The sequence below is a fragment of the Lolium perenne genome, chromosome 4 (genome assembly GCF_019359855.2).
Source record: "Lolium perenne isolate Kyuss_39 chromosome 4, Kyuss_2.0, whole genome shotgun sequence".
Classification (NCBI taxonomy): Eukaryota; Viridiplantae; Streptophyta; class Magnoliopsida; order Poales; family Poaceae; genus Lolium; species Lolium perenne.
This window is the reverse complement of record NC_067247.2, coordinates 281,478,480-281,550,568: the sequence shown is the minus strand read 5'-3', so window position 1 is coordinate 281,550,568 and position 72,089 is coordinate 281,478,480. Positions and strand designations below refer to the sequence as shown.

Below are 72,089 nucleotides of genomic sequence, written 5' to 3'. Positions count from 1 at the left end.
TAATTGGGCATTACGACAAAGTACATAGACCGCCATCCAACTGCATCTATGCCTAAAAAGTCCACCTTCAGGTTATCATCCGAACCCCCTCCAGTATTAAGTTGCAAAGCAACAGACAATTGCATTAAGTATGGTGCGTAATGTAATCAACAACTACATCCTTAGACATAGCATCAATGTTTTATCCCTAGTGGCAACAGCACAACACAACCTTAGAACTTTCTGTCACATCGTCCCAGTGTCAATGCAGGCATGAACCCACTATCGAGCATAAATACTCCCTCTTGGAGTTACAAGCATCTACTTGGCCAGAGCATCTACTAGTAACGGAGAGCATGCAAGATCATAAACAACACATAGATATAACTTTGATAATCAACATAACAAGTATTCTCTATTCATCGGATCCCAACAAACGCAACATATAGAATTACAGATAGATGATCTTGATCATGTTAGGCAGCTCACAAGATCCGACAATGATAGCACAATGGGGAGAAGACAACCATCTAGCTACTGCTATGGACCCATAGTCCAGGGGTAGACTACTCACACATCACTCCGGAGGCGACCATGGCGGCGTAGAGTCCTCCGGGAGATGATTCCCCTCTCCGGCAGGGTGCCGGAGGCGATCTCCTGGATCCCCCGAGATGGGATCGGCGTTGGCGGCGTCTCTGGAAGGTTTTCCGTATCGTGGCTCTTGGTACTGGGGGTTTCGTCACGGAGGCTTTAAGTAGGCGGAAGGGCAGGTCAAGAGGCGGCACGAGGGCCCCACACCACAGGGCCGCGCGGCCAAGGGGGGGGCCGCGCCGTCCTATGGTTTGGGCGCCTCGTGGCCCAACTTCGTCTCCTCTTCGGACTTCTGGAAGCTTCGTGGCAAAATAGGCCCCTGGGCGTTGATTTCGTCCAATTCCGAGAATATTTCGTTACTAGGATTTCTGAAACCAAAAACAACAGAAAACAAAGAATCGGCACTTCGGCATCTTGTTAATAGGTTAGTTCCAGAAAATGCACGAATATGACATAAAGTGTGCATAAAACATGTAGATAACATCAATAATGTGGCATGGAACATAAGAAATTATCGATACGTTGGAGACGTATCAGCATCCCCAAGCTTAGTTCTGCTCGTCCCGAGCAGGTAAAACGATAACACAGATAATTTCTGGAGTGACATGCCATCATAATCTTGATCATACTATTTGTAAAGCATATGTAGTGAATGCAGCGATCAAAACAATGTATATGACATGAGTAAACAAGTGAATCATATAGCAAAGACTTTTCATGAATAGCACTTCAAGACAAGCATCAATAAGTCTTGCATAAGAGTTAACTCATAAAGCAATAATTCATAGTAAAGGCATTGAAGCAACACAAAAGAAGATTAAGTTTCAGCGGTTGCTTTCAACTTATAACATGTATATCTCATGGATATTGTCAACATAGAGTAATATAATAAGTGCAATAAGCAAGTATGTAGGAATCAATGCACAGTTCACACAAGTGTTTGCTTCTTGAGGTGGAGAGAAATAGGTGAACTGACTCAACATTGAAAGTAAAAGAATGGTCCTCCATAGAGGAAAAAGCATCGATTGCTATATTTGTGCTAGAGCTTTGATTTTGAAAACATGAAACAATTTTGTCAACGGTAGTAATAAAGCATATGTATCATGTAAATTATATCTTACAAGTTGCAAGCCTCATGCATAGTGTACTAATAGTGCCCGCACCTTGTCCTAATTAGCTTGGACTACCGGATCATCACAATGCACATGTTTTAACCAAGTGTCACAAAGGGGTACCTCTATGCCGCCTGTACAAAGGTCTAAGGAGAAAGCTCGCATTGGATTTCTCGCTATTGATTATTCTCAACTTAGACATCCATACCGGGACAACATAGACAACAGATAATGGACTCCTCTTTTATGCATAAGCATGTAACAACAATTAATAATTTTCTCATTTGAGATTGAGGATATATGTCCAAAACTGAAACTTCCACCATGGATCATGGCTTTAGTTAGCGGCCCAATGTTCTTCTCTAACAATATGCATGCTTAACCATAAGGTGGTAGATCGCTCTTACTTCAGACAAAACGAACATGCATAGCAACTCACATGAAATTCAACAAAGAATAGTTAATGGCGTCCCCAGTAAACATGGTTATCGCACAACAAGCAACTTAATAAGAGATAAAGTGCATAATTACATATTCAATACCACAATAGTTTTTAAGCTATTTGTCCCATGAGCTATATATTGCAAAGGTGATGATGGAATTTTAAAGGTAGCACTCAAGCAATTTACTTTGGAATGGCGGAAAATACCATGTAGTAGGTAGGTATGGTGGACACAAATGGCATAGTGGTTGGCTCAAGTATTTTGGATGCATGAGAAGTATTCCCTCTCGATACAAGGTTTAGGCTAGCAAGGCTTATTTGAAACAAACACAAGGATGAACCGGTGCAGCAAAACTCACATAAAAGACATATTGAAAACATTATAAGACTCTACACCGTCTTCCTTGTTGTTCAAACTCAATACTAGAAATTATCTAGACCTTAGAGAAACCAAATATGCAAACCAGATTTTAGCATGCTCTATGTATTTCTTCATTAATGGGTGCAAAGCATATGATGCAAGAGCTTAAACATGAGCACAACAATTGCCAAGTATCACATTACCCAAGACATTTATAGCAATTACTACATGTATCATTTTCAAATTCCAACCATATAACAATTTAACGAAGGAGAAACTTCGCCATGAATACTATGAGTAGAAACTAAGGACATACTTGTCCATATGCTACAGCGGAGCATGTCTCTCTCCCATAAAGTGAATGCTAGGATCCATTTTATTCAAACAAAACAAAAAACAAAAACAAACCGACGCTCCAAGAAAAGCACATAAGATGTGATGGAATAAAAATATAGTTTCAGAGGAGGAACCTGATAATGTTGTCGATGAAGAAGGGGATGCCTTGGGCATCCCCAAGCTTAGACGCTTGAGTCTTCTTGATATATGCAGGGGTGAACCACCGGGGCATCCCCAAGCTTAGAGCTTTTCACTCTCCTTGATCATGTTGCATCATACTCCTCTCTTGATCCTTGAAAACTTCCTCCACACCAAACTTAGAACAACTCATTAGAGGGTTAGTGCACAATAAAAATTAACATATTCAGAGGTGACACAATCATTCTTAACACTTCTGGACATTGCATAAAGCTACTGGACATTAATGGATCAAAGAAATTCATCCAACATAGCAAAAGAGGCAATGCGAAATAAAAGGCAGAATCTGTCAAAACAGAACAGTTCGTATTGACGAATTTTAAAATGGCACCAGACTTGCTCAAATGAAAATGCTCAAATTGAATGAAAGTTGCGTACATATCTGAGGATCATGCACGTAAATTGGCTTAATTTTCTGAGCTACCTACAGGGAGCTGGACCCAGATTCGTGACAGCAAAGAAATCTGGAACTGCGCAGTAATCCAAATCTAGTACTTACTTTTCTATCAACGGCTTAACTTGGCACAACAAAACACAAAACTAAGATAAGGAGAGGTTGCTACAGTAGTAAACAACTTCCAAGACACAAAATAAAAACAAAGTACTGTAGGTAAAAACATGGGTTGTCTCCCATAAGCGCTTTTCTTTAACGCCTTTCAGCTAGGCGCAGAAAGTGTGTATCAAGTATTATCAAGAGACGAAGTGTCAACATCATAATTTGTTCTCATAATAGAATCAAAAGGTACCTTCATTCTCTTTCTAGGGAAGTGTTCCATACCTTTCTTGAGAGGAAATTGGTATTTTATATTACCTTCCTTCATATCAATAATAGCACCAACAGTTCGAAGAAAAGGTCTTCCCAATATAATGGGACAAGATGCATTGCATTCAATATCCAAGACAACAAAATCAACGGGAACAAGGTTATTGTTAACGGTAATACGAACATTATCAACTTTACCCAAAGGTTTCTTTGTAGAATGATCAGCAAGATTAACATCCAAATAACAATTTTTCAGCGGTGGCAAGTCAAGCATATTATAAATTTTCTTAGGCATAACAGAAATACTTGCACCAAGATCACATAAAGCATTACAATCAAAATCTTTAACCTTCATCTTAATGATGGGCTCCCAACCATCCTCTAGCTTTTTAGGAATAGAGGCTTCGCGCTCTAGTTTCTCTTCTCTAGCTTTTATGAGAGCATTTGTAATATGATGCGTGAAAGCCAAATTTATAGCACTAGCATTAGGACTTTTAGCAAGTTTTTGCAAGAACTTTATAACTTCAGAGATGTGGCAATCATCAAAATTCAAACCATTATAATCTAAAGCAATGGGATCATCATCCCCAATGTTGGAAAAAATTTCAGCAGCTTTATCACAGGCAGTTTCAGCAGTTTTAGCAGTTTCAGGCAGTTTTTCGCGCTTTGCATTAGAAGTGGAAACATTGCTAACACCAATTCTTTTATTATTATTAGTAGGAGGTGCAGCAACATGTGTAGCATTAGCATTACTAGTGGTGGTAATAGTCCAAACTTTAGCTACATTCTTCTCTTTAGCTAGTTTTTCATTTTCTTCTCTATCCCACCTAGCACGCAGTTCAGCCATTAGTCTTATATTCTCATTAATTCTAACTTGAATGGCATTTGCTGTAGTAACAATTTTATTATGATGATTCTCATTAGGCAAAACTTTTGATTTCAAAAGATCAACATCAGCAGCAAGACTATCGACTTTAGAAGCAAGTATATCAATTTTCCCAAGCTTTTCTTCAACAGATTTGTTAAAAGCAGTTTGTGTACTAATAAATTCTTTAAGCATGGATTCAAGTCCAGGGGGTGAACTCCTATTGCTGTTGTAAGAATTCCCATAAGAATTAGCATAGCCGTTGCCATTATTATAAGGATATGGCCTATAGTTGTTACTAGAATTGTTCCGGTAAGCATTGTTGTTGAAATTATTATTTTTAATGAAGTTTACATCAACATGTTCTTCTTGTGCAACCAATGAAGCTAATGGAACATTATTAGGATCAATATTAGTCCTATCATTCACAAGCATAGACATAATAGCATCAATCTTATCACTCAAGGAAGAGGTTTCTTCGACAGAATTTACCTTCTTACCTTGTGGAGCTCTTTCCGTGTGCCATTCAGAGTAATTGATCATCATATTATCAAGAAGCTTTGTTGCTTCACCAAGAGTGATGGACATAAAGGTACCTCCAGCAGCTGAATCCAATAAATTCCGTGAAGAAAAATTTAGTCCTGCATAGAAGGTTTGGATGATCATCCAAGTAGTCAGTCCATGGGTTGGGCAATTTTTAACCAGAGATTTCATTCTTTCCCAAGATTGAGCAACATGTTCAGTATCTAATTGTTTAAAATTCATTATGCTACTCCTCAAAGATATAATTTTAGCAGGGGGATAATATCTACCAATAAAAGCATCCTTGCATTTAGTCCATGAATCAATACTATTCTTAGGCAGAGATAGCAACCAATCTTTAGCTCTTCCTCTTAATGAGAAAGGGAACAATTTTAGTTTAATAATATCACCATCTACATCTTTATATTTTTGCATTTCACATAGTTCAACAAAATTATTAAGATGGGCAGCAAGATCATCATCGAACTAACACTGAAAATTGCTCTCGCATAACAAGATTCAAGAAAGCAGGTTTAATTTCAAAGAATTCTGCTGTAGTAGCAGGTGGAGCAATAGGTGTGCATAAGAAATCATTATTATTTGTGGTTGTGAAGTCACACAACTTAGTATTTTCAGCGTTGGCCATTTTAGCAACAGTAAATAAAGCAAACTAGATAAAGTAAATGCAAGTAAACTAATTTTTTTGTGTTTTTGATATAGCAAACAAGATAGCAAATAAAGTAAAACTAGCAACTAATTTTTTTGTATTTTGATTTAGTGCAGCAAACAAAGTAGTAAATAAAACTAAGCAAGACAAAAACAAAGTAAAGAGATTGGGATGTGGAGACTCCCCTTGCAGCATGTCTTGATCTCCCGCAACGGCGCCTTAAAAGAGCTTGATGGCGTGTAACTCACACGTTCGTTGGGAACCCCAAGAGGAAGGTATGATGCGCACAGCAGCAAGTTTTCCCTCAGAAAGAAACCAAGGTTTATCGAACTAGGAGGAGCCAAGAAGCACGTTGAAGGTTGATGGCGGCGGGATGTAGTGCGGCGCAACACCAGGGATTCCGGCGCCAACGTGGAACCCGCACAACACAACCAAAGTACTTTGCCCCAACGAAACAGTGAGGTTGTCAATCTCACCGGCTTGCTGTAACAAAGGATTAACCGTATTGTGTGGAAGATGATTGTTTGCGAGAAACAGTAGAACAAGTATTGCAGTAGATTGTATTTCAGTAAAGAGAATTGGACCGGGGTCCACAGTTCACTAGAGGTGTCTCTCCCATAAGATAAACATCATGTTGGGTGAACAAATTACAGTTGGGCAATTGACAAATAAAGAGGGCATGACCATGCACATACATATCATGATGAGTATAGTGAGATTTAATTGGGCATTATGACAAAGTACATAGACCGCCATCCAACTGCATCTATGCCTAAAAAGTCCACCTTCAGGTTATCATCCGAACCCCCTCCCGTATTAAGTTGCAAACCAACAGACAAATGCATTAAGTATGGTGCGTAAGGTAATCAACAACTACATACTTAGACAAAACATCAATGTATTATCCCTAGTGGCAACAAAGACAACACAACCTTAGAACTTTCTGTCACATCCCGTGTGTCAATGCAGTCATGATCCCACTATCGAGCATAAATACTCCCTCTTGGAGTTACAAGCATCTACTTGGCCAGAGCATCTACTAGTAACGGAGAGCATGCAAGATCATAAACAACACATAGATATAACTTTGATAATCAACATAACAAGTATTCTCTATTCATCGGATCCCGACAAACGCAACATATAGAATTACAGATAGATGATCTTGATCATGTTAGGCAGCTCACAAGATCCGACAATGATAGCACAATGGGGAGAAGACAACCATCTAGCTACTGCTATGGACCCATAGTCCAGGGGTAGACTACTCACACATCACTCCGGAGGCGACCATGGCGGCGTAGAGTCCTCCGGGAGATGATTCCCCTCTCCGGCAGGGTACCGGAGGCGATCTCCTGGATCCCCCGAGATGGGATCGGCGTTGGCGGCGTCTCTGGAAGGTTTTCCGTATCGTGGCTCTCGGTACTGGGGGTTTCGTCACGGAGGCTTTAAGTAGGCGGAAGGGCAGGTCAAGAGGCGGCACGAGGGCCCCACACCACAGGGCCGCGCGGCCAAGGGGGGGGGCCGCGCCGCCCTATGGTTTGGGCGCCTCGTGGCCCAACTTCGTCTCCTCTTCGGACTTCTGGAAGCTTCGTGGCAAAATAGGCCCCTGGGCGTTGATTTCGTCCAATTCCGAGAATATTTCGTTACCAGGATTTCTGAAACCAAAAACAGCAGAAAACAACAACTGGCACTTCGGCATCTTGTTAATAGGTTAGTTCCAGAAAATGCACGAATATGACATAAAGTGTGCATAAAACATGTAGATAACATCAATAATGTGGCATGGAACATAAGAAATTATCGATACGTTGGAGACGTATCACCCTGCTCCTCCTTGCAAGCTTGATGCTTGGTTATGTTCTGGTGATTTGGGAATAGGTGAGACAGCTCTGACTGTTCACCTGTTCTTGGTGTTCTTGAGCTGTTCTTGCTATCTGGTGACTTACCCTGCTGCTGTGTCGATGGATGAGCTAGGGTTTACTGTGGAAAAGGTTTTATATGCCTGGCCCTTGCTTCTCTGGTCGACAGCACTGCCTGGCATTTGTTGGTGACTCCTCTCTGTGCTATGTGTGTGTGCTGCATGCACAAGGCCTGGTGAGCTGCTAGGCTGTGTGTGTGTGCACATGCTTGGTATCTGGCTTGTGTCTTGGCTGAGAGTTGGATCAGCTCGGCAGCTTTGATCATATCCCTTCCCTTTTCATTTAGTTTCTAACCTGCCAAGTGGCTATGCCACTTGGCATAACTTGTGTTTGTTGTGTTTATGTGCAGGTTCAAAATGATGATCAAATGGACATGATGATCTTAAAGCTCAAGATTAGATGATATTCACATTGTAGTATTTAGGACAGATTCATACTTGTACTTTTATTTTATCTTCTTTTTCTATTTATCCAAATTTGTGTAATGTGTTGTAATAATTCATTCATTTCAATTCTGAATATTGTAATTGACAATGTATAATGTGTGATTATCAATAAAGCTCCCATTTTCCTTAATGAGCTTTACATAATTGTTGTATTACTTATAATCTTGATTATTGATAATTGTTTATGAAATTATCTCAAGTTTGAATTATGTGATAATCATTTGATGTTTGAATTTGAATTTCAAATTCAAATTTGGATTGAATTCAATCATACAACTTAGTTTAGAATTCAATCATGCAACTTAAGTTTGTGATGCAAACTCTCTACTCTCTTCTCAAAACCCTAATTTAGTTGAATAAGGAACAGGTTTGTCGCACTCTCGAAACCCTAACCCTGTAAGGTGTCGAGAGAGAAACTTGTCCCCCTTCGATGCAGTTTTTGTTTAAAAGCGCGAAATTTCACCGTAAATTACAATGCAATGCACATCCCTTTCTAAAATCTACCCCTCGATCGTCTCTAAACCTGGGACATTACAGCTCTCCGCTCACAGCAGGCGGCGACGCCACCGCCGTCGAGGCGGACCTGGAGGCGCATCACCAGCTCCTCCTCAAGCAGGCTGACGAGCTGGCCACTGCCAAACGCCAGCTGGAAATCACCCGGCGCGAGTACGAGCGCGCCCATGGCTTCACGCCAGGCGGCAACAACCCCAGCCGAGCCGGCATGATCCGCCGGCGAGGAGGCGGCCTAGCCGCCGAGATCGACCGCGACGGCGCAGAAGCGCCGGCTCCATCCACGGAGCTACCCGTCTGCAACACCCCTGATACATCTCCAACGTATCTATAATTTTTGATGTTCCATGCTTGTTTTATAACAATACCTACATGTTTTGTTCATACTTTATGATGATTTTATGCGTTTTCCGGAACTAACCTATTGACGAGATGCCAAAGGGCCAGTTCCTATTTTCTGCTGTTTTGGTTTCAGAAATCCTAGTAAGGAAATATTCTCGGAATTGGATGAAATCAATGCCCAGCATCTTATAATTGGACGAAGCTTCCAGAACACCCGAGAGCCACCAGAGGGGGGCCACAGGGCCACCAGATGACAGGGCGGCGCGGCCCAGGGGGCGCGCCCCCCTGTGGTGTCACCGCCTCGTCAGCCCTCCGACTCCGCCTCTTCGCCTATTTAAAGGTCCCTGACCTAAATCTTCGATACGGAAAAGCCACGGTACGAGAAACCTTCCAGAGCCGCCGCCATCGCGAAGCCAAGATCTGGGGGACAGGAGTCTCTGTTCCGGCACCCTGCCGGGACGGGGAAGTGCCCCCGGAAGGCATCTCCATCGACACCACCGCCATCTTCATCACCGCTGTTGTCTCCCATGAGGAGGGAGTAGTTCTCCGTCGAGGCTAAGGGCTGTACCGGTAGCTATGTGGTTCATCTCTCTCTCATATGTACTTCAATACAATAATCTCATGAGCTGCCTTACATGATTGAGATTCATATGATGAGCTTGTAATCTAGATGTCGTTATGCTATTCAAGTGGATTTTACTTATGTGATCTCCGGAGACTCCTTGTCCCACGTGTGTAAAGGTGACAGTGTGTGCACCGTGTGGGTCTCTTAGGCTATATTTCAAAGAATACTTATTCACTGTTATGAACAGCATAGTGAAGTGCTTATTTATATCCCTTTATGATTGCAATGTGCTTATATCACTATTAATATGTGCTACTCTAGTGATGTTATTAAAGTACTCTATTCCTCCTCCATGATGTAATGGTGACAGTGTGTGCATCATGTAGTACTTGGCGTAGTTTATGATTATGATCTCTTGTAGATTATGAAGTTAACTATTACTATGATGGTATTGATGTGATCTATTCCTCCTTTCATAGTATGAAGGTGACAGTGTGCATGCTATGTTAGTACTTGGTATAGTTGTGTTGATCTATCATGCACTCTAAGGTTATTTAAATATGAATATCGAATATTGTGGAGCTTGTTAACTCCGGCATTGAGGTGCTCTTGTAGCCCTACACAATTAGTGGTGTTCATCATCCAACAAGAGAGTGTAGAGTATAGCATTTATCTATTCAGTTATGTGATCAATGTTGAGAGTGTCCACTAGTGAAAGTATGATCCCTAGGCCTTGTTCCCAAATACTGCAATCATCGCTTATTTATCGTTTCATCGCATCTGCAGTATCGCCCCGTAATATTCCCACCATCAACCACACGCCAGTTGTAGCAGCAAGCTATTTTCTGGTGCCATTACTACTGCTCATATACATTCATACCACCTGTATTTCACTATCTCTTCGCCGAACTAGTGCACCTATACATCTCACAAGTGTATTAGGTGTGTTGGGGACACAAGAGACTTCTTGCTTTGTGATCGCAGGGTTGCTTGAGAGGGATATCTTTGACCTCTTCCTCCCTGAGTTCGATAAACCTTGGGTGATCCACTTAAGGGAAAACTTGCTGCTGTTCTACAAACCTCTGCTCTTGGAGGCCCAACACTGTCTACACGAAAAGGAGTGTGCGTAGACATCAAGCTATTTTCTGGCGCCGTTGCCGGGGAGGAAAGGTAAAAGGTACTCACACTCCGGATCTCGGCTACTAAGCTATTTTCCGGCGCCGTTGTAAGTGCTCGAAGTTATTTCCTTTAGATCCTACAATTGCATCTTTTTGTTTCTTGTTTTACACTAGTTTGGCATAATGGAAAGTAACAGTGAGCTTTTAAAATTATTTCCTGAGTTAAGACATGGATGGTTTGATGCGAAAATTAAAAAACCCATGGAACATATTAGTATGAATACTTTGAATACCATTATTGCTAATGATATAGAAAGTTCTAAGCTTGGGGAAGCTGGTTTTGATGAGCATGATATTTTTAGTCCCCCAAGCATTGAGGAGAAAATTTACTTTGATGATACTTTGCCTCCTATTTATGATGATTATAATGATAGTAGTCTTTTGGTGCCACCTGTTATGGAGGATAAATTTGATTATGATTACAATATGCCTCCTATATTTGATGATGAGAATAATAATGATAGCTACTTTGTTGAATTTGCTCCCACGACAACTAATAAAATTGACTATGCTTATGTTGGGAGTAGTAATAATTTTATGCATGAGACTCATGATAAGAATGTTTTATGTAATAGTTATATTGTTGAGTTTGCTCATGATGCTACTGGATATTATTATGAGAGAGAAAATATGGTTGTAGAAATTTTCATGTTACTAAAACACCTCTCTATGTGCTGAAATTTTTGAAGTTACACTTGTTTTATCTTCCTATGCTTGTCACTTTGCTCTTCATGAACTTGTTTATTTACAAGATTCCTATGCATAGGAAGCATGTTAGGCTTAAATGTGTTTTGAATTTGCCTCTTGATGCTCTCTTTTGCTTCAAATAGTATTTCTTGCGAGTGCATCATTAAAACTGCTGAGCCCATCTTAATGGCTATAAAGAAAGAACTTCTTGGGAGATAACCCATGTGTTTATTTTACTACAGTACTTTTGCTTTATATTTGTGTCTTGGAAGTTTATACTACTGTAGAAACCTCTCCTTATATTTATTTTATTGTATTGTTGTGCCAAGTGAAGTCTTTGATAGCAAGGTTGATACTAGATTTGGATTACTGCAGAGAAACAGATTCCTGTCTGTCACGAATTTGGGCAGGGTTCTCTGTAGGTAACTCAGAAAAATCTGCCAATTTTTGTGTGTGATCCTCAGATATGTACGCAACTTTCATTCAATTTGAGCATTTTCATCTGAGCAAGTATGGTGCCTCTACAAAATTCGTCTTTACGGACTGTTCTGTTTTGACAGATTCTGCCTTTTATTTCGCATTGCCTCTTTTGCTATGTGGGATGGATTTCTTTGTTCCATTAACTTCCAGTAGCTTTGGGCAATGTCCAGAAGTGTTAAGAATGATTGTGTCACCTCTGAACATGTGAATTTGGATTATGCACTAACCCTCTAATGAGTTGTTTTGAGTTTGGTGTGGAGGAAGTTTTCAAGGGTCAAGAGAGGAGGATGATACAATGTGATCAAGAAGAGTGAAAAGTCTAAGCTTGGGGATGCCCCGGTGGTTCATCCATGCATATTTCAAGAATACTCAAGCGTCTAAGCTTGGGGATGCCCAAGGCATCCCCTTCTTCATCGACAAATTATCAGATTCCTTCTCTTGAAACTATATTTTTATTCGGTCACATCATATGTACTTTACTTGGAGCGTCTGTTTGTTTTTGTTTTTGTTTGAATAAATGATTGTGTGGGAGAGAGACACGCTCCGCTGGTTCGTATGAACACATGTGTTCTTAGCTTTTAATGTTCATGGCGAAGGTTGAAACTGCTTCGTTAATTGTTATATGGTTGGAAACGGGAAATGCTACATGTAGTAATTGGTATGATGTCTTGAATAATTTGATACTTGGCAATTGTTGTGCTCATGTTTAAGCTCTTGCATCATATACTTTGCACCTATTAGTGAAGAAATACATAGAGCTTGCTAAAATTTGGTTTGCATGATTGGTCTCTCTAAGGTCTAGATATTTTCTGGTAAAGGTGTTTGAACAACAAGGAAGACAATGTATAGTCTTATAATGCTTGCAATATATTCTTATGTGAGTTTTGCTGTACCGGTTCATGCTTGTGTTTGTTTCAAATAACCTTGCTAGCCTAAGCCTTGTATTGAGAGGTAATACTTCTCGTGCATCCAAATCCTTGAGCCAAACACTATGCCATTTGTGTCCACCATACCTACTTACTACATGGTATTTCTCCGCCATTCCAAAGTAAATTGCTTGAGTGCTACCTTTAAATTTCCATTCTTTGTCTTTGCAATATATAGCTCATGGGACAAATAGCCTAAAAACTATTGTGGTATTGAATATGTACTTATGTATCTTATTTCTTATTAAGTTGCTTGTTGAGCGATAACCATGTTCCTGGGGACGCCATCAACACTTTGTTGAATATCATGTGAGTTGCTATGCATGTTCGTCTTGTCTGAAGTAAGGGCGATTTACCATGAGTTGAATAGTTAGAGCATGCATATTGTTAGAGAAGAACATTGGGCCGCTAACTAAAGTCATGATCCATGGTGGAAGTTTCAGTTTTGGACAACTATCCTCAATCTCATATGAGAATATTAATTGTTGCTAAATGCTTATGCATTAAAGAGGAGTCCATTATCTGTTGTCTATGTTATCCCGGTATGGATGTCTAAGTTGAGAATAATAAAAATCGAGAAATCCAATGCGAGCTTTCTCCTTAGACCTTTGTACAGGCGGCATAGAGGTACCCCTTTGTGACACTTGGTTAAAACATATGTATTGCGATGATAATCCAGGTAATCCGAGCTAATTAGGACAAGGTGCGGGCACTATTGGTAATCTATGCATGAGGCTTGCAACTTGTAGGATATAATTTACATAATACATATGCTTTATTACTACCGTTGACAAAATTGTTTTTTGTTTTCAAAACAAAAGCTCTAGCACAAATATAGCAATCAATGCTTCCCTCTGCGAAGGGCCATTCTTCTACTTTTATGTTGAGTCAGTTTACCTACTTCCTTCCATCTTAGAAGCAAACACTTGTGTTAACTGTACATTGATTCCTACATACTTGCATATTGCACTTGTTATATTACTTTGCATTGACAACTATCCATGAGATATACATGTTACAAGTTGAAAGCAACCGCTGAAACTTAATCTTCCTTTGTGTTGTTTCAGTGCCTTTACTTTGAATTTATTGCTTTATGAGTTAACTCTTATGCAAGACTTATTGATGCTTGTCTTGAAAGTACTATTCATGAAAAGTCTTTGCTATATGATTCAGTTGTTTAATCATTGTCTTTACCATTGCTTTGAATCGCTGCATTCATCTCATATGCTTTACAATAGTATGATTAAGATCATGTTGGTAGCATGTCACTTCAGAAATTATTCTTTTATCGTTTACCTACTCGAGGACGAGTAGGAACTAAGCTTGGGGATGCTGATACGTCTCCAACGTATCTATAATTTCTGATGGTCCATGCTTGTTTTATAACAATACCTACATATTTTGTTCATATTTTATGACGATTTATGCGTTTTCCGGAACTAACCTATTTACGAGATGCCGAAGGGCCAGTTCCTGTTTTCTGCTGTTTTTGGTTTCAGAAATCCTAGTAAGGAAATATTCTCGGAATTGGACGAAATGAACGCCCAGCATCTTATAATTGGATGAAGCTTCCAGAACACCCGAGAGCCACCAGAGGGGGGCCACAGGGCCACCAGATGACAGGGCGGCGCGGCCCAGGGGGGCGCCCCCTGTGGTGTCACCGCCTCGTCAGCCCTCCGACTCCGCCTCTTCGCCTATTTAAAGGTCTCTGACCTAAATCTTCGATACGAAAAAGCCACGGTACGAGAAACCTTCCAGAGCTGCCGCCATCGCGAAGCCAAGATCTGGGGGACAGGAGTTGATGTCTACTCACGCTTCTTTTCCTGTAGACAGTGTTGGGCCTCCAAGAGCAGAGGTTTGTAGAACAGCAGCAAGTTTTCCCTTAAGTGGATCACCCAAGGTTTATCGAACTCAGGGAGGAAGAGGTCAAAGATATCCCTCTCATGCAACCCTGCAACCACAAAGCAAGAAGTCTCTTGTGTCCCCAACACACCTAATAGGTGCACTAGTTCGGCGAAGAGATAGTGAAATACAGGTGGTATGAATAAGTATGAGCAGTAGTAACAGCGCCAGAAAAGTGCTTTGCCCAGGACTGGCGTGTGGTTGATGGTGGTAATGTTGCGGACAGTACAAATGCAGTAGAACAGTAAACAAGCAGTGATAGCAGTATTTGAAACAAGGCCTAGGGATCATACTTTCACTAGTGGACACTCTCAACATTGATCACATAACAGAATAAATAGATAGATGCTAGACTCTACACTCTCTTGTTGGATGATGAACACCACTAAGTGTGTAGGATTACACGAACCCTCAATGCCGGAGTTAACAAGCTCCACAATATTCGATATTCATGTTTAAATAACCTTAGAGTGCACGACAGATCAACATAACCAAACCAAGTACTAACATAGCATGCACACTGTCACCTTCACGCTACGAAAGGAGGAATAGATCACATCAATACTATCATAGCAATAGTTAACTTCATAATCTACAAGAGATCACAATCATAACCTACGCCAAGTACTACACGATGCACACACTGTCACCATTACACCATGCAGGAGGAATAGACTACTTTAATAACATCACTAGAGTAGCACATAGAATAGTAGTGATACAAAACACATTGCAATCATAAAGAGATATAAATAAGCACTTCACTATGCCATTCATAACAGTGAATAAGTATTCTGTGAAATATAGCTTAAAAGACCCACACGGTGCACACACTGTCACCTTTACACACGTGGGACAAGGAGTCTCCGGAGATCACATAAGTAAAACCCACTTGACTAGCATAATGACATCTAGATTATAAGCATCATCATATGAATCTCAATCATGTAAGGCAGCTCATGAGATTATTGTATTGAAGTACATAGGGAGAGAGATGAACCACATAGCTACCGGTACAGCCCCTTAGCCTCGATGGAGAACTACTCCCTCCTCATGGGAGACAGCAGCGGTGATGGAGATGGCGGTGGTGTCGATGGAGGACCCTTCCGGCCCCCAGATCTTGGCTTCGCGATGGCGGCGGTTCTGGAAGGTTTCTCGTACCGTGGCTTTTCCGTATCGAAGATTTAGGTCGAGGAGGCTTAAATAAGCGAAGAGGCAGCGTCAGAAGGGGTCTTGGGCCACCAGACACTAGGGCGGCGCCCCCCTGGGCCGCGCCGCCACCATGTGTGGGCCCCCTGTGGCTCTCCTCTGGCGGCTCTCGGGTGTTCTGGAAGCTTCATGCAATTCTAAGATGCTGGGCGTTGATTTCGTCCAATTCCGAGAATATTTCCTTACTAGGATTTCTGAAACCAAAAACAGCAGAAAACAGGAACTGGCACTTCGGCATCTCGTCAATAGGTTAGTTCCGGAAAACGCATAAAACGATATAAAGTGTGAATAAAACATGTAGATATCATCAATAATGTGGCATGGAACATAAGAAATGATCGATACGTCGGAGACGTATCAACATCCCCAAGCTTAGTTTCTGCTCGTCCCGAGCAGGTAAACGATAACAAAGATAATTTCTGGAGTGACATGCCATCATAACCTCGATCATACTATTGTAAGCATATGTAATGAATGCAGCGATTCGAAGCAATGTAAATGACATGAGTAAAAAAATGAATCATATAGCAAAGACTTTTCATGAATAGTACTTTCAAGACAAGCATCAATAAGTCTTGCATAAGAGTTAACTCATGAAGCAATAGATTCATAGTAAAGGCATTGAAGCAACACAAAGGAAGATTAAGTTTCAGCGGTTGCTTTCAACTTGTAACATGTATATCTCATGGATAGTTGTCAATGCAAAGCAATATAACAAGTGCAATAAGCAAGTATGTAAGAATCAATGCACAGTTAACACAAGTGTTTGCTTCCAAGATAGAGAGAAATGGGTAAACTGACTCAACATAAAAGTAGAAGAATGGCCCTTCGCAGAGGGAAGCATTGATTGCTATATTTGTGCTAGAGCTTTGGTTTTGAAAACAAGAAACAATTTTGTCAACGGTAGTAATAAAGCATATGCATCATGTAAATTATATCCTACAAGTTGCAAGTCTCATGCATAGTATACTAATAGTGCCCGCACCTTGTCCTAATTAGCTCGGATTACCTGGATTATCATCGCAATACATATGTTTTAACCAAGTGTCACAAAGGGGTACCTCTATGCCGCCTGTACAAAGGTCTAAGGAGAAAGCTCGCATTGGATTTCTCGCTTTTGATTATTCTCAACTTAGACATCCATACCGGGACAACATAGACAACAGATAATGGACTCCTCTTTAATGCTTAAGCATTCAAAAACAATTAATGTTCTCATATGAGATTGAGGATATTTGTCCAAAACTGAAACTTCCACCATGATTCATGGCTTTAGTTAGCGGCCCAATGTTCTTCTCTAACATTATGCATGCTCTAACCATTCAACTAGTGGTAAATCGCCCTTACTTCAGACAAGACGGACATGCATAGCAACTCACATGATATTCAACAAAGTGTTGATGGCGTCCCCAGAAACATGGTTATCGCACAACAAGCAACTTAATAAGAGATAAAGTGCATAAGTACATATTCAATACCACAATAGTTTTTAGGCTATTTGTCCCATGAGCTATATATTGCAAAGGTAGAGGATAGAAATTTAAATATAGCACTCAAGCAATTTACTTTGGAATGGCGGAGAAATACCATGTAGTAGGTAGGTATGGTGGACACAAATGACATAGTGGTTGGCTCAAGGATTTTGGATGCATGACAAGTATTCCCTCTCGATACAAGGCTTAGGATAGCAAGGTTGTTTGAAGCAAACACAAGTATGAACCGGTACAGCAAAACTTACATAAAAGACATATTACAAGCATTATATGACTCTACACCGTCTTCCTTGTTGTTCAAACCCTTACTAGAAAATATCTAGACCTTAGAGAGACCAATCATGCAAACCAAATTTTAGCAAGCTCTATGTATTTCTTCACTAATAGGTGTGATGTCTACGGGAGCTTCTATTCTTGTAGACAGTGTTGGGCCTCCAAGAGCAGAGGGTTGTAGAACAGCAGCAAATTTCCCTTAAGTGGATCACCCAAGGTTTATCGATCTCAGGGAGGAAGAGGTCAAAGATATCCCTCTCAAGCAACCCTGCGATCACAATTCAAGAAGTCTCTTGTGTCCCCAACACACCTAATACACTTGTCAGATGTATAGGTGCACTAGTTCGGCGAAGAGATAGTGAGATGCAAGTAATATGGATGAGTATGAGTGGTAATAGTAATCTGAATAAAATATGGCAGCGAGTAAACATGCAACAAAACAGTAAACAAACGGAGATTCGATGCTTGGAAGCAAGGCCTAGGGATCCTGCTTTCACTAGTGGACACTCTCAACAATGATCACATAATAGGACTACTCTACACCCTCTTGTTGGATGATGAACACCACTAATTGTGTAGGATTACACGAACCCTCAATGCCGGAGTTAACAAGCTCCACAATATTCGATATTCATATTTAAATAACCTTAGAGTGCAAGATAGATCAACACAACCAAACCAAGTACTAACATAGCATGCACACTGTTACCATCACACTATGAAAGGAGGAATAGATCACATCAATACCATCATAGTAATAGTTAACTTCATAATCTACAAGAGATCACAATCATAGCATACGCCAAGTACTACACGATGCACACACTGTCATCATTACACCGTGCAGTAGGAATAGACTACTTTAATAACATCACTAGAGTAGCACATAGATGATATTCAACTTGATCACAAAGAGAGAGAGATGAACCACATAGCTACAACGGAGCCCTCAGCCCCGGGGGTGAATTACTCCCTCCTCATCATGGAGACAGCGATGGCGGTGAAGATGGCGGTGGAGACGGCGGTGGAGATGACTCCGGGGGCAATTCCCCGTCCCGGCGGCGTGCCGGAACAGAGACTTCTGTCCCCCGAATTGGAGTTTCGCGATGGCGGCGGCTCTGGATGGTTTTCTCTGGTTTCATCGAACTGTGTCGAGGTTTTAGGTCAGGGACGACTAAATAGGCGAAGAGACGGAGTCGGAGGGGCCACAGGGTGCCCACACACTAGGGGGCGCCCCCCCCCCTTGGCCGCGCCGCCCTGTGGGGTGGGGCCCCCTGGCTCCCCTCTGGCCCTTCTTCGGTGCTCTGGAAGCTTCCGGGAATTCTAAGATCTTCGGTGTTGATTTCGTCCGATTCCGAGAATATTTCCTTACTAGGATTTCTGAAACCAAAAACAGCAGAAAACAGCAACTGGCCCTTCGGCATCTCGTCAATGGGTTAGTTCCGGAAAACGCATAAATATGACATAAAATATGCATAAAACATGTAGATATCATCAATAATGTGGCATGGAACATAAGAAATTATCGATACGTCGGAGACGTATCAGCATCCCCAAGCTTAGTTTCTGCTCGTCCCGAGCAGGTAAACGATAACAAAGATAATTTCTGGAGTGACATGCCATCATAACCTTGATCATACTATTGTAAGCATATGTAATGAATGCAGCGATCAAAGCAATGGTAAATGACATGAGTAAACAACTGAATCATAAAGCAAAGACTTTTCATGAATAGTACTTTCAAGACAAGCATCAATAGGTCTTGCATAAGAGTTAACTCATAAAGCAATAAATCAAAGTAAATTTATTGAAGCAACACAAAGGAAGATTAATTTTCAGCGGTTGCTTTCAACTTGTAACATGTATATCTCATGGATATTGTCAATGCAAAGTAATATAACAAGTGCAATATGCAAGTATGTAGGAATCAATGCACAGTTCACACAAGTGTTTGCTTCTTGAGGTGGAGAGAGATAGGTGAACTGACTCAACAATAAAAATAAAAGAAAGGCCCTTCGCAGAGGGAAGCATTGATTGCTATATTTGTGCTAGAGCTTTGATTTTGAAAACAAGAAACAATTTTGTCAACGGTAGTAATAAAGCATATGCATCATGTAAATTATATCCTACAAGTTGCAAGCCTCATGCATAGTATACTAATAGTGCCCGCACCTTGTCCTAATTAGCTCGGATTACCTGGATTATCATCGCAATGCATATGTTTTAACCAAGTGTCACAAAGGGGTACCTCTATGCCACCTGTACAAAGGTCTAAGGAGAAAGCTCGCATCAGATTTCTCGCTATTGATTATTCTCAACTTAGACATCCATACCGGGACAACATAGACAACAGATAATGGACTCCTCTTTAATGCTTAAGCATTCAACAATTATTAATTTTCTCATATGAGATTGAGGATATTTGTCCAAAACTGAAACCTCCACCATGGATCATGGCTTTAGTTAGTGGCCCAATGTTCTTCTCTAACATTATGCATGCTCTAACCATTCTAGCGGTAAATATCCCTTACTTCAGACAAGACGGACATGCATAGCAACTCACATGATATTCAACAAAGAGTAGTTGATGGCGTCCCCAGGAACATGGTTATCACACAACAAGCAACTTAATAAGAGATAAAGTGCATAAGTACATATTCAATATCACAATAGTTTTTAGGCTATTTGTCCCATGAGCTATATATTGCAAAGATAAAGGATGGAAATTTTAAAGGTAGCACTCAAGCAATTTACTTTGGAATGGCGGAGAAATACCATGTAGTAGGTAGGTATGGTGGACACAAATGGCATAGTGGTTGGCTCAAGGATTTGGATGCACGAGAAGTATTCCCTCTCAATACAAGGCTTAGGCTAGCAAGGTTGTTTGAAGCAAACACAAGTATGAACTAGTACAGCAAGACTCACATAAGAACATATTGCAAGCATTATAAGACTATACATTGTCTTCCTTGTTGTTCAAACACCTCACTAGAAAATATCTAGACTCTAGAGAAACCACTCATGCAAACCAAATTTTAACAAGCTCTATGTATTTCTTCACTAATAGGTGCAAAGTATATGATGCAAGAGCTTAATCATGAGCACAACAATTGCCAAGTATCAAGTTATTCAAGACATCATACCAATTACTACATGTAGCATTTCCCGTTTCCAACCATATAACAATTAACGAAGCAGTTTCAACCTTCGCCATGAACATTAAAAGCTAAGAACACATGTGTTCATACGAACCAGTGGAGCGTGTCTCTCTCATACACAATCATTTATTCAAACAAAAACAGAAACAAACAGACGCTCCAAGTAAAGTACATAGGATGTGACCGAATAAAAATATAGTTTCAAGAGAAGGAACCTGATAATTTGTCGAGGAAGAAGGGGATGCCTTGGGCATCCCCAAGCTTAGATGCTTGAGTCTTCTTGAAATATGCAGGGATGAACCACCGGGGCATCCCCAAGCTTAGACTTTTCACTCTTCTTGATCGTAGTATATCATCCTCCTCTCTTGACCCTTGAAAACTTCCTTCACACCAAACTCGAGACAAACTCATTAGAGGGTTAGTGCATAATCAAAAACTCACATGTTCAGAGGTGACACAATCATTCTTAACACTTCTGGACATTGCTCAAAGCTACTGGAAGTCAATGGAACAAAGAAATCCATCCCACATAGCAAAAGAGGCAATGCGAAATAAAAAGCAGAATGTGTCAAAACAGAACAGTCCGTAAAGACGAATTTTATTGAGGCACCAGACTTGATCAAATGAAAATGCTGAAATTGAATGAAAGTTGCGTACATATCTGAGGATCACTCACGTAAATTGGCATAATTTTCTGAGTTACCTGCAGAGAATTAGGCCCAGATTCGTGATAGCAAGAAATCTGTTTCTGCGCAGTAATCCAAATCTAGTATGAACCTTACTATCAAAGACTTTACTTGGCACAACAATGCAACAAAACTAAGATAAGGAGAGGTTGCTACAGTAGTAACAACTTCCAAGACACAAATATAAAACAAAATTACTGTAGCAAAATAAACACATGGGTTATCTCCCAAGAAGTTCTTTCTTTATAGCCATTAAGATGGGCTCAACGGTTTTAATGATGCACTCGCAAGAAATAGTATTTGAAGCAAAAGAGAGCATCAAAAAGCAAATTCAAAACATATTTAAGTCTAACCCACTTCCTATGCATAGGAATCTTGTACACAAATAAATTCATGAAGAACAAAGTGACAAGCATAAGAGGATAAAACACGAGTAACTTCAAGATTCTCAACATAAAGAGGGGAAACTTAATATTATTAAGATGCATATAACCATGTTTCCCTCTCTCATAATAACTTTCAGTAGCATCATTGATGAAATCCACAATATACCCATCACTTAAAACATTCTTATCATGAGTCTCATGCATAAAATTATTACTCTCCACATAAGCATAGTCATTCTAATTAATTGTAGTGGGAGCAAATTCAAAGTAGCTATCATCAAATATAGGAGGCATATTGTAATCATAATCAAATTTATCCTCCATAGTAGGTGGAACCAAAAGACTACTATCATTATAATCATCATAAATAGGAGGCAAAGTATCATCAAAGTAAATTTTCTCCTCAATGCTTGGGGGACTAAAAAGATCATACTCATCAAAACCAGCTTCCCCAAGCTTAGAATTTTCCATATCATTAACAACAATGGTATTCAAAGTGTTCATACTAACATGTTCCATGGGTTTTTTAATTTTCGGATCAAACCATCCATGTCTTAACTCAGGAAAAAGAATAAAAAGCTCCATGTTGCTTTCCATTATGCCAAACTACTGTAAAACAAGAAACAAAAAGATGCAATTGCAGGATCTAAAGGAAATAGCTTCGAGTACTTACAACGGCGCCGGAAAATAGCTTAGTAGCCGAGATCCGGAGTGTGAGTACCTTTTACCTTTCCTCCCCGGCAACGGCACCAGAAAAGTGCTTGATGTCTACGGGAGCTTCTATTCTTGTAGACACTGTTGGGCCTCCAAGAGCAGAGGGTTGTAGAACAGCAGCAAATTTCCCTTAAGTGGATCACCCAAGGTTTATCGATCTCAGGGAGGAAGAGGTCAAAGATATCCCTCTCAAGCAACCCTGCGATCACAATGCAAGAAGTCTCTTGTGTCCCCAACACACCTAATACACTTGTCAGATGTATAGGTGCACTAGTTCGGCGAAGAGATAGTGAGATGCAAGTAATATGGATGAGTATGAGTGGTAATAGTAATCTGAATAAAATATGGCAGCGAGTAAACATGCAACAAAACAGTAAACAAACGGAGATTCGATGCTTGGAAGCAAGGCCTAGGGATCCTGCTTTCACTAGTGGACACTCTCAACAATGATCACATAATAGGACTACTCTACACCCTCTTGTTGGATGATGAACACCACTAATTGTGTAGGATTACACGAACCCTCAATGCCGGAGTTAACAAGCTCCACAATATTCGATATTCATATTTAAATAACCTTAGAGTGCAAGATAGATCAACACAACCAAACCAAGTACTAACATAGCATGCACACTGTTACCATCACACTATGAAAGGAGGAATAGATCACATCAATACCATCATAGTAATAGTTAACTTCATAATCTACAAGAGATCACAATCATAGCTTACGCCAAGTACTACACGATGCACACACTGTCATCATTACACCGTGCAGGAGGAATAGACTACTTTAATAACATCACTAGAGTAGCACATAGATGATATTCAACTTGATCACAAAGAGAGAGAGATGAACCACATAGCTACAGCGGAGCCCTCAGCCCCGGGGGTGAATTACTCCCTCCTCATCATGGAGACAGCGATGGCGGTGAAGATGGCGGTGGAGACGGCGGTGGAGATGACTCCAGGGGCAATTCCCCGTCCCGGCGGCGTGCCGGAACAGAGACTTCTGTCCCCCGAATTGGAGTTTCGCGATGGCGGCGGCTCTGGATGGTTTTCTCTGGTTTCGTCGAACTGTGTCGTGGTTTTAGGTCAGGGACGACTAAATAGGCGAAGAGGCGGAGTCAGATGGGCCACAGGGGGCCCACACACTAGGGGGCGCCCCCCCCCCTTGGCCGCGCCGCCCTGTGGGGTGGGCCCCCTGGCTCCCCTCTGGCCCTTCTTCGGTGCTCTGGAAGCTTCCGGGAATTCTAAGATCTTCGGTGTTGATTTCATCCGATTCTGAGAATATTTCCTTACTAGGATTTCTGAAACCAAAAACAGCAGAAAATAGCAACTGGCCCTTCGGCATCTCGTCAATAGGTTAGTTCCGGAAAACTCATAAATATGACATAAAGTATGCATAAAACATGTAGATATCATCAATAATGTGGCATGGAACATAAGAAATTATCGATACGTCGGAGACGTATCAAGGTGCAAGGTATATGATGCAAGAGATTAAACTTGAGCACAACAATTGCCAAGTATCACATTATTTAAGACATCATACCAATTACTACATGTAGCATTTCTCGTTTCCAACCATATAACAATTAACGAAGCAGTTTCAACCTTCGCCATGAAAATTAAAAGCTAATAACATATATGTTCATATGAACCAGAGGAGCGTGTCTCTCTCCCACACAAGCATTTATTCAGAGAATGAAGATAACAAAAAACAAAAATAAAAGCACACAGACGCTCCAAGTAAAGTACATAAGATGTGACCGAATTAAAATATAGTTTCAAGGGAGGAACCTGATAATTTGTCGATGAAGAAGGGGATGCCTTGGGCATCCCCAAGCTTAGATGCTTGAGTCTTCTTGAAGTATGCAGGGATGAACCTCCGGGGCATCCCAAGCTTAGACTTTTCACTCTTCTTGATCGTAGTATATCATCCTCCTCTCTTGACCCTTGAAAACTTCCTTCACACCAAACTCGAAACAAACTCATTAGAGGGTTAGTGCATAATCAAAAAATCACATGTTCAGAGGTGACACAATCATTCTTAACACTTCTGGACGTTGCTCAAAGCTACTGGAAGTTAATAGAACAAAGAAATCCATCTCACATAGCAAAAGAGGCAATGCGAAATAAAAGGCAGAATCTGTCAAAACAGAACAGTCCGTAAAGACAAATTTTAAAGAGGCACCAGACTTGCTCAAATGAAAATGCTCAAATTGAATGAAAGTTGCGTACATATCTGAGGATCACTCACGTAAATTTGCAGATTTTTCTGAGTTTCCTACAGTGAATTCTGCCCAAATTCGTGACAGCAAGAAATTTGTTTCTGCGCAGTAATCCAAATCTAGTATGAACCTTACTATCAAAGACTTTACTTGGCAAAACAATGCAACAAAATTAAGATAAGGAGAGGTTGCTACAGTAGTAACAACTTCCAAGACACAAATATAAAACAAAATTGCTGTACTAAAATAAACACATGGGTTATCTCCCAAGAAGTGCTTTCTTTATAGCCATTAAGATGGGCTCAGTAATTTTAATGATGCACTCGCAAGAAATAAGAGTTGAGGCAAAAGGGAGCATCAAGGAGCAAATTCAAAACACATTTAAGTCTAACCCACTTCCTATGCAGAGGAATCTTGTAAATAAACAAGTTCATGAAGAGCAAAGTAACAAGCATAGGAAGATAAAACAAGTGTAGCTTCAAAAATTTCAGCATATAGAGAGGCATTTTAGTAACATGAAAATTTCTACAACCATATTTTCCTCTCTCACTAAGATTTTCAGTAGCATCATGAGCAAACTCAACAATATAACTATCAAATGAAACATTCTTATCATGAGTCTCATGCATAAATTTATTACTCTCCACATAAGCATAATCAATTTTAGTTGTAGTGGGAGCAAATTCAACAAAGTAGCTATCATTATTATTCTCATCATCAAATATAGGAGGCATATTGTAATCATAATCAAATTTATCCTCCATAATAGGCGGCAACAAAAGATTACTATCATTATAATCATCATATATGGGAGGTAAAGTATCATCAAAGTAAATTTCCTCCTCAATGCTTGGGGGACTAAAAAGATCATGCTCATCAAAACCAGCTTCCCCAAGCTTAGAATTTTCCATAGCATTAGCAACAATAGTGTTCAAAGCATTCATATTAATAACATTCCCATTAGCATGCATATAAAGTTCCATGGGTTTTTTAATTCTCTCTTCAAACACATCATGTCCTAATTCAAGATAAAGTTCATAAAGATCTCTCATATTTTTGTTGTTTTCCATTATGCCTAACTAGTGTAAACAAGAAACAAAAAGATGCAATTGCAGGATCTAAAGGAAATAGCTTCGAGTACTTACAACGGCGGAAAATAGCTTAGTAGCCGAGATCGGAGTGTGAGTACCTTTTACCTTTCCTCCCCGGCAACGGCGCCAGAAAAGTGCTTGATGTCTACTCACGCTTCTTTTCCTCAGAGATGTGTTGGGCCTCCAAGAGCAGAGGTTTGTAGAACAGCAGCAAGTTTTCCCTTAAGTGGATCACCCAAGGTTTATTGAACTCAGGGAGGAAGAGGTCAAAGATATCCCTCTCATGCAACCCTGCAACCACAAAGCAAGAAGTCTCTTGTGTCCCCAACACACCTAATAGGTGCACTAGTTCGGCGAAGAGATAGTGAAATACAGGTGGTATGAATAAGTATGAGCAGTAGTAACAGCGCCAGAAAAGTGCTTTGCCCAGGACTGGCGTGTGGTTGATGGTGGTAATGTTGCGGACAGTACAAATGCAGTAGAACAGTAAACAAGCAGTGATAGCAGTATTTGAAACAAGGCCTAGGGATCATACTTTCACTAGTGGACACTCTCAACATTGATCACATAACAGAATAAATAGATAGATGCTAGACTCTACACTCTCTTGTTGGATGATGAACACCACTAAGTGTGTAGGATTACACGAACCCTCAATGCCGGAGTTAACAAGCTCCACAATATTCGATATTCATGTTTAAATAACCTTAGAGTGCACGACAGATCAACATAACCAAACCAAGTACTAACATAGCATGCACACTGTCACCTTCACGCTACGAAAGGAGGAATAGATCACATCAATACTATCATAGCAATAGTTAACTTCATAATCTACAAGAGATCACAATCATAACCTACGCCAAGTACTACACGATGCACACACTGTCACCATTACACCATGCAGGAGGAATAGACTACTTTAATAACATCACTAGAGTGGCACATAGAATAGTAGTGATACAAAACACATTGCAATCATAAAGAGATATAAATAAGCACTTCACTATGCCATTCATAACAGTGAATAAGTATTCTGTGAAATATAGCCTAAGAGACCCACACGGTGCACACACTGTCACCTTTACACACGTGGGACAAGGAGTCTCCGGAGATCACATAAGTAAAACCCACTTGACTAGCATAATGACATTTAGATTATAAGCATCATCATATGAATCTCAATCATGTAAGGCAGCTCATGAGATTATTGTATTGAAGTACATAGGGAGAGAGATGAACCACATAGCTACCGGTACAGCCCCTTAGCCTCGATGGAGAACTACTCCCTCCTCATGGGAGACAGCAGCGGTGATGGAGATGGCGGTGGTGTCGATGGAGGAGCCTTCCGGGGGCACTTCCCCGTCCCGGCGGCGTGCCGGAACAGAGACTCCTGTCCCCCAGATCTTGGCTTCGCGATGGCGGCGGCTCTGGAAGGTTTCTCGTACCGTGGCTTTTCCGTATCGAAGATTTAGGTCGAGGAGGCTTAAATAGGCGAAGAGGCGGCGTCAGAAGGGGTCTGGGGCCACCAGACACTAGGGCGGCGCGCCCCCTAGGCCGCGCCGCCACCATGTGTGGGCCCCCTGTGGCTCTCCTCTGGCGGCTCTCGGGTGTTCTGGAAGCTTCATGCAATTCTAAGATGCTGGGCGTTGATTTCGTCCAATTCCGAGAATATTTCCTTACTAGGATTTCTGAAACCAAAACAGCAGAAAACAGGAACTGGCACTTCGGCATCTCGTCAATAGGTTAGTTCCGGAAAACGCATAAAAACGATATAAAGTGTGAATAAAACATGTAGATATCATCAATAATGTGGCATGGAACATAAGAAATTATCGATACGTCGGAGACGTATCAGGAGTCTCTGTTCCGGCACCCTGCTGGGACGGGGAAGTGCCCCCGGAAGGCATCTCCATCGACACCACCGCCATCTTCATCACCGCTGATGTCTCCCATGAGGAGGGAGTAGTTCTCCATCGAGGCTAAGGGATGTACCGGTAGCTATGTGGTTCATCTCTCTCTCCTATGTACTTCAATACAATAATCTCATGAGCTGCCTTACATGATTGAGATTCATATGACGAGCTTGTAATCTAGATGTCGTTATGCTATTCAAGTGGATTTTACTTATGTGATCTCCGGAGACTCCTTGTCCCACGTGTGTAAAGGTGATAGTGTGTGCACCGTGTGGGTCTCTTAGGCTATATTTCACAGAATACGTATTCACTGTTATGAACAGCATAGTGAAGTGCTTATTTATATCCCTTTATGATTGCAATGTGCTTATATCACTATTAATATGTGCTACTCTAGTGATGTTATTAAATTACTCTATTCCTCCTCCATGATGTAATGGTGACAGTGTGTGCATCATGTAGTACTTGGCGTAGTTTATGATTATGATCTCTTGTAGATTATGAAGTTAACTATTACTATGATGGTATTGATGTGATCTATTCCTCCTTTCATAGTATGAAAGTGACAGTGTGCATGCTATGTTAGTACTTGGTATAGTTGTGTTGATCTATCATGCACTCTAAGGTTATTTAAATATGAATATCGAATATTGTGGAGCTTGTTAACTCCGGCATTGAGGTGCTCTTGTAGCCCTACACAATTAGTGGTGTTCATCATCCAACAAGAGAGTGTAGAGTATAGCATTTATCTATTCAGTTATGTGATCAATGTTGAGAGTGTCCACTAGTGAAAGTATGATCCCTAGGCCTTGTTCCCAAATACTGCAATCATCGCTTATTTAATGTTCTACTGCATCTGTACTGCCTGCAATATTCCCACCATCAACCACACGCCAGTTGTAGCAGCAAGCTATTTTCTGGTGCCGTTACTACTGCTCATATACATTCATACCACCTGTATTTCACTATCTCTTCGCCGAACTAGTGCACCTATACATCTGACAAGTGTATTAGGTGTGTTGGGGACACAAGAGACTTCTTGCTTTGTGATCGCAGGGTTGCTTGAGAGGGATATCTTTGACCTCTTCCTCCCTGAGTTCGATAAACCTTGGGTGATCCACTTAAGGGAAAACTTGCTGCTGTTCTACAAACCTCTGCTCTTGGAGGCCCAACACTGTCTATAGGAAAAGGAGTGTGCGTAGACATCAACCCCCGACAAGAACATCCTCGCAGCCGAAGCCGCTGCGGAAGAGCTGGGCCTCCTCGAGGGAGAAGAGCTGCGCCGCCAGACGAAGCGCGTAGCTGAGCTGTGTCGGGCCGCAGCCGAGCACACAAAGGACCCCAGGTACAGTGCCCCCAAAGCTCCTCTCGTCCGCGCTGCTGCAGGCAACAGCAAGGACCCCCACAGGGACACGGCCGAGTCCTCCTCGCCAGCACCAAGCCGGCGCAAAGATTTCCGCGCCACCCACGCAGGTTCAAGCCGGACAAGCCGGCTGGATAGCGGCCATAGCGGCCGCAGCCGGCCACCACCAAGCCGGAACCAGGAGCACGACTCCGAGCAGGCGGCGCCAAGGCGCCAGCACCGGCCGGCTCCAGAGCCAGCCGGCACTCGCCAGCCGGCGCGTTCCCGGCTGGGCCCACGCATCGAGCCCACCGACGCCAGAGACCGCCTTGACCGGCTGGTCGAATCCCGCATCGCGGAGGAAGAGGGGCCAGCCGGCCCAAAGTGCTTCGGGCCCCGCATCGCCAACGAGCCCATGATGGACGGCTTCCAGCTCCCGCGCGACACCCCCAAGTACGACGGCACCGCCAAGCCGGAGGATTGGCTGCTGGATTACTCTACCGTAGTCGGCATCTCCAGGGGCAACAAGCGCTGGGCGGTGCGCTACTCCCCCCTGATGCTAGTCGGCTCCGCCCGCACCTGGCTCAACAACCTGCCAGCCGGCAGCATCAACGGCTGGCTTGATTTCGAAGAAGCCTTCATCAGCAACTTCACCGGCACCTATCGCCGGCCGGGTCGCCCCCAGTAGCTAGAGATGTGCAAGCAGGGCCCGGACGAGACGGATCGCGCGTACCTGACGCGCTGGTGCGAGATGCGCAACTCCTACGAGGGTGTGCACGAGATCCAGGCCATCAGCTTCTTCATGGGCGGCTGCCGGCCCAACACCATGCTGTGGCACAGGCTGCGCCGCAGCGAGCCCAAGACCATGGCCTCCCTCATGGCCATCGCCGACAAGTACGCGCTGGCTGAAGAAGCCGGCAAGGCGCCGGCTGAGGCATCGCTGGCTCCCTCCAGGCGGGACCACCACAAGTCGGCTGAGAACAAGCCGGCAGAGGGCGCCTCCCATGGCAGCCGACGGGACAACTAACGCAGCAAGCGGCACAACGACCAGCCGGACCGCCGGTACGGTTTTGCCCATGTGGCAGCCGTGTCGGACAACGCGGCAGGCGGCAGCCGGCGCCAGAAGCAGGACCGGCCCTGGAAGCCGAAGTTCACCTTTGAGCAGATGCTCGACTCGCCGTGCAAGTACCACAGCGGCAAGAACCCCTCCAACCACCTCACCCGTGACTGCCACTTCATGAAGCGGCTGACAAGCGGCGAACCTCTCCCGCCTCCACCCCCGCCACCTCCAGCCGGCGGGCCGGGTGGCCAAGCCGGCGCAGAGAACGCCAACCTCGAGCACCACGAGGCTAACCAAGTGCAGCACGGCCGCTACCTGGCCGAAGATGCTACCTACATCATCTTCACCTCCGAGCCCGAGGACAAGACGAGCCAGCAGAGCCGTTCCCTCGAGGTCAACGCGGTCATACCGCCGGTCCCCCAGTACCTAAACTGGTCAGAGCAGGCCATCACTTTTGATCGCCGCGACACACCGGTAGTTCCTACTCGTCCCGAGTAGGTAAACGATAACAAAGATAATTTATGAAGTGACATGCCATCATAATCTTGATCAATACTATTTGTAAGCACATGTAATGAATGCAGCGATCCAAAGCAATGGTAAAGACAATGAGTAAACAACTGAATCATATAGCAAAGACTTTTCATGAATAGTACTTTCAAGACAAGCATCAATAAGTCTTGCATAAGAGTTAACTCATAAAGCAATAAATTCAAAGAAAGGTATTGAAGCAACACAAGGGAAGATTAAGTTTCAGCGGTTGCTTTCAACTTGTAACATGTATATCTCATGGATATTGTCAACATAAAGTAATATTACAAGTACAATATACAAGTATGTAGGAATCAATGCACAGTTAATACAAGTGTTTGCTTCTTGAGATGGAGAGAAATAGGTAAACTGACTCAACATAAAAGTAGAAGAATGGCCCTTCGCAGAGGGAAGCATTGATTGCTATGTTTGTGCTAGAGCTTTTATTTTGAAAACAAGAAACAATTTTGTCAACGGTAGTAATAAAGCATATGTGTTATGTAAATTATATCCTACAAGTTGCAAGCCTCATGCATAGTATACCAATAGTGCCTACACATTGTCCTAATTAGCTCGGATTACCTGGATTATCATCGCAATACATATGTTTTAACCAAGTGTCACAAAGGGGTAGCTCTATGCCGCCTGTACAAAGGTCTAAGGAGAAAGCTCGCATTGGATTTCTCGCTTTTGATTATTCTCAACTTAGACATCCATACCGGGACAACATAGACAACAGATAATGGACTCCTCTTTAATGCATAAGCATTTAGCAACAAATAATATTCTCATATGAGGTTGAGGATATTTGTCCAAAACTGAAACTTCCACCATGAATCATGGCTTCGGTTAGCGGCCCAATGTTCTTCTCTAACAATATGCATACTCAAACCATTCAACTCATGGTAAATCGCCCTTACTTCAGACAAGACGAACATGCATAGCAACTCACATGATATTCAACAAAGTGTTGATGGCGTCCCCAGGAACATGGTTATCGCTCAACAAGCAACTTAATAAGAAATAAGATGCATACGTACATATTCAATACCACAATAGTTTTTAGGCTATTTGTCCCATGAGCTATATATTGCAAAGATAAAGAATGGAAATTTTAAAGGTAGCACTCAAGCAATTTACTTTGGAATGGCGGAGAAATACCATGTAGTAGGTAGGTATGGTGGACACAAGTGGCATAGTGTTTGGCTCAAGGATTTTGGATGCATGAGAAGTATTCCCTCTCAATACAAGGCTTAGGCTAGCAAGGTTATTTGAAACAAACACAAGTATGAACCGGTACAGCAAAACTCACATAAAAACATATTGCAAGCATTATAAGACTCTACACTGTCATCCTTGTTGCTCAAACCCTTTACTAGAAAATATCTAGACTCTAGAGAGACCAATCATGCAAACCAAATTTCAGCAAGCTCTATGTATTTCTTCATTAATAGGTGCAAAGTATATGATGCAAGAGATTAAACATGATCCTTATGAGCATAACAATTGCCAAGTATCAAATTATTCAAGACATTTTACCAATTACCACATGTAGCATTTCCCGTTTCCAACCATATAACAATTTAACGAAGCAGTTCAACCTTCGCCATGAACATTATGAGTAAAGCTAAGGACATATTTGTCCATATGCAACAGCGGAGCGTGTCTCTCTCCCACACAATGAATGCTAGGATCCAACTTTATTCAAACAAAACAAAAACAAAAACATACAGACGCTCCAAGTAAAGCGCATAAGATGTGATGGAATAAAAATATAGTTTCACTAGAGGAACCTGATAATGTTGTCGATGAAGAAGGGGATGCCTTGGGCATCCCCAAGCTTAGACGCTTGAGTCTTATTTAAATATGCAGGGATGAACCACCGGGGCATCCCCAAGCTTAGAGCTTTCACTCTTCTTGATCATATTGTATCATCCTCCTCTCTCGATCCTTGAAAACTTCCTCCACACCAAACTCAAAACAACTCATTAGAGGGTTAGTGCATAATCAAATTTCACATGTTCAGAGGTGACATAATCATTCTTAACACTTCTGGACATTGCACAAAGCTACTGAAAGTTAATGGAATAAAGAAATCCATCAAGCATAGCAAAACAGGCAATGCGAAATAAAAGGCAGAATCTGTCAAAACAGAGCAGTCCGTAAAGACGAATTTCTAAGAGGCACCAGACTTGCTCAAATGAAAATGCTCAAATTGAATGAAAGTTGCGTACATATCTGAGGATCACTCACGTAAATTTGCAGAATTTTCTGAGTTACCTACAGAGAATTGAACCCAAATTCGTGACAGCAAGAAATCTGTTTTTGCGCAGTAATCCAAATCTAGTATGAACCTTACTATCAAAGACCTTACTTGGCACAACAATGCAACAAAACTAAGATAAGGAGAGGTTGCTACAGTAGTAACAACTTTCAAGACTCAAATATAAAACAAAAGTACCGTAGTAAAATCATGGGTTGTCTCCCATAAGCGCTTTTCTTTAACGCCTTCCAGCTAGGCGCAGAAAGTGTGTATCAAGTGTTATCAAAAGATGATGCATCTACAGCGGGGTTCGGAGTTTTCTCAACCATGCATTGTATTTTGCATATGTAAGTTTCAGAGGCTCCCTTTTCATTAGTCTTAGGCTTGCTATTCTCATCAAACAAATTTTGAGGGACAAGCCAACCATAATTATCTTCTAGAGCTTCATGCATTCCTAGGAGCTTGCAAGGTATTGGTACTTTAATCTCCCCACCATCATTAACATTATTAGTGTACCTTATTCTATCCATGTCCATCTTTTCAAGTGTTCTTTTAAAATCGGTGAACATACCAAGCCTCTTATGCTTAATGAAAACTTTTCTAGCTTCTCTAGCTATATCTTTAAATTCCCTATCAAGGATTTTTAAAACAAAATTTCTCTTTTCTCCCCTCTCCATATCAGAAAGTGTAAGAAACATGTGTTGTATCATGGGGTTGAGACTAATAAATCTAGTTTCTATCAAGTGTACTAAACAGGCAGAAGCACTTTCATAAGTAGGAGCAGCTTTTAATAATGGTATATCTTCGAAATCTTCATCCATGCTAACATGGGTGAAAAAATCTTCTATATTATCTTTCCCAAGGATAGACCCTCGGCCTACCGGTACATCTTTAAGAATAAACTTAGGAGGAAACATGATGAAATAAGTAAAGTAAATGCAAGTAACTAATTTTTTTGTGTTTTTTTAATATGGAGAACAAGACAGTAAATAAAGTAAAGCTAGCAACTAATTTTTTTGTGTTTTGATATAATGCAGTAAACAAAGTAGTAAATAAAACAAAGCAAGACAAAAACAAAGTAAAGAGATTGGAGGTGGAGACTCCCCTTGCAGCGTGTCTTGATCTCCCCGGCAACGGCGCTAGAAAAAGAGCTTGATACGCGTACAACACGCGTCCGTTGGGAACCCCAAGAGGAAGGTGTGATGCGTACAGCGGCAAGTTTTCCCTCAGTAAGAAACCAAGGTTTATCGAACCAGTAGGAGCCAAGAAGCACGTTGAAGGTTGATGGCGGCGGAGTGTAGTGCGGCGCAACACCAGGGATTTCGGCGCCAACGTGGAACCTGCACAACACAACCAAATTACTTTGCCCCAACGTGACAGTGAGGTTGTCAATCTCACCGGCTTGCTGTAACAAAGGATTAGATGTATAGTGTGGATGATGATGTTTGCAGAAAACAGTAGAACGAGTATTGCAATAGATTGTATTCGATGTAAAGAATGGACCGGGGTCCACAGTTCACTAGAGGTGTCTCTCCGTAAGATAAATAGTATGTTGGGTGAACAAATTACAGTTGGGCAATTGACAAATAAAGAGGGCATGACCATGCACATACATGTTATGATGAGTAGTGTGAAATTCAATTGGGCATTACGACAAGGTACATAGACCGCTATCCAGCATGCATCTATGCCTAAAAAGTCCACCTTCAGGTTATCATCCGAACCCCCTCCAGTATTGAGTTGCAAACAACAGACAATTGCATTAAGTATGGTGCGTAATGTAATCAACACAAATATCCTTAGACATAGCATTGATGTTTTATCCCTAGTGGCAACAACACATCCACAACCTTAGGGGTTGCTGTCACTCCCCCAGATTTAATGGAGACATGAACCCACTATCGAGCATAAATACTCCCTCTTGGAGTTACAAGTATCAACTTGGTCAGAGCCTCTACTAGCAATGGAGAGCATGCAAGATCATAAACAACACATAGATGATAGATTGATAATCAACATAACATAGCATTCATTATTCATCGGATCCCAACAAACGCAACATGTAGCAAATAGATGATCTTGATCATGTTAGGCAGCTCACAAGATCCAACAATGATAGCACAATTAGGAGAAGACGACCATCTAGCTACTGCTATGGACCCATAGTCCAGGGGTGAACTACTCACACATCACTCCGGAGGCGACCATGGCGGTGAAGAGTCCTCTGGGAGATGATTCCCCACGATGGTCGCCTCCGGATTGATGTGTGAGTAGTTCACTCCTGGACTATGGGTCCATAGCAGTAGCTAGATGGTTGTCTTCTCCTCATGTGCTATAATTGTTCGATCTTGTGAGCTGCCTAACATGATCAAGATCATCTATTTGTAATGCTACATGTTGTGTTTGTTGGGATCCGATGAATATGGAATACTATGTTATGTTGATTATCAATCTATCATATATGTGTTGTTTATGATCTTGCATGCTCTCCGTTGCTAGTAGAGGCTCTGGCCAAGTTGATACTTGTAACTCCAAGAGGGAGTATTTATGCTCGATAGTGGGTTCATGCCTCCATTTAATCTGGGACAGTGACAGAAAGTTCTAAGGTTGTGGATGTGCTGTTGCCACTTGGGATAAAACATCAATGCTTTGTCTAAGGATATTTGTGTTGATTACATTACACACCATACTTAATGCAATTGTCTGTTGTTTGCAACTTAATACTGGAAGGGGTGTGGATGCTAACCTGAAGGTGGACTTTTTAGACATAGATGCATGCTGGATAGCGGTCTATGTACTTTGTCGTAATGCCCAATTAAATCTCACACTACTCATCATGATATGTATGTGCATTGTTATGCCCTCTTTCTTTGTCAATTGCCCAACTGTAATTTGTTCACCCAACATGCTATTTCTTATTGGAGAGACACCACTAGTGAACTGTGGACCCCGGTCCATTCTTTTACATCTGAATACAATCTACTGCAAACATTGTTCTTTACTGTTCTTCGCATACAAACATCATTTTCCACACCGTACATTTAATCCTTTGGTACAGCAAGCTGGTGAGATTGACAACCTCACTGTTTAGTTGGGGCAAAGTATTTGGATTGTGTTGTGCAGGTTCCACGTTGGCGCCGGAATCCCTGGTGTTGCGCCGCACTACACTCCGTCACCAACAACCTTCACGTGCTCCTTGACTCCTACTGCTTCGATAACCTTGGTTTCTTACTGAGGGAAAACTTGCTGCTGTACGCATCACACCTTCCTCTTGGGGTTCCCAACGGGCGTGTGCTTTACGCGTCATCAGGTAGCAATGACTGCAGAGACAAAATAGAATTATGACGACTAAAATTGGAAACAAAAAATGTAGAAACCACCCAGGACACATCACCGAAAGTTGTCACTCGTTTCTATCTTCTAAGAGAAGCTCCCTAATGTAATAGGGGTGATCCATGTTCCCAAACAAAGAGGTCAACTGTTCATGGTACATTGATATTCGCAACACACTTTCTTGGTGAATGCGTGCCTCCTCTTGACCAATGAACTCATGTGCTGGTCCTCCTAAAATCTAGTAAACTGGATCAAGGCAACTAAGAATCCTATGTAAGGGAATCAAAGAACAAAACTGAACCTCAAAATCACACCTTAGGAAGAGAGCATGACAGGAGCTAGGTGTGTCTGATGGGTTAGGCGGGAGAGACCACCCGCTGTTGCCGAGCAGACACACTCCTCCCCTGATCATCATAACTGCCTCTTTCCCGTATCCCTCTCTCTATCTTGTCATCGCCTTTGCGCGCGAATCACGGGAACAATAACATCCTGGATTCCTGGTAGCACAAATCATGAGAGATGGGATGAAATATAAGGGCATGTGTAATCCCGCTTGATCTTGATGATAACTCTTCAAGCTCCACTCAAACCGGAATACCTCACTTGATCATTGTTGCTTCGTGAAGACTCACAAATGCTCCCCCATACACCATGATGGGAAAGCTCCATTGATGCACATCTTCACATGTCCATTACCACCAAATGTACGACAAGCTTCAAGCATATGATCCTCTTGAGATGCTCAACTTGAACTTGCCCAACTCAACCTTGATGACGATCACCACTTGACGTCATCCTCTCATGGGCTATATGAGATCTCACTTTTGATGCATGCCCATGGAAAGATACCTAACCCACATAGACAACACAAGGGAACATATATGATGGGTTAGTTCATAAAGCATGATTGACATGGCTTACCATACCACATGACTTCTCGTGGCACATTCTTCATGCTTCATGTGTTGACCAATCTTGAATCTATTCTTCACTCTTTGTATTGGTCAACCTTGTATCCTCTCATGCTCTATCATACTATCTTGAGGTGTATAAAGAATTCTTCACTTGGAATCAAGCACTCAAAATCTTGATCATTTGTTGCTTATCACATAAGCTAGAGCATGACTAATATTGGGTTTCACATAAGAACTCTATCTTCATTTTTTCTTCTTGATCATATCACATATATATCTTCAAGTCAATGATCTTGATGCCAATACACAAGGTATATCTTTATCTTCATGGCATCCATACTTGAATCCAACATATGGAATACAAGTAGTACCTATGGAATATTTCTTCATATAAACTCAATGAAACCATTAGTCCATAGGGGTTGTCATTAATTACCAAAACCACACATCTCCACTACTTATAAAGGCACGAAGTGCCGTTGGAAAATACAATCTCAGCCATCCACATATATCCATCGAATGGTCTAAATCCACCCGTTCTCCCCACCGAAATTCACGCGCCCATTCAGACGGAAAACAAGGAAAAGAAAACTGCCTCTCGCGATCTATATCACAATCGCCGTATCAATTTCCAGCGATCCCCTACCCCACCGCCTCCTCTCCACGCATCAACGCATCTGGTCCTCGACGTTAGCTCCCCGCGTGGCGCCGCCATTCCAGGCCAGGCATGTACCTAACCCACGCCTCCTGCCACCTCCCGCTCCTCAAGATGCACCGGAGCACTTCACCTCGCGCCATCACCGCTCGCTAATGGAGGCCGCTCCTGAGACTGAGCATCTTAACCGCATCCGGTGCCACAACCAGGTGTTGCTGGCGCCTTGCAGCAAGAACCATCGGTGAGGATGGAGCCGAGACTAAGCATCTTAACCGCATCCGGAGCCAGAGCTAGGTGTTGTCGGCGCCTTGCAGCAAGAACCATCGGAGAGGATGGAGCTGAGACTGAGCATCTTAACCGCATCCAGAGCAAAAGCCAGGTGTTGCCGACGCCTTGTAGCAAGAACCATCGGTGAGGATGGAGCCAGAGCCTCTGCAGTCTGACCGTCTTCATCTCCCTCCTATTGCATTGTATGCCGTCTTCGCCCTATTGTACTCGCCCCAGTCAGCCGCCAATGTAGGATGGCCAATAATTATCATGTTAGTGTTTTCCATATAGTGAATTCCCTAATTTATGTCTCAGTACGCTAGATATTCAACGGGGCAAACAAGGACGTGTGCCTGAGGCGGATGCTGTGTGGTCCTGCAAACCACACCTAAACCGTGGAGTAGTGAAGGACACACCATTGCCTCTGAATCAGAGATGGCAAACACAGTTGTATTACATTCTATTCTGCAATCTGCGATGCCATCTTTCGTACTATTAGTATTCTGATGATATTTTTATTAACAAACGACAAACTTGGATTACGCAAGTCGATGATATGAGTCATATGATGTTAGTGGTTACCTAATAGAGCAAAGTATTGCAGAATTGTCAGTGGTTCAGTAGATGGAAGCATTATGCAGCTGATATCCGGAGATGTTCATTTAGTAATGCCCATTCATGAGATTTACTAATTCTCCTTTTATGCTCCATGACAAGTGTAAGTGTGTGCGTGTGTGTGCGATCCAACTACATATTTAAGCCTCACTGAGTGATATTATGGCTGATCCTATGAAATTTCACATTTCGAGGGAATTGCTAATAGCTAATCACAAGGATCAGGTTGGATTACACCTGCATCTTGTAGGTAATTATCTCATATGTTTTATTTTCAGTTCTTTTTCCATGTACACTATCCGGGGGGGAAAAATTCACCTAACCTCGACTATTAGTCACTTTGAAATGTTGTAATGTATATTTTACCAGTACATTTCGGTTTTAATTAACATACATTTTTTGCTTCATATTCTACTAGCTTTCTATGCATGAGGCCAGTGGAGAAAAGTTGGGTGTTGGATCTCGTGGAAGAGCACCGCCAGAAAAATAGTACTCACCTTGTGTATATTTCTCTTATTTGGTTAATTCGCTTGATTACTACTAAATTCCATAGACTAACATTCTCACCAACTGATTTCATTTATTTACAAGCTCCGTGTGAATAAAGTAATGATTCACGTTTCAGGTTTATAGCATAGTTCAGTTTCATAGTTCAATTTCATGCATAAATTCATGTTTGAGGCATATATAAGAATTGACATTATATTTCTATTTCATATAGTCATTTCAGCTTCAACTTTGAGAGCATTGGATATGTATTGAATACCGCATCTCACCTAATTTTATCTGCGCCATTGGGTCTTAAAAGTGCTTGCTGATATCATCTTTCGCACGGTTAATTGTTGTTAGTTTGTATTGTTATCTTCCACCGTTTAGTTCACGGACTTCATTATTTTTCGATGTACCTACCATTGTATCTATCTTTTTTTACCATGAATCTTATCTCTTGCAGGCAAATGATAAGACAAAAATTTACCCAATGCATCCAAGCAAGGTATTATGTAAAATAATAGTAAATATCTGATATTTATAAGCTAATTGAGACCTCCTGGTTAAATCAATGGAGATGGTAAAAATGGTGGAGCTTATCTATTCTTGATAGATTGTACTCAAATTAGTGCACAATTCTTTTACTCCTGGTCATACTGGCAAGACCAATCACGTCAGGACAAACTTGAATAAGAATTGTTCATATAGATTTAATGTGAGTAGCATATTTCCTGTTGTTAATAAAGGTTGTTACATGTTATAGTACAATGGTTTAGTGATTTATACCTTTGTTTGGTACACTGCAGATGCACATGCCTCTAACTGATGTTGTGTTGAGCAAGCATTCCTCGGTTGCAATTCAGAACATAAAGTTTACATGTTTCTTCTTTACAATTTGGGGTATTAATCAACAAGTCTTTCCTTCTTAAGTCTTTCCGGTTTTGTCCAGCCCTTATTATTTTATCTTAGGTTGGCTTTTTTTGGACAACTGGATGTTTGAGTCTAATAAATTTATCCTTCAAAACTGAAGTTTTATTAGTCGAATGAAACTTGAAGTGAACCCGTCAGTGTTACTTGTTTCTTTTGGTCATATTTTGTCCACCGTTTCTCCATTTTGGTAGGAGAGAGATATAGATTTTCTACTCCCTCCGGTCCTATTTAATTGACTCAGATTTAGTACAAAGTTGTGCTTGGCTTCTGACATGTGGTGCGACAAATGATTCTTCGAGATTTGAAAGAAATGCTAGGTGAGAAGTGAAATCCCAATAGGTGGTTGGGCATGGGGAGGAATTGGTCATTGGTGCGGGGAGAGAGGGCTGAGGGAGGTCGTGGCCACCGGGGAGAAGCAACATGTGGATCGGCATTGTGCATGGAATTTGTGTGTTTGAACCCTCGGCTTTAGTGTTGGTGCATGTATATCTACATCATAAATCATAAATGTGGGTTCTGCTAGGTGATATGGAAAGAGCGGGAGAGGGATTGACATGACAACTTTTGTGGTGGTTGTGATGATAGTACATTTTTGTATGTGGAACACCACTAGGTTTGCTAGTCGCTGAGTGTCAACTGACTCACTTGAGCAGATGGGGAAATTGGTGGTCCGGTTTGCGTCATGGGAAGGCGCGCATGACAATATACATCATTCTTACTTGGAGAAGAGACTTGATGGTTCTTGAGATAGAGGAGTAAAGGTGGTTGTTTATACCTGATTGTATAGACGTGCGTTGCACGTACAAACTTACTAGTAGAGGCAATGTACCCTTACAGTGTGACCGGCCACTTGCATGAACTAATTACCGCGACCAAATCATATAAACGTCAAGCTGAATCCTTTTGACGAACAAGGGGGCATTCGTTCTCGCTATCAGCTTGAACCGAACTCGTCGTTCCATTTCTCCAGCTCTTCCCATTTGCTCTTTTGCAGGCTCGGCCTTATCACGGCTATCGCGCTCCTGAAATCATCGTATCTCAACGACTGCAGCTACAAAATAGTCAATACAACAATTCTCAATATATAGAAGTTTTCAATTTGAAGGAAAAAATATGATAAAAAGTCTAAAATGCAATACGAGGCTAGGTTCCATGTTTTAGAACATAGTACAGCATGTAGCACAATTCTTAAAAATAAAATAAAATCAGGTGGTATGGAGGTTTAAACTCAAGACCTAATATACAACAACACAAGCTTCATTCAGCTAAGCTGCCATAGTGTTTTGTTAACTACAAACAAACACTATATATAAATAGTTGTGTGTGGCCTTTGTCTTAGGCACCACACATGCCTTCCACGTGGCGCCGCTGGCATGGACACCACACGGTGAAATATGACGCTGCTCACATAGGTGTCACATAAAAGGATCAGTGGAGTGAAATAGGGATAATTTTATTCATTCTTTGCTCCAAGGATTATTTTTGTGAAAATCGCTTCCTCGTAAAACTGTCCTAGCACCCAAAATATTCCCTTCATGATTGACTTGTGAGTACTTTCGCACAACAAAGGGCCGAATCGCACGGCCCGCCGCCGCGGTCAGAATGCCGTGACAGCCATCTCCCAAAACCTTTAAACCCCTACCACTATTTCTATGATCCCTTTCTGCTGCTTTGCTGCTACCTAATCCCCTCACCACACCCCGACCCCGCCAATCCTCCCCGCTTCCACTCTCCTAGGGTTTTTAACCGCCGCCGCCGCCGACCATGTCCGCGCCGCCGTCTCTCAAGCCCCCGGCCACCGCCGCCTTCCTCGCCGCCCCACGCGTGGCAGCCGCCCCGAGAGCCGCCGTCCCGGGCGCCACCACGCAGCCGCCGCGGCGCCTCCGCTGCTCTGCAGCCGCCGGAGCCGGGGCCGGGGATTACGTCGAGGTGACGAGGGGCACCTTCCCGAAATACTCGCGACCCCAGTTTATTTAGCTTGTGCTGATTGCTTACGAGACGCGCCTCTGTGCGTGCGTTGTTCAGATGAGTGCTCCCCTGGATTGGGCGGCGAGGTCGGTGGAGGCGCTCGAGCAAGCGACGGACCTGGACACGTTCTGTATGATGGCGCTCTCCCCGCTCGACGGGCGCTACTTCAGATCTGTCAAGGACCTCATGCCCTTCTTCAGCGAGTTCGGACTCATCAGATACCGCGTCCTAGTTGAGGTTTGGCTCTTCGGATACCTTGCACAGTTGGAATGTATTTATGTCCACCAGAAATTTCGTGTAATCATGAATTAGTGTGGATAACATGGAAACCGTATTGATTTACTACCTCCATGGTGATGGCCAGCGTTACTTATTTCAAGCGGTTTTTGGTTCTGCAGGTAAAATGGTTGCTGAAACTTTCACAAATCCCCGAGGTCAAGGAAGTGCCACCATTCAGCGAGGAGGCGCAGCTCTTCCTGGATGCGGTTATCCGAGATTTTAGCATCGACGATGCTAAAGAAGTGAAACAAATCGAGAAAATAACCAACCATGACGTGAAAGCTGTCGAGTACTATCTGAAGCAGAAATGTCGCTCAAATCCAGAGGTTGAAAAGGTATGCCGACCTGAAGGAATACCTCGACATCTCTGTGTTCACTTGCAGTTTGCTTTGAAGTGAACACTCATTCCGAGCTTGTTTTTTCCCAGGTTTTGGAATTCTTCCATTTTGGGTGTACTTCTGAAGATATCAACAACTTGGCATATGGATTGGCTCTAAAAGAGGCGGTGAACACAGTTATGCTCCCTGTGATGCGTGATGTATGCATTGCGATACGTACCTTGGCAACGGAAAATGCACATGTCCCTTTGTTGTCTAGAACTCATGGACAGGTATAGGCACCACCTCATAACTTTTGAATATCTTCATTTGTATATGCTTGGGCATGTATTAGTAGTGTGTGAATATCTGAGTTGTTTTTTCTTCATGTGCTCTAATCCTTTTGAGTAATTCCACGCTGGTCTTGCATCAGATTTGAACTATGTGATTCTCCACTGCCCTATTATATAGCATAGTGTGCTAAGGAAGATTTATTTTAGGCCTTTCGTGTTTTCTTGCCATTGCTGCAATATGAGACCATGAATAATGACAACTCCTGTATACAAGGAATGGAACTGTCCAAATTGTATGCTGCTCCCAAGTTGCTAGGTGGTAGGAGATGACAAGAAATTTAGCCTTTTTTTAAAACACCAAATAGGAAATAAAAAAGGTACTGCAGTAATAATGTTTTCAGGCCTGATTTTTTTAATTGTTTATGTTCACTTTAATTTATTTTTGTCAACTATCCTCTTTCTTTACCATACTCTATTAGTAAAACCGTTCCTGAAAATATAAAGGTGGAAGACATTCTTCACTATTGGTGCACTTCAGAGTTCAGCACAATAGTATAGATGTAATCCAATGCAATTAAAACATTGTTGATTGGCATGGTGCTTTTATTTCTTCTGTCATAGACATAGACTTCGAGTAATATCTAGCTGTTTGTTGCTGATATGCCTGGAATGCTAGCTTACAAATTCCCGCTTCCTACCTGTAGCCGGCATCACCAAATAGTCTAAATGTAATCCAATGTAATAAAAACATTGTTGATTGGCATGGCGCGTTTATTTTTTCTGTCATAGACTTCAAGTAATATCTAGCTGTTTGTTGCTGATATGCCTGGGATGCTAGCTTACAAATTCCAGCTTCCTACCTGTAGCCGGCATCACCAACAACTCTGGGAAAAGAGATGGCGAATTTCGTAGCCAGATTATATGATATCGGGAAGAGTTTTTCTGATGTCAAGATACTAGGGAAATTTTCTGGAGCTGTTGGAAATTACAATGCTGATGTAGTTGCATATCCGGAAATTGACTGGCCTAAGATGACAGAAGAGTTTGTCAGATCCTTAGGTTTGCAGTTCAATCCTTATGTTACCCAGGTGATGTATATTATTTTTTCAGTCACTTGGTTGTTCCTAATACTTTTTTCACGTCCTGGACAGCATTTTTTCATTTCGAGATATGACTTGTCTTAGACTGTTCTTGCTGTAAGAACCTACGACAGTGGCTCCTGCAGCTATTTGCATCTATCAACTGTTTGTTCTGATGGAGTATTTGTCCTCTTTACAGATCGAACCTCATGATTATATCGCAAAGCTCTTTAATCTATTTGTCCAGTTCAACATTGTCTTGACTGATTTTGACAGAGATATGTGGGCTTATATATCAGAAGGCTACTTCAAGCAGGTAGAGTTATAGTGTACTGTCATCAAAGAATTACTCTAAGTACAACAAGAAATAACCTAGACTTATTGACTTGCTGCCTGCATTACAACCTATGGTGCATTCCTCCATATTGTTTCAGATACCGAAGGCTGGTGAAGTTGGATCCTCCACCATGCCTCACAAGATCAACCCAATCAATTTTGAAAACAGTGAAGGCAATTTTAGTGTGTCTAATGGTCTGTTGCATACTTTAAGCATGAAGCTACCAATATCAAGGTTGCAGGTAATTTTGTCACTCACCTAAACTTCCACTTCTAATTATGTTACTTGTACGCCTAATATCATGCAAGACAACAACTTAATCCTTTTGTGTATATTCTATTGATATTTTCAACTAATGAAGTGCCATGTTACGTCAATGCCAGCGTGATCTCACAGATTCAACTGTTTTGAGAAACTTGGGTGTTGGATTAGGACACTCACTCTTGGCTTACAAAGCCACAATTCAGGGAATCCAGAAGCTCCAGGTATGTGGACTATAACTTGTCCTTTAGATCCTTATATTTGTGCCTCGAGGTTTCAATGTAATTATTGTACCATAATTGTATGTTTATAACTTATATATTTATGCCAGCGCCCTGTTGCGCCCTAGTGCTGCCTACAAAGCACCGATACTTCAAACTCCACCGTGTCCGGATACAATACTCCGCCGATACTCCGATACTCCCGATACTTGGACGATATGCGTATCCCAGGAGTATCATATTTTCCGATTTAAAAAGAAAGATAAAAATGCCGATACTCGGGCGATACACGTATCCCAGGAGTATCATGTTTTCCTATTTAAAAAGAAAGAAAGAAAATGCCAATACACCGCTGGGAACTTTGTCGACATGTCTGAGACACGGGAAGCCCAACCAAAGCTCACTACTAACCCTAATAACCTTTGCACTCTCTATCTATTCGGACAATTGACCATCACAGCGGATCAGGAGCAACTGAGCGCACCGTGGCCGTTACTGCAGGTCTTGCTTGCTGCTGGGTGTGCGTGCTTGCTTCCTGCCAGGCTGTCCTGTGTGGTGTTGCTTGCTGCTGGTGCTGGGCGTTGATGCCATTGATGTATTTTGCAAGCACAAATGGGGCAGTATAATGATTGGGCAACAAAGGGGACATATTTTTAATAGCATTCAGTTATTCTTTGTCTAAATCACATGGCATTTTATCAATTTTTATATGTATAATTGCCGTATTGCTATTTCTAGAAATTGCCGTTTCCCGTGTCGCCATATCAGTATCACCGTATCCGCCTCGCCGTATTGGTGATGGCTGCCCCAGAGGTCTTCGAGGTCTTCTTCCTCAGCGATGCTAATGCCTCCCATTCCTCCTCTCTGCCTCCCTCCTCCACTGACCTCTCTTCTTCTAAGGCCTTCCTCTAAGCCTGTTGGGACCCCTGTGTGAACTCCCTGTAACCGGTCAACCTAATTCGGACCATTTCCCAGGCCCGCTGGGGATTTTGTGAGATAATTCATTTTTTTCCTATTATACCTAATTCAGTTAATTTGAATTTTGGACCATTTCCTGATCTATATGATGGTCACAAATTGAAGGCTGCTATTTTTCTTGTGATTGTTATAGCCCTTGTGGTGGCTTTGATCGCTATTATTACTATAACAGGACATCAACTTGTTTTAGTTGATCTATTTCTCATTGAATTCTTTTTAAAAAGTCGATAATAATAATATTCAATTTTTTTCTGTATCTGAAAACCTTGTCCTATCAGTGTTTTTGGACTGACTAAAAACTGTTATTCGTTGCTAGGAGATAACCCAACTTTTATGATTAGTAGTTGCACCCAAAGTTGGGTCCAAGATTAACTGATAATTCTTGTTTACTGCATTTAGACCCTCTCGTGGGAATGTTATATCATTTGTAATTATGAGTGATCTCAGGTAACTAGGTTATTTATGTCTGCTGCCTCTTTGGTTCATTGTTTTATCAATCATTCAATTGGTTGTGGTACAGGTGAACAGAGTCCGTTTGGATGAAGACTTGGACCAAACATGGGAGGTCCTTGCAGAGGCAATACAGACAGTAAGATCTCCTGCTTTACTCTGTTCATTCTTCCTTCAGTTTGATTTTTGGTTGGTCTTGCTCAAGTGATCTCAAAAAGTGACTTTGCCAAAAGTAGACTTGTATATTTATGAAGTTTGTATGGCTCCGGAGACACTTTACCTTGTCAAAAAGCAACTAGGCTAGATGCTTATTGTGTGATTGTGCGTCTATATTCCCTTAGGCAAGGCATCACCATACTAATTATTTAAGTATGCGGTGGTATTCTGGGGTCTTGGACAATTCTTATTTTTTCACATTAGACAAATCATATTTTCACCATTAACCTCTTTGTAGGTGATGCGAAGGTATGGGATCCCTGAACCTTATGAGAAGCTGAAGGAAATGACTAGGGGCCAGGCTGTGACCAAAGAAAGCATACGCCGATTCATTGAAAGTCTAGATCTACCAGAGGATGTGCGATCAAGTCTTTTGGAGTTAACACCACACACGTACATTGGAGAGGCGGAAAAGCTTGCTAGAGATATTGTGAATGTGGTCGATCTAGAATCTGGGTTTAAGATCGAGTGAGCTTCCATCCCTTTTTCGACAAGGGTGGCAAGAATAACATGGAGAACTTCGAGGTGAACTTCACATGGCCTAGTCTTAAAAGATTGTGTCACTCTAATATCTTGTCCTCATTAACAAGCTTCTGAGGGCATGTGGCATGCGGTCTACGGGATGATACAATCAGTATTCATTTTTGCTGTGCGGAGCTCCATTTTGTCACACATTTTTCCAGTTTTGTGTATGACTTAGTGGGGGGTGCCGCAAATATTCGACTGAGCAAACAGTGGCTAGAAACGGTCAAACTTTGCCTATCTGTAGTTTGACAAAGTTTGGATGGCCAAATAAGTTGATTTTGAATAGTACTAATTCTATGGATTTGAGTTGGGAGTCCTGGGTAAAAAAGGAAATAAACCATTCTAGATCATCTGAGAAGTCAGATTTTTTATTGCGAGAAGTCAGATGGGGTTACAAGCTCTTGATTTGTGTACGCAATGACCATTGTCACCCACCTGATGGTGCATTTGCCAGCGTTGGTTTGTCCCGCCCTCGTGGGTCTCGTGCTGGATGCGTTTCGAAAAGTTCCACCGTACTGTGATTTGTTTGCAAGATAATGATGCGCGACAGCGACATAAAAGAGAGGTCTAATGAAATGAAACCTTTTTTTCATCCTTATCCAGCCACGTGAGAAGACGGACGAGGTTGATTCGTCGGGTAATATTTTGCTTGTGGGTAACATCCTTCTCGGCTAAGGATGTGTAAAAACGAGAACACGGCGTTCCAGTCCCAGCCAACATCCACCTTCTGTGTGTGACCGTGTATGTCTCAGTTATAGCGGACGACAACCTGACCGTGAGACGCTGCTGATGCACATGATTAACTAGTCGACAGGAACTGCTGCGCTAGTGACTTGGCTGTTGATTTTGGCAGCCTGTGTGGGGTTAGCGTCGGTCTGCTGTTGAGCTATCGCTCGAGGCACAGTTCCTGGACAGAGAATACTAGTAGGGGTTGGATCCTGGATCAGTAAGCATATGCTAACATCGATCATATGCCATGCAATTCCAATTTTCACGAAGAAAATAACTTGTCTATCTAAGATTCTAAGGTAAAGAGGCAACAGTGTTGGGCTTCAGGCTCGTGTCAGCGGATACATTGCTGAATACATTGCTGAGGGAGCGAGAGCAGAGGACGCAGACATGCTACAGCAGTAGTAGTACAACTGCAAGATTGACCTGGTTTTAGGTGGAATGCTAACCTACAAGGATTCTAGACCTGACTACGAAGAGTATGAAGTACTAGGATGTTTCAGAGAAATGCAAACTGAGCCAACTGTCAGACTTACAAAAGTGTACTGCACATTCTACAGCCAACAGCCAAGTAAACATAAACAAATACTCATCCAGATGAAACAAGAAAATTATGTGTCATCTGGTTGACTAGGATGATAAGAACAGAGATATTTTGCCCAATTAGAATCACCCCCGTTCTCAGTACCCACCAACACCACCCAGTCCATGATCTGATCTGCCCCCCTCTCTCTCACGGACAAATTCAGAAAGCCCCAAATCGCTTCATTACCGAAACGCGTCCCCATTGTAGCTCGTCGCCATGCAGCAGGACCGACAGGAAAATCCAATCACAGATGTAACAATTACCACTAACACATACCGAATTACCATGGCCAAATATCTTAGCAGAATCAACGTATCATGAACAAAGCATATCGAGAAAGAAAGAATCCAAATAATAAAACTAACCATACATACTAGTACTAGCTTAGTGGCATGGCATCCTCCTATGCTCTCGTGGGGCTTGTCACAGCGTGCAGCCGCAGAAGAGGAAGAAGCAGCACATCATGGAGACGAGCGCGACGGACTCGACGGCGGTGATGAAGCCCCAGAGCACGGCGTCCACGACGAAGGGCACGTCCGGGACTAGCTCGGGCCACCGCCGCACCGCCGCGCCGAGCTGCTCCGGCCCCCAGTCCCACTGCAGCCGCTCCTGGAGGAACGCGTAGTAGGACGACGACGACGGTGTCTGTATCGGCGGCGACGAAGGCAGCAGCGCGGACAGCTGGCTGGGCAGCCCGCCGAGGTCCGGCGGCCACCGGAGCATGGACACCAGCCTTCCCGCCATGGCGGAGGGAGGCTTGCTCCCGCCGTCCCGCAGGAGCTGCGTCGGTCGGTCGCGGGCTGGCTCGAGGTCGTTCGTTTGAGGCTGATGGGTATGGACTTTGGAGCGTGGAAGTGTAACGTGTCGCGGTTACTTGCTGCGTGCTCTCGTGCGTGCGTGCGTGGCGTGTTGTCTTCTTTGTCTCATCAAGTTATCACGTGGTGGTGGGCCGGCGCGGAGGGCGACAGCCTGATGAGGAGCAGCGATGTTCACTGGGCTGGTTGGTGTGCGTCGTCACTTTGGGCCAGGCTTCGTGTGTGTGGCCGGAAATTTTGTCAAAAAGACCACCTTCCCCAATTCATTGACAAAAAGGACCACCTTTGAGCAAAATTGGCAAAAAGGACCACCTGCTGGGTGGCGGCAGGGCCCCAAGCCGACACGTGGTGGTTGCCGCCAGGGGCTGTGGCGGCAGGGCCCCGCCGCCAGAGGCTGTGGCGGCACGTTAGCCGGCCGTGCTCGCCGTCAGCCCGCCGTTTGCGTGGTGGGCCATGCCGCCCCACGGCGCGGCGACACGTCGACGTGGAGGATGCCTCCAACCCCGGTGGCGGCAGGCCCCACCATGCACATGGCGCGGAATCTTGCGTCTTGGGAGCAGCATCGCTGTGGAGGCAAGCTCCCGACATTGCCTCCCGACAAAGCATCTTCCCGACAGCATCATCGCACTGATTTCCGAGATTGACGGTGTTGATTCCGAGGCAGCTTTCCCGCTCGAATATTTCGGTGCATGCGGTGACTTTTAGCTGATTGATTCGATTTCGAGGCTGAGTGGGCTGATTTTCGCGACTGCGTTGAGTGCGAGGCTGACTGAAGTTTGCTACATATTTATTCGGATGTTGTAAGAGATGCGAGTTCTGTACACGCTATACATGCATTCAGCCTCTTCTATTTAAATCACTCACACCCTCACTCTGAGCTCTCACATTCTACGCGCGTACTCACTCTGTCACTCTCAACTTGCTGACACACTCACACTCTCAGCTCGCTCACACTTACACTCACACTCTCACGCTGTCACTCTCAGCTTGGTCACACTCACACTCACACTCTCATTCTCAGCTCGCTCACACTCTCACTCTCAGCTCTCTCAAGTATTATGTGTACGGTGCAAGAGCTGATTTAGCTGCACAAAAGATATACCAAGGTAAGAGTTTAACAAGCAGATCCATTATATTTTATTTATGTACTTAGAACGTAATTAGGTATGTAATATAATTAGTTTGTGTCATTAGTGCATGTGCTGCGGTTGCATGCATAGACAGGGTTAAAAATGTTAGGATATAGACTATTATTTTATGTGTTACGTAGAAATAGGCCGCGTATGAATTAAGTTGTAATTAGACAAAGTAGTGGTGTAGATTAGGAGTAAAAAGGTAATTAAATGTGCCGTTTAGAATTAATGTTTTATGTATGCAACATGCGAAATATATAGACTATGTGCGGAAATATATCTCGTATGAATGATCAACTTCTAATTAGATTAAGTAATGGTGCATATTAGGACTAACGGTAAGTAACGGTGAACATTAGTAGTAAATAATGATCTCTTCTAATTAGACTAAGTAATGGTGCATCTTAGGACTAAGTGGAGTAAGTAACGGTGAACATTAGTAGTAAATAATGATCTTTTCTAATTAGACTAAGTAATGGTGCATATTAGGACTTAGTGGAGTAAGTAACGGTGAACATTAGTAGTAAATAATGATCTCTTATAATTAGACTAAGTAATGGTGCATATTAGGACTAACTGGACTAAGTAATTGTGTTGTGTTATGATTATTTAAAAATGTTAATGACATGTTAAATATTGTTGTGTTGTAATCTAATATAATTATAAAAATATTGTGCGGTAGGTACGATGGAAACTTTGTTAGTGTTTTATGGAGACGTCGTACGCGACGAATTTTCTGGTGTCGATGTGTCGCGCTGCGACTCGATGAAAGTTGTAGTGACAGACATGGTCAATAGAGAATTTTTGGATGTTAGAAGATGCATCCGAGCACAGTTTGGGCGTGAGATGCGTGGGAAGAAGATGACCGTTGAGGCTCTCATCGTCGTAGGAGGGAATGATGGGACACCTGCCCGTTGGGGTTTGCGGGAAGTAAATAGTGATAGAAATTGGGGTACATACATGAGGTTTGCAAGCACACCTGGTGCTGCTATGTACGGAGAGCCCATGGTGTATGTTCAGTTTATTTCAGGTGATGATGGTGCCGGAAGTAGTACCGGTGCTGGTGAAGAGGAGATGGCCATCGTCACAGGACCGAGCACCGTTCAATCGGATCATTTGGCCCTGACTGCAGCAGGCATGATAGGCCAATCAGAGCATGAGGCACCGACTGTAGGCCATAGCACCGGCCCATCGGAGCAGATGGTCGCCCAGTTTGCTGCCGAGCCAGGATACTGGTCCGCGTTCATTGATATTAGCGAGCGTGTGGAGGGACTGCCAGAGGTGTTGGACGATGACGCTCGTTCTTCTTCGTCTGAATCCTCCTCGGACGAAGAAGGCGTCGGTTCTTCCCGGAGGGCGGTTGCGGTACCAATGGACCCTGAGTTCTTAAAAACAATGACCATCAGCAATGAATTCTGCTCTGTTCCAGGCCTAGGGGAGGCGAGTCTGCAGGTTGGGCAAACTTTCCCAGACAAGGACTCGGCTGACCAAGCAATCAAGAGGTATGCGTTGGCCATATCTCGGCAACACAGAGTGAAGCAGTCTGATCGAAGGCAGCTGAAAGTCATATGCGTCAAATTGAATGAGGAGGGTTGCAGGGGGAGAGTTATCGCTCGGGTGAGCCCTGGGGTATGTCAGCCATGGCATATCTCAAAAATAGAACCCCATAGCTGCGAGCAATCAGGGGCTCTCGACAAGCACCGCAACGTCACTGCAAAATATGTATCACATATCATGCAAGTGGCGGTGGAAGAAGATATAACCCTTGGTACAAAGAAGCTGCAAAAAACCGCGGAAGATCTGATTGACTTCCCGGTCAGCTTTAGTAAGGCAAGGCGGGCGAAGGAGGAGATTTTCCAGAGATTGTATGGCACCTATGAGGAGGCATATGATCTTGCCCTGAGACTACTCCATCAGATAGCAGCAACTAACCAGGGGACTCAAGTGGTCAGGAGAGTTCGTCAACACCCTCTGGAGGAAAACCAAGAAATCCTTGATCGTTTATTCTGGGCATTCCCCCAGACTATACGTGCATTCCATCACTGCCGCCCGGTGCTGTCAATAGATGGTACCTTTCTCACAGGAAAGTACAAGGGCACACTCTTGGTGGCGATCGCAGCTGACGCAAATAATCAGCTCTTGCCTATTGCCTATGCACTTGTCGAGAATGAAAACAAAGATAGCTGGTTATGGTTCCTCAGCTTCTTGAAGATGGGAGTCGTGATAGATCGGCCCGATGTTTGCATCATATCAGATCGCAACACATGCCTTTTGAGCGCTCTCGAAATAATCAAGAATTCATCGGACCCTCTCTGGGGGTGGCCCGACCTGGAGACAAGGTGGTGCATGAGGCACCTGGCTGCCAATTTTTACTCAAAGTTCAAGAACAAGGACTGGTTCAAGCTATTTAAGAGGATGTGCATGCAGAAGACTGAGGCGAAGATGAATGCTATTTGGGCTGGAATCAACAAAGAAATCTAGAGTGCTGCCTTGCCGCCGAGAGAAGACCGGAGGGGCCGGAGGACTGAAATAAATTTGAGTACATGGATTAATCAAAACTGCCCCGATTTAAGTAAGTGGGCGCAAGATCACGACTCAGGGGCTCGGTACGGCATAATGACCAACAACATGTCAGAGGTTTACAATGGCGTGCTGAAAGGTGTGCGAGCCCTCCCTATCACAACCCTGATTACTGAAACTTGGAACCGGACTCTGTCATACTTTGCAGACAGAGTGCAGGTCGCAAACACACGGTATGTGATGAACAAGCAATGGTCTGAAAAGATGCAACGACATTTGGATGAGAAAGCTGAAAAATCCAAAAGTCATGGGTTTCGTCAAATTGATGCACTTAATAATAAGTGGGAAATCCACGTACGAGCCAAGTATGTGAAAGGCCACCATAGAGGATCGAAGCAAGCTGTTCAACTCAGCCCCAACACGTGTGAATGCAGTTGCAACAAGCCCAAGCTTTTAGGATATCCATGTAGTCATGTCCTTAGGGCGGTTGCAGCACAGAACATCAGCGTGGAGAACTACATATCTCCCTACTTCAACATCCAGAACCTACTCGGAACTTGGAACGGTGAGTTCTGGACCTGGGGACTCAACGGACACTATAGGTACGAGTTTCCAGAAAGAACTACCAAATGGGTTCCGGACCCGGCATTGAAGAGAACCGCGAGGGGACGACGCCAATCTCGTCGTCATAGGAATGACATGGATCATAGCTGATACGTCTCCAACGTATCCATAATTTCTGATGTTCCATGCTTGTTTTATGACAATACTTACATGTTTTGCTTGCACTTTATAATGTTTTTATGCGTTTTCCGGAACTAACCTATTAACAAGATGCCACAGTGTCAGTTCCTGTTTTCTGCTGTTTTTGGTTCCAGAAAGGCTGTACGGGCAATATTCTCGGAATTGGACGAAATCAACGCCAAAGATCTTATTTTTCCCGGAAGGCTCCAGAACACCGAAGGGGAGCCGGAGGAGGGCCAGAGGGCCACCAGACAATAAGGCGGCGCGGCCCCAGGCCTGGCCGCGCCAGCCTATTGCGAGGAGCCCCCAGGCGCCCCCTTGCGCCGCCTCTTCGCCTATATAAGCCCTTTCGACCTAAAAACGCGATACGAATTGACGAAACTCCAGAAAGACTCCAGGGGCGCCGCCGCCATCGCGAAACTCCGATTCGGGGGACAGAAGTCTCTGTTCTGGCACCCTGCCGGGATGGGGAAGTGCCCCCGGAAGCCATCTCCATCGACGCCATCGCCTCCATCATGCTCCGTGAGTAGTTCCCCCATGGACTACGGGTTCTAGCAGTAGCTAGTTGGTACTCTCTATCCCACGTACTTCAATACAATGATCTCATGAGCTGCCTTACATGATTGAGATCCATCTGATGTAATCGGTGTTGTGTTTGTTGGGATCCAATGGATGATACATTATGATTAGTCTATCTATAAAGTTTGTGAAGTTATTGTTGCTGCAATCTTGTTATGCTTAATGCTTGTCACTAGGGCCCGAGTGGCATGATCTTAGATTTAAGCTCTATATTATTGCTTAGATTGTATCTACAAGTTGTATGCACATGTCTATGTCCGGAACCAAAGGCCCCAAAGTGACAGAAATTGGGACAACTGGAGGGGAAGGCTTAGATATGATGATCACATGTTTTCACGGAGTGTTAATGCTTTGCTCCGGTTGAAAGGATCGTATGCCGCACCTAGAGGGGGGGGGGGGGTGAATAGGTGCTAACCAAATTTTAGTTCTTTTTCAATTTAGGCTTGACACAAAAGGTAAATTCTCTAGATATGCAACTAAGTGAATTTACCTATATGACAAGGCTAACAACTAAGCAAGATATATCTAAGCAATATAGAGATAGAATAGGATAGAGGTAACCGAGAGTGGAGCACGCGATGACACGGAGATGATTCCCGTAGTTCCCTTCCTTTGCAAGAAGGTACGTCTACGTTTGGAGGAGTGTGGTTGCTACGAAAGCCAAACCAACAACCACGAAGGCTTCACTCAGATCTCCGGTGAGCAACGCCACGAAGGCCTAGCCCACTTCCACTAAGGGATTTCCTCGAGGCAGAAACCGGGCCTTTACAAGGTTCTTGGGGCACACATCCACAACCAAATTGGAGGCTCCCAAATCTGTTACAACACAACAATCAACAACAATACATCAACACAAATCAACTAGGGAACCAAATAGGAACACTAGCATGAGATCCCTCAAACAAGAGAGGGGGAAATGAAGAACGCTTCGGTGAGGATGTAGATCGGTGTCTTCTCCTTCGAATCTTCAAAGATCAAGAGCTTTGGTTGGGGGAGGAAGGAGATCTTGCAAATCTTGAGTTTCTTGAGGTGGCTCTAATGGAGGTGGCTTGGCAGATTTCTTGTGTAATGATTGAGCAAGCAACCAAGGTAGAAGAAGGGGAGTATTTATACCTCCCCTCAAAATTGAGCCGTTGCAGCTTCCGGGGGGCCGGATATTCCGGCCTAAGTAAGGGCCGGATAATCCGCCCCCCCCCGGATAATCCGGCCTACGGAACAAAACAGTGACATTATCCGGCCAAATGTCCGGCCCTATGCCAGAGAAGCTTTTCTTCCAGTCCTTAGCCAAAATCGGGGGGGCCGGATATTTCCAAAATATCCGGCCCGGATATTCCGGCCCTGGTACAATACCGGGACAATATCCGGGCAAATGTCCGCCCCCATCTTTACTGCTTTTCCTCGAAGACTTAGCCAAAATCAGGGGGCCGGATATTTCAACAATATCCGGCCCGGATTATCCGGCCTGGCCATCTTTTGCTGTTAACTTTTGACAGACCAACCAAATCCAACACACATAAATATGAATCTATGTAAACCCTGTACCACTTAAACAAACATTAGTGTCTCACATATATTGACATCAAACACACAAAACATAATGTGAGAGATGTTCTTTCAATCTCCCCCTTTTTGGTGTTTGATGACAATATACGGATTTGCAAGGGAATCACTATAGAGACAAGCATGATGGCAAAACATAGAGGCACTCCCCCTACATGTGTGCATATAAGTAATTTGCATTTGAATACAAATACACAACACATAGGAGTATGGTGCCTCAACACAAGAGATATCCAACATGAGCTCTAACAATAGACATTGACACATATGAAGTTGAGATAGGATGCAAGAAATCATACCCATGTGTAGATATATAATGCGAAGATATAGCATCACACATAATGTAATATCCTTGATCTCAACAAATAGAAATCCGAAAACCATAACAATGTCTCACACCACATAGCACATAGTTTTGAACGGCACACAAACAAACCAAATAGTTCAAATAAGAGGGAACACAAGCAATATAAGAATGATAAACGCATATGCTTGTGCCCAAACCATGCAAATCCCCGAGAATCCTAATAGAACACTTCTCCCCCTTTGGCATCGAGACGCCAAAAAGGGGACAAGCGCGATGCTACACGTCCCATGGGAATCACTCGGAGGCTTCTTCATCATCGGACTGGTATGCCGCTTCCTCTTCTTCCTCATCAGTGTCAGATGCATCCGGAGAGCGGCGAGAGATGTTGGACCTTTGAAGGCAATCATCAAGATCACTCCATGGAACCTGTGCAGAGTGCCATCCACTGTAACCCTGGTGAGCTAGAGGCTGAGGCGGGGGACCTTGATCACCACTGAGCTTGTGTAGAATAACCGCCTGAGTATGCTTAATCTCAGAACGCTCTCGGCTAGCTGCATAGTTCTCCTTATGGATCTCAATGTTCATGCAAAGGATGTGACGCTGAAACCAACTAAGCCGGCTCACTTGCTTCCTCATAGCCGGGACATCAGGATGACGAGCAGGAGCAAAACCACTAGAACGAGCATCACCCATGAAAGTGTCAGGTACAGCTGAAGAGACTGGCTTAAGCTTGTAGGCTTTCTTGACATGGTGCTTCACATAAGGATACCCACTCAAGTCTTCACCACTCACAGCCACAGAGTTGTTGATGAGAAGCTGAATGTAGGGTGCATAGGGTATGGTGGTCCGGGAGACCATGGCATCATGGATCTCATGGAAGATAAAGTCCATGATATGAAGAGAGTAGTCCCGTTCCTCATTAGTCTCACGAGCACACTTATAGTTGAGGTGCATAAGGTCCACAAGGGCTCCCCGGAGAGCATCATTGTTACCACCACTTGGGCAAATGGTTGCCCGAAAGAACCGGAGCAACTGACTGTATATGGGAAGCAGCCCCTTAGTAAAACCAACTTTTCCCGCTGAGGTATAGAGATGCACAAGAGCATTCTTATCTGTCTGTTGTGGTCCATGAAGGCGACGACCCTCATCAACAGGAGCTCCAATAATACCAGCAAATCGGCGCAGAGTGGCACTGCAGTGAGTGGAGCCAGTCATCCATTCCATAGTGCGTTCCTCATCTTTCTTGATTGCCAAAGTGGCAAAGAATTGCTTCACCAAATCTGGGCTATAGTCACATTGAATCTTCATGATATCATGCAAGCCCAGCCTTCCAGCTACCCAGATTGCATCTTCAAAGTGATTGTTGACCGCCAGAATGTCCACATCGATGGCTTGCATGGGTCTCAGATTCTTCATGGGCTCATAGACATCCTTGTAGATGAACTCCTGCTCCATGCACCAGAATCTCCTGTCCTCTATCTCTTCATCCCTTGGAACATCTTCATACCAGTTCTTCATGCGGATAGCGGAATAAGAGACTGAGTCCATGGCCTTGTAGTTCCCCCTCACTTCCTTGTTCTTCCGCCTTGAAGTGACGGACTTGCGAGGTGCATTGGGTGCATACTCGTCACTAGATCGATCATGCCTTGAGCGTCTCCGACCACCCCGAGAAGCACCACCTGTGAGAAGCAAAGGCGGGTAGCAAAGAGAAGGTAATGCTCATAAGTCATGTAAGATACAGTAATATACTCGAGAAACATGCTATAAGTCGGTACAAATCTAGACATGATAGATTGAAGCAAAAACTGCAGCGGCGATGAAGCTCCAGGCCGGATAATCCGGGGTCCCCAGGGGGCGGATAATCCGGCCGGGCCGGATAATCCGGCCAGCGCGGGGGCCGGACAATCCGGCCCTGCGAAAGTTGCAGTTTTTCCAATCAAAAGCTTGTCTAAGACTAGATCGGCCTCATAGCATGCAAGAGGAGTACACTACACGTGATTTGGAACAACTAGACACCAATTCCACCAAGAAAATAGCACATATAAAACACAACATCTAGGGTTAGAGATTGTGAATCATACCCACATCCATTGTGGAAACCGCTTGGAGGAGAAGGTAGCTAGGGAGGAGATGCACCCGATCCACCCAAGAACTCCGAGAGGGGGCGGACGGAGCGTCTCCGGCGAGGAGGAGGAGGTCCGGCGATCTTGAGAGGAGAAAGAGGAGAGAGAGGCGCGTGGGGGGTGGTGTGAACCGTTTGCCCCCCCGCGGCCTCGACCTCAACCCTTTCAAGATCTGCCCAGGCCGGATAATCCGGCCCTAGCTTAGGGCGGATAATCCGGCCGGGCCGGATTTTCCGGTGTCTCCTGGGGCCGGATTATCCGGGGTTCTGGAAAATTCCAGAATCACCGGGAATCCGGCCCATCTTTCGTTGGTTATTTGCATGACCCATATGTGATACAATAATGTATCACGTCACATATAAGGTGCAAATTTACCAATAAGATGGAGCAACCTAGATCATCCGACCGAAACACCTCAAACTCCAAGTTTTTACCAAACATGACAAATGAGCAAGATGGAAATGGCTTATAGGAGAGAGTAGGCTTAGGTTTTAGAAGATACAAACTGTTAATGGTACATGGTCACTCAAGTTTGCAAGATATGAGCAAATAAGGCCAAACTAGAGTGATTTCCCATAAGAACATGGAGATGTCAATAAAATCCAATGAAAATCCAAACAACTCCAACTCTTCACGAAGAAGAGTGTGGTGGCCTAGGCCACCATATATGAGTGTTATGGTATGGCACCGCGAAGATATATCTTGGGTCCAAACCAATACTCATCATTTAAGCTCACATATCAACATATGATATAACGAGAATGAAATCTTTAATGTTGGCATTATGGGGGGAGGGATAGCTCAATTATTTAAACCGCACTCCCCCTATTTCCATGCCCACATCTAAACCAAATAAAGTTTTGAGACGAAGGTGTGTTTGCAAGATGGTCAAGCTATACTCCTTGAATCGATGATATTTAGCTCATTCCTCAAATAAGTGAACCTTGCTTCATCAAGAGGCTTCGTGAATATATCGGCAAGTTGATCTTTGGTAGGAACATAGATGAGCTCAATATCACCACGGGCCACATGATCCCTAAAGAAATGATTCCGGATCTCAATATGCTTCGTTCTTGAATGTTGTACCGGATTATAGGCAATCTTGATAGCACTTTCATTGTCACATAATAGAGGCACTTTGTCACAAATGACACCGTATTCCTTTAAAGTTTGCCTCATCCATAACAATTGAGTGCATCCACTTGCGGCGGCAACATATTTGGCTTCGGCGGTGGAGAGAGATATACAATTTTGCTTCTTAGATGACCAACACACCAAGGACCTACCAAGAAATTGGCAAGCCCCGGAGGTTGATTTCCTATCATCCTTGTCTCCCGCCCAATCCGCATCGGTGTACCCATTGAGAATAAAACTTGAGCCTTTGGGGTACCAAATACCATATCTTGGGGTATCAACCAAATATCGAAAGATTCTCTTGAGAGCTATCATGTGGCTCTCCTTAGGAGAAGCTTGATACCTTGCACACACACCAACACTCAACACTATGTCCGGTCTAGATGCACAAAGGTAAAGCAAGGATCCAATCATGGAGCGATATACCTTTTGATCCACCTCTTTACCATTGGGATCAAGTGCAAGATGACATTTGGTAACCATAGGAGTGGCAACACCTTTCATCTCGGTCATCTTGAACCTCTTGAGCATGTCTTGGAGATATTTTGCTTGGTTGATGAAGGTTCCTCCTCTCAATTGCTTGATCTCAAAACCAAGGAAGAACTTCATCTCTCCCATCATAGACATCTCAAACCTATCGGTCATAAGCTTTGAGAATTCATCATTGAAAGCTTTGTTAGTAGAGCCAAAGATAATATCATCAACATATAATTGGCAAACGAAAAGCTCCCCATTGACCCTCTTAGTAAAAAGAGTGGGATCGATTAGCCCAACATCAAACCCACGGTCTACCAATAATTCCTTAAGGTGCTCATACCAAGCTCTAGGAGCTTGTTTGAGACCATAAAGAGCTTTATCGAGCTTGTAGACATGGTTAGGGAAGTTGAGATCCTCGAACCCCGGGGGTTGCTTAACATAAACCTCTTCATGTATAGGACCATTAAGAAATGCACTTTTCACATCCATTTGTTGTAACTTGAAGTTATCATGCGATGCATAAGCAAGAAGGATACGGATGGACTCAAGACGAGCCACGGGAGCATAGGTTTCTCCAAAGTCAATTCCCTCAACTTGAGAGAACCCTTGAGCCACCAATCTTGCCTTGTTCCTCACAACATTTCCAAACTCATCTTGCTTGTTCTTGAATATCCATTTAGTGCCAATAACATTGCGGCACCCCTTTGGCTTCTCTACTAATGTCCACACTTTGTTGCGCTTGAAGTTGTTGAGTTCTTCGTGCATAGCTTCCAACCAATCCGAATCTTCAAGGGCTTCAAATACTTTCTTGGGTTCCACTAAGGAGATATAAGCATGATGGTTGCTAAAATTAGCCAATTGCCTTCTTGTGGAAACCTTTGCCCTTATATCACCAAGAACCTTATCATGAGTGTGATCACGAAGCTCAAGGTTCCTTTCTCTTCTTGCTAGACGACGGGCCTCGATCTCCTCCTTGGTTCTTCTTGGCCTTGGAGATATCACTTGATCAACTTGATCTTTTGGGTCCCCGTCTTGACCTTCAACTTGAGCAACTACAATCTCTTGTGAGTGCTCAACATCATGTGCTTGATCTTGGACATCATTTGGTGCGGAGCAAATATCAAATGGATACTCGTCGGAGCCATCATGAATTCTTGGTTGATCATGACCTTGATCTTGTCCTTGATCTTGTCCTTGATCTTGACCTTGATCTTGTCCTTGATCTTGCACACTAGAGGGAGGGTTTTGTTCTTGTTCTTGGGTTGGTGCATCATTTGCTTCACTTGATGGGGTTTGTTGATGTTGAGAAGATGAGGGCTCCACCGTGGTAGAGCATAGTCCTTCCCGAGACGCCACACCGTGTCCCTCAATGGGGCAGAAAAATCCCACACCCATTCTTACTATGGCATCTTGAGGTATTTCATCACCTGCACAAACATCAACTTGCCCCACTTGGGAGCCATCATTTTCTTCGAACTTCACACTACAAGATTCAATGATAATCCCGGAGGATACATCAAAGATTCTATAAGTGTGAGATTCGGCACCGTAACCAACAAATATACCCTCCAAAGCTTTAGGGGCAAATTTAGACAAACGAACCCCTTTGATTTTGTAGAAACACTTACACCCGAACACCTTGAAGTATGAGATATTAGGCTTGTTCCCGGTGAGTATTGCATATGGAGTCTTGTTCAAGCCCTTGCGAAGATAGAGCCGGTTGGAGGAGTGACAAGCGGTGGAGATGGCTTCGGCCCAAAAGTTATAGCGGGATTTATACTCCGCCATCATAGACCTTGCCATATCCATAAGAGTCCGGTTCTTCCTCTCCGCAACACCATTTTGTTGAGGGGTGTAAGCAGCGGAATATTGATGACGAATCCCCTCATCACTAAGAAAATCATTGAGTGTGTAGTTCTTGAACTCGGAGCCGTTGTCACTTCTTATTGCCATAATGAGGAGGTTGTGTTGGCGTTGCACCTCGGTAGCAAAGTCAATGAATATTTGTTGAGTCTCATCTTTCGTCTTGAGAAAGTAGACCCAAGTGTATCTTGAGTAGTCATCGACAATCACCAAGCAATGTTTCTTCGCACCAAGACTTGCATGAGTAACGGGACCAAAGAGATCCACATGAAGGAGCTCCAAGATCCTCTTGGAAGAGATGATGGTCTTGCTTGGATGCGGAGAGTCATGCATTTTGCCTTCAACACAAGCCCTACAAACACGATCTATGGCAAAAGACACATTTTCCATTAGTCCCACAATATGGTTCCCCTTGTGAAGACTTTGCAAAGTTCTCATGTTGACATGGGCTAGGCGGCGATGCCACAACCAACCCACGTCCGCCTTTCCGAATAGGCACATCGCACTTGACGTGGTGGTCCCCGAAAAGTCCACCACATACAAGTTGTGTTCGCGATACCCAACGAATGCGACTTTTAGAGTCTTGCTCCACAAGAGGACCACAATATCATTATCAATAAAGACGGCGAAACCCATCTTGCCAAGGGCGGAAACGGAAAGCAAATTGTAACCAAGGGTTTTGACAAGCATGACATCCACAAGAGTAATGTTGTGTGCAACCACAACCTTGCCAAAACCCAATACCTCGGATGTAGAATTATCGCCAAAGGAGACGGTGATATCATTTATGTTAGGCCTCAACTACTTGACGAGGTTCTTGCCGCCGGTCATATGACTTGTACATCCACTATCAAGTACCCATTTTGAACCTCCGGCGGCATAGTCCTACATGAGATCAATTCTTGGATTTAGGTACCCATTTTTCAATGGGTCCTCTTTTGTTAGCAACAAGGGTCTTTGGAACCCAAATAGACCAAGCAACATAACCATCATATGGACCAACATATTTAGCATAAACATCACCATAATAATCTTTAAAGAGAACATAGTGAGGGTTATCTATTCCCGCACCATCATCATTAATGGTGTTGCCCTTTCGGGGTTCACCATTAGCTTTCTCATGTGCGGGCTTGGTCTTTTTCTTGTTTGCCTTTTTAGCCTTGGTATTAAACCCAAGTCCCTCCTTCCCATTGTTTGACCTTTGCTTACTCAAAAGATCATCCAAGGAAAGTTTACTTTGGGGAGAGGAGGTCCTAGCAAGTTCATCTTTCAACCTAGCATTTTCCTCAATTATATTTGCATGATCACATGAAGGAGTAGAGGTACTAGGTATGTCATATGAAGCAAGCCTAATTTGAAGTTGCTCATAAGACTCGGAGAGGAGAGAGTATTCACTCTTCAAGGCTTTGTGAGCCTTGTCTAGTTCATCTAGATCCTTCACAAGTTTCTCATGATCAACACCAAATTTGGCCTTTTCCTTTATAAGCACTTTAGTCTTAGCTCTAGCAAGATCTCTAGCTTTAGTGAGCTTGTTAATTTTATCTTGAGGCTCTTCAAGAGTTTCTAGCCTCTCCTCAAGAGAAGCTATAGTTTCTTGACTTTCCTCAAGAGCATTTTTAAGGGCATGGATTTCAAGAGAGTCTTCTCTCTCTATTTGACCCTTTTTCTCAAGCATATCACTTTGTTGAGCTATACGAACCATGAGGCTTGAAACATGCTTCTTAGTGTTACCTTGTAGGTTACTAATGAACTCATCAAACTCTAGCATCTCTTGTTTCACTTTTAAACTAGCGGGGTCAACCCCTAGATCATTAGCAATGTTAGGCATAGAGGGGTTAGGAGATGATACCTCGGAAGATTTAGCCATAAGGCAACTTTCTTCCTCCACATGAATGACCTCATTGGGGGATTCACTTGGTGATGAAGAGTTAGTGGAGAGGGAGGCAAGAGCGACCAATCCATTAGAGGTTGCATCTTCTTCATCATCAACATCATCATCTCCGGAGGTATACTCTTCTTGAGTTGATAGCACAATAGGTGTGTCCAAGGAGGACCTTGCCATGAAGCAATGTGCATTCTTGATATGAGGGTTCTCATTGGGAGATTCAAAGAGAGATGAAGAGGGTATGTTGGTGGTGACGATGGCGGCCAATTTCTTTGAGCTTTCTTCATCTTCATCACCACTAGAACTTTCAACTTCATCGGATGAATATTCTTCCCTTGTTACTAGCACAACTCTTGAGGGCCTCTTGCCCTTCTTGGTCTTGTTGTTGTAGAACTTCTTGTTGAGGGGCTTTGAATATTTGCCCTTTGAGTCTTTGCTCTTGTCCTTGGGAATGAGCCTCCCATTATGAAGCTCTCTATTCTCATAGGGGCATTCGGCAATGAAGTGGCGCTTGTCATCACAATTGTAGCATGATCTTGTCTTTGGACCAAAGCTAGTGAACCCACTTTTGTTGTTCCTCTTGATGTTGTCTTCCTTGGCCTTGGAGGGATCAACCCAAAAGGATTTTGCATGGAAGGCCATGTGATCATGGTAGTGGCATTGCAAATCTTCCGGATAGGACATACTCCAAGATGCCCTATAAGATTCTTGAGGAATCACTTCTTCAACGGAGTTGACCACCAAGGCAAGATTGGAACCTTTTGCCATCCCAAGAGCACGATTGCGAGAATCATGAGAGGTTTCCTCAAGCACCTTGAGAGCTTGCATCTCGTGCACGACTTGTTGAGAGGTGAGAGAGGAATAGCATTCCCTTCCCACAAGAGTCTTGACATCAATGGGTACAAATGGCATCATGCATTCAATGTACTTCTCCTTGATCCAAGAGTCATTGATGTGGGTGGCACCAATAAGCCGGAAGGCATCGGCAACGGTGAGAAGTCTTCCATACATGTCTTCATGATCTTCATCCGGTAGCCTCATGAACCCTTCGGCTTTATTCTTAAGAGCATTATACTTGTTCCTCCTTGTGCTCTCACTTCCAATGCAACTAGCGGTCAAACCATCCCAAGCTTCCTTGGCGGTGGTGTAGTTCAGGACACGATGCAATTCCTTTGTCCCCACACTAGTTTGAATCATGTGCAAGGCGGTGTTGTTGAGTTGACTATCAACCGCTTCTCTTCTAGTCAACTTGTCGGGGTTGTATGGCTTGAAGCCCTCCAAGATGATTCTCCATAATTCATTGGAGGCACTACAAACATGAGAGCGGAACTCAAATTGCCAAGTATCGAAATTATCAATAGAAAACTTAGGTGGGTCGCCCCGAATGTTCAAATGGGGATGGGGAACCGGTATATCGGGTGATTGGAAAGGTGGAGGTACTCGATTGTAGCTCTCACTCCCACTAGTTCCCTTAGGAGATGCAATGGGAGATTTGATAGTGTTTAAGTTATCACCTTCCACGGGTTTGGTAGATGAGGGTAAGTCCGAAGCCTCTCCCTCATCTAATGCACCCGTGTCTTTTACCTCTACACTAGGAGCCTTGGGAAGGGCCGGAGCCAAAAGCTCGGCAATCATCTTTTTCATGCTTTCCATTTGGGCTTCCACGGAGGACTTCAACGAATTGAAGTCTTCCACGGAGACCGTCTTGGCGGCCCCTTCCGAGGACTCCTCGTCCAAAGATACTCTTAGGCGGTTAAGCCCGAAATAAGAGCCGAGGCTCTGATACCAATTGAAAGGATCGTATGCCGCACCTAGAGGGGGGGGGGGTGAATAGGTGCTAACCAATTTTTAGTTCTTTTTCAATTTAGGCTTGACACAAAAGGTAAATTCTCTAGATATACAACTAAGTGAATTTACCTATATGACAAGGCTAACAACTAAGCAAGATATATCTAAGCAATATAGAGATAGAATAGGATAGAGGTAACCGAGAGTGGAGCACGCGATGACACGGAGATGATTCCCGTAGTTCCCTTCCTTTGCAAGAAGGTACGTCTACGTTTGGAGGAGTGTGGTTGCTACGAAAGCCAAACCAACAGCCACGAAGGCTTCACTCAGATCTCCGGTGAGCAACGCCACGAAGGCCTAGCCCACTTCCACTAAGGGATTTCCTCGAGGCGGAAACCGGGCCTTTACAAGGTTCTTGGGGCACACATCCACAACCAAATTGGAGGCTCCCAAATCTGTTACAACACAACAATCAACAACAATACATCAACACAAATCAACTAGGGAACCAAATAGGAACACTAGCATGAGATCCCTCAAACAAGAGAGGGGGAAATGAAGAACGCTTCGGTGAGGATGTAGATCGGTGTCTTCTCCTTTGAATCTTCAAAGATCAAGAGCTTTGGTTGGGGGAGGAAGGAGATCTTGCAAATCTTGAGTTTCTTGAGGTGGCTCTAATGGAGGTGGCTTGGCAGATTTCTTGTGTAATGATTGAGCAAGCAACCAAGGTAGAAGAAGGGGGGTATTTATACCTCCCCTCAAAATTGAGCCGTTGCAGCTTCCAGGGGGCCGGATATTCCGGCCTAAGTAAGGGCCGGATAATCCGCCCCCCCCGGATAATCCGGCCTACGGAACAAAACAGTGACATTATCCGGCCAAATGTCCGGCCCTATGCCAGAGAAGCTTTTCTTCCAGTCCTTAGCCAAAATCGGGGGGGGGGGGGGGGATATTTCCAAAATATCCGGCCCGGATATTCCGGCCCTGGTACAATACCGGGACAATATCCGGGCAAATGTCCGGCCCCCATACTGCGCTGCTTTTCCTCGAAGACTTAGCCAAAATCAGGGGGCCGAATATTTCAACAATATCCGGCCCGGATTATCCGGCCTGGCCATCTTTTGCTGTTAACTTTTGACAGACCGACCAAATCCAACACACATAAATATGAATCTATGTAAACCCTGTACCACTTAAACAAACATTAGTGTCTCACATATATTGACATCAAACACACAAAACATAATGTGAGAGATGTTCTTTCACCGGTGCTCTATTAAAAGGAGTACCTTAATATCCAGTAGATTCCCTAGAGGCCCGGCTGCCACCGGCTGGTAGGACAAAAGATGTTGTGCAAGTTTCTCATTGCGAGCACGTACGACTATATATGGAAAACATGCCTACATGATTAATGAATTGATGTTCTTTCTTAATGCTTTATCAATCATATCAATTGCCCAACTGTAATTTGTTCACCCAACACTTGTCACTTGTTATTGGAGAGTTACCACTAGTGTAGATCGCTGGGAACCCTGGTCCATCTCTCATCATCATATACTCGTTCTATATGTCATTGGAAGTAGTATCAACTATTTTCTGGTGCCATTGCTCCTGTGTTACTATTATCGCTGTGTTACATTACTCGCTCTCATATTACTGCTGCTTTCACATCACCCCTGTTACTAGTGCTTTTCCAGGTGCAGCTGAATTGACAACTCAGTTGTTAAGGCTTATAAGTATTCTTTACCTCCCCTTGTGTCGAATCAATAAATTTGGGTTTTACTTCCCTCGAAGACTGCCGCGATCCCCTATACTTGTGGGTTATCAATAGCCAGGCAGGAGAACCTCGCCATTGTCGCCTTTGCAGATGCCCCGGTCATTCGCGAAGGGAATGCCCTTACCGCACCAACAATAACCCTACATGATGTAATTTTTTGTTTTCAAATATTTGTATGTTTGGTGTGCTGTAATAAAGAGACATGTATTAATGTATTATTATATGATTATCGTATCGCTAAATGCATACATATTTTAATTAAACTTTTATGAATGTCTGATTAATGTATTAATGTATGATTATACCATCGATGGATGCAGGTTATGATGTCAGATTTGCCAGACCTGTTGCGAAGATCCTGCGATGCCGGACACCGTTGCCACCTCTGGTTGAACCTGAATGCGCACTCAAACCCACCTCCGGTCTTCAGGGTACGAACCATTAAGAACAGGTTTCTTGTTAACAGTGTTTATGAGGAACATCTCAGGGCCCATGAACTTCTACCATTTTCTAAGCTAACATCGAGCAAGGAGAAGTTCACGTTAGACCCATCTCTTCTATCGGCCCTTGTTGATCGTTGGAGACCTGAAACCCACACCTTCCACTTAAGTTGTGGGGAGCTGACTCCTACGCTGAAAGATGTTTCCATGATCACAACCCTGCCAATCAAGGGTACTCCTTTGGTCCCTGCCGCTTATTCTAGTATTTGGCCGACTGAGGTACAGGACTGTCTTGGCGTGGCAATGCCTGCTACAAGCCGCGGAGGGTCACGTCCAAGGGGGGTCCCTCTAAGCTGGTTGGTCAATAATTTTCAAGAGTTACCAGCTGAAGCAGATGCTGCGATCATGAGGCGACATCTTTTTGCGTATTTACTGTACCTATTTGGTATAATGTTTCCTTCGTCCCATGGTGATATTGTTCTCCCGGGTCTTATTAAGATAGCCGATAACATAGTAGATTCGTCTCCACCACCCAGCACTATATACAGCTTTGGTTCTGCAATGCTCGCGTATACCTATAGGGGGTTGTGTGATGCAACAAAGAAAACCAGGGCATCTTCAAAGGGACATATACTTGCTGTAAGCGCAGAGTTTCTTCAGCTATGGTCGTGGGAGTATCTACCAGTTGGGCGTCCCCACATCCTGAAACCAATTCACCCATACGGCGGTGAGACCGAACAATATGCCCCTCTTACTTTTGGAAGTCGTTGGGTACATGAAAAAAAAGGTGGTCAAATAATGTAGCACACGGTTGCTACCCCGAATACCACCAACAGTTTGAGGAGCTACAAGAGACCATGGTCAAATGGGACCCATATACGGAACATGACGTGTACATTGTCTGGGGTCTTGTTAAACCACCACCAGATATGTTGCGAGACGTACGGTTGTGGTTCACACGATGCAACCTACTCTTTATTTGGATGGTTGAGCCATACAACCCAGAGCGTGTCATGCGGCAGTTTGGTAAGCATCAGGATATTCCCCCACCATCACCAAGACGCCTTGTTGCTGATGTTCATACGTAAGTTCGGTCACTGTAATAGAAACAATGAATTGCACTTCAATTAATCTATTTCATTATGTAATAAAATTTATTGAATTGTAGACAAGACAATAAAGACATGAGTTGTTTCGACTGGAGTCAGCGTAATCAAACATGGATTACGAAATGGATTGATGAAGCAGAGTCTGATGGAGTACGCGAAAATAGGTAATTACATATTTTAATTCATCTTATCATCATGTACCTTCTAATGTAATTTATCACTGATGCAGAAGGTATAACGGTGAGATACTGCCAACGTATAATGAATGGTATCGCGCTAGCACACGGACTCTCCTCACCGGTCCCCCACCATCGAGTCCGACACACCTCACATGGGCCTCAGCTTACCACCGTGACACTTCGGTACTTGTTATATAATTGTAATTAAGAAAATATGTATTTATAGGCAATATTAATTTTTTAATTCCATTCAGATAGACGAGTTCAGGCAGATCGCACAGGACGCCCAGGACACTTTGAACTTGCGCAACATGGATAGTACGGAGGGAAAATCCATGGTAAAACGTATCTTTAATACTGCCATTAAAGGGCTTAGGCGTCTTGGTTGCAGCCGTCATGATGATGTTGTCAGTTGAGCATTCGACATGCCGGAGGCACCGTCGAACAGACCGAGTATGGTACGTGTGAGCCAGCCATCCGCCACACTGACCGTACCAGTTCCCTCTACCTCGCATACATCTAATCCACGACGCGACTCATCTCTACTTGAACGATCACAGTCCGCACACATATCTCAACACCATGGCGCCACACAGGTAATCAACATGCGTACATACATTCCTCCTGAACTTACAACAATGACACATTTTTTCCAATTGTATTAGGAGGATGATCATTTTCCGTCATATCCATCTGGACAACGATTCTCCTACACAGAAGGCGAATACTCGCAAAGATTCAACACTCAGGTATGCTCATATTTAATAATTACCTACCAACACATGATTATTTACATGCTTACTAATAACATGTCGTTTACGTTTGCAGGAATCTGTTGACCCTACGTGGTCCAACATGGGAGCTGGTTTAGGCCACAATATGCCTCCACTGCGTGGTCGTGACCACATGCAATCGCAATACCCAACTCTGGTTAATTCATGCTAATTACATACATGATTATTGCGTGCATGTTTCTGACGGAGTCATTCAATACGCATGAATCTTTAATCCCGACATGGCCCGATATGACGCAGCAACCACAATACTACGGCAGCACTTCCCAACAACCTCGGGATGATGTTACCGGGATAGTTGAAGAATTCTTCGGAGGTGCTATTTTTGGCACAGATGCCAGTTTGATTCCTCCAAATCAGGAATCTCCATACATATTTCAGACTCCATCGCCAGCAGATGAGACACGTACAGAGGATGAGGAAAATCAGTACGGCCGAGGTTTGCGTCCACCTCATCCCCCTCGTCCCCGGTTGTCGCCTTCCGGTCCAAGGCCACGGCAGCAACGTCGTCATCGTCGACATGAATGATACAAATGGACCTTACTTCTATGTATCATATATTTATCTATGCGCGCGACAGGCATTTAATCTATGTATGAGACATTTTTCTATGTATCTCGGAGACATATTAATATTAGTTCCAATAAGTTTAATTTCTAAATTAACTCCAATAATGAAGATGCAACATAAGTAAAAACGTTTAAGATACAACATAATAACCGCAACGAATTTTAAGATACAACGCGAAAGTTAAACTGAAATTAACATACATAGCTAGTACAACAGATCACTCTATTTGCCCTGTGTCCACCGTGGTCATTTTCCGGACTTGTCGCCGCGTTCTTCTGCCGCTTGCGCCTCGGCATCTCTTTCCCTTAATCTCTTCCTCTCCGCTTCACGGGCCTCTCTGCGCACCTCTTCCTCTGCATACCTACGTGCAGCCTCATCATCCATCCTCTTCTGATTCACCTCACGATTTCGAGCTTGCTCCGCCCTTAATTTTTGTATCTGTCTCTCTCTTTCTGCTTTATCATTAGCAATAGCCTTTTCAAAACGCTCCTCCTCATGGAACCTTGCCCATGCACGCCATTGTTTCTCCTCCACCTCGCGGCGTGCCCACTCCGGCTGCTCCTGGTCTATCCAGTGAAACCACATGCAAAGGGGAGGGGGAGACTGCAACACAAATACTACGGTTAATCAACGAAAATTAATGACATACAAATAATTTTTTTAATCATGCTGTTACAACATACCGCAAGCCTCGAGGACGATGAACTTATTTGCCTGGGTGGATCATGATCATAGCTCGCGCACATGAAATATTTCATGCCGAACTTATCAGAAAAATCAACCACCTCCTTCACCTTCGCAAGGCGGCCGCACCAACACCTCTCTGCTCTCACCCCCGGTGGCAAGCTCATACTCACTTCAATATTTTGCGCACGAAAGAGAGACGCGGAGAAGGCAAACTCGATCCTGCTGTTTCATTTCTATGCGGGTAAGACGGCTTATATAGCCTTCAATTAGTGTGAGCCGTACCAACAAAGTAGTGCAGAATAATTGGCGCACACTATCGGTGGTCTATTTGCTGTATCAGTCTGCTTTCGGTGTTTAATTTTCTGTATCGAGCGGGAACGGCTGCCTCCACCGCGCACTTAAGCAGCATCAAAATCAGTGCAATCAAAGCTTGATGGAACCTGTCGTCTGCGTGCATGTCGGCCATTGCAACTGACCAAATGCTGCTCCCACGACGCAAGATTCCGCGCCATGTGCATGGCGGGGCCTGCCTCCACCGGGGTTGGAGGCATACTCCACGTCGACGTGCCGCCGCGCCGTGGGGCGGCATGGCCCACCATGCAAACGGCGGGCTGACAGTGAGCACGACCGGCTAACGTGCCGCCACAGCCTCTGGCGGCGGGGCCCTGCCGCCACAGCCCCTGGCGGCAACCGCCACGTGTCGGCTGGGGGCTCTGCCGCCACCCAGTAGGTGGTCCTTTTTGCCAATTTTGCTCAGAGGTGGTCCTTTTTATCAATGAATTGGGGCAGGTGGTCTCTTTTGGCAAAAATTCGTGTGGCCGAGCTTTTAGTAATACAGTGGCTCTTCGTCCTGCTTCTGGCTTCGGCGGGCCTACCGTACCGTACGCCAACAACAGCCGTTGTACACCAGCTTTGCACACTGAATTAGAACCAGGTCACACTGAAAATATCTAGTTCAGCTCGACTCGACACAACTACTTATCCTAGTTGGACACTGAAAATATAGCTCGAGTCGA

The 72,089-nt window shown here is 43.5% G+C and overlaps 2 protein-coding genes and 1 long non-coding RNA gene across 3 annotated transcripts; 1 reads left to right on the top strand and 2 right to left on the bottom strand.

The window, feature by feature from the left end:
- Positions 1-42,029: 42,029 nt before the first annotated feature.
- LOC127295553 (uncharacterized) lies at positions 42,030-47,569 on the top strand. Its single transcript, XM_051325520.1, has 10 exons — positions 42,030-42,282; positions 42,379-42,558; positions 42,720-42,935; positions 43,028-43,210; positions 44,077-44,298; positions 44,489-44,605; positions 44,724-44,867; positions 45,010-45,111; positions 46,607-46,675; positions 46,991-47,569. Exons 1-10 carry the CDS (start codon positions 42,118-42,120, stop codon positions 47,222-47,224), a joined length of 1,632 nt encoding a protein of 543 aa, XP_051181480.1. The 5' UTR covers positions 42,030-42,117; the 3' UTR covers positions 47,225-47,569.
- A 1,282-nt stretch (positions 47,570-48,851) lies between these two features.
- LOC127295554 (uncharacterized) lies at positions 48,852-49,461 on the bottom strand. Its single transcript, XM_051325522.2, has one exon. It carries the CDS (start codon positions 49,334-49,336, stop codon positions 49,016-49,018), a length of 321 nt encoding a protein of 106 aa, XP_051181482.1. The 5' UTR covers positions 49,337-49,461; the 3' UTR covers positions 48,852-49,015.
- Positions 49,462-70,515: 21,054 nt separating this feature from the next.
- On the bottom strand, positions 70,516-71,380 carry LOC127348945 (uncharacterized). The gene is made up of 2 exons (XR_011756812.1): positions 71,070-71,380; positions 70,516-70,989 (listed from the first exon to the last, which is right to left on the bottom strand). It is a non-coding gene; the product is annotated as an uncharacterized lncRNA (long non-coding RNA).
- Between the last annotated feature and the right edge of the window lie 709 nt (positions 71,381-72,089).

What these genes read in the sequence shown, in the direction of transcription:
- LOC127295554 (XM_051325522.2), bottom strand. Translation starts at nt 49,336, where the DNA reads ATGGCGGGAAGGCTGGTGTCCATGCTCCGGTGGCCGCCGGACCTCGGC.
- LOC127295553 (XM_051325520.1), top strand. Translation starts at nt 42,118, where the DNA reads ATGTCCGCGCCGCCGTCTCTCAAGCCCCCGGCCACCGCCGCCTTCCTC. An exon ending in GATACCGCGTCCTAGTTGAG is followed by an intron (nt 42,559 to 42,719) that starts GTTTGGCTCTTC and finishes TTGGTTCTGCAG; the next exon opens with GTAAAATGGTTGCTGAAACT. An exon ending in TGTCTAGAACTCATGGACAG is followed by an intron (nt 43,211 to 44,076) that starts GTATAGGCACCA and finishes TCCTACCTGTAG; the next exon opens with CCGGCATCACCAACAACTCT.